Source organism: Triticum aestivum, chromosome 2B (genome assembly GCF_018294505.1).
Source record: "Triticum aestivum cultivar Chinese Spring chromosome 2B, IWGSC CS RefSeq v2.1, whole genome shotgun sequence".
NCBI classification, from domain to species: domain Eukaryota; kingdom Viridiplantae; phylum Streptophyta; class Magnoliopsida; order Poales; family Poaceae; genus Triticum; species Triticum aestivum.
This window is the reverse complement of record NC_057798.1, coordinates 308,419,422-308,491,510: the sequence shown is the minus strand read 5'-3', so window position 1 is coordinate 308,491,510 and position 72,089 is coordinate 308,419,422. Positions and strand designations below refer to the sequence as shown.

Sequence of the window (72,089 nt, the reverse complement as noted above, 5' to 3'; positions counted from 1 at the left end):
GTACATGATTGGCCTTCTAATTCAGAATTGGTTTTGTCAGTGAGGGAGTACAAGTGTACTAGTAAAAAACAACATTATTTTCTCATGGCAGTCGGAAAATAGAGATGAACACATGCATTAAATATCATTCTTACCTAAAGGAAGGTTATGGCGCCAATATGGATGATGAGGATTGGAACACAGATCTCCCTTTGTGCAGTTCCACCAAAATGAACCAACTGTTCCATCTGACATTCCAGTTAAACAGCACAAAAGTCACTTCTTTTAAGAAGAGTTTTGTGCAGTGCACCAAAAGGTCACAACAGCAACCAGGTGAATTGGATATCCCTGTTTGCACAAAAAGGCACAGAGGAAACAGTCAGAGTCTCAAACAATTACAGGCAAAAACATTTGGCTAAACTTGTCAGAGTCTCAAACAATTACAGGCAAAAACAGTGGCATGGCTTCATTTTTACCAGGGACATTATATTAAGAACAGCTAAGGCTGCGTTCGGTTCACAGGTTTGGTGCAGGATTTTCGTAGGAACACAATTCCTACCGTATTCTTTCCCTTCCAACCGTTCGGAACACGGGAAAGGTGAATAGTGTTTCATAGGAAAGCTGGTCTGGTAGTACTGATTCCATCGGATTAGAAACATCCACGCGCTGCTCATTTTTTGGGCGGAAGCCCGAGGCAGGCGCTCGCTGCCATGCGTTAGACAGGTTGTTGTGCTGTGTTTGCCGGAATAAAAAAATCAACCTATGTGTGGTACGTGAGGTGAGGACAAGAGTAGTCACTGTGCAGCTGAATAAACAAATAGCATCTCATACTGCCAAGCATGCTACTCTAAAAAAACAAATCTGTACATTTCGTAGTCCATCCGAACACATTCTCTTGAGAGTTTCCTCCGGTTCGCTGTTCCATAGTTTTATACCTACATTCCTTTCCTATTCCTCTATTTTCATCAAGACCTATGTTTTCTGCCCCTTTATTCCGACCGGAGCCTAAATATTTGGTATAAGGGCATGGGACAGTGGGTGCACCAGCAGTACAGCACCATGTACGTAAACAGGGGCATAAAGTGGTGATTCATAGTTTGTTGCCCCGAGAAACAAACATCCAAGAAACATATCTGGGTTGGTCCCATTTTTGTTCACTCTAGCCACCTACTCCTATGTGTGGATAGCAAATCTAGTCCTGGTCATACCACTGTGTACAGCGTTACCCCTATATTTCCCTTTTCGACCAAGAGACCGGTTGGATGACCAGTCTGTACTACTTTCATCCCCTTTCCTTCCTGTTTGTACCAAGTCCGATGTACATACTAAATTCCCCCACCCCCACTTTATTTCAATGACAAGTATTTTCGGACGGAGGGAGTACAAGATTCGACTCCATGAAGTAGCTTTACCTCTAACAATAGAAAAAAAATAGGTGACGTTGGACCATCCGATCGAGAGGGGCTGAGAGGTAGAAAATGATGCACATGCAGCGACGTAGCGAGCTGGGGAAGTAGAGCTAAGGCGGTTTCGAACGAAGATATACCTGAAGGTCGTCGGGATGTGGATAGGTGGGCGGCGGGAGGCCGGATCCGCCCACAGGCAACGACGAAGGGATCGGAGGACCTCCCGCGCCGGCGCTCGGCCAGAGATAACGGTGCGGCCGGCAGTGGGTCTCCTCCCTCGCTGTCGACGACGGCCTAAACGCTGCCCCTCCTCCCCTTCACCGGCGGAGGGGGATACGTCCGGATCTGTAACCAGCGGTGAGGATAGAAAGCCAGTGTTTTTTGAAGGGAGAAAGACAGGGTTACTACCCCTATCTTGTTTAGATCTGGAGAGGATGAGAGTGTGTGAATAGAGCAGCCCTAGCAAGCAAGCGCGGAGGCTCCGGCCTATATATAAGTAGTGGGGTAGTTTTCCTTTTTCACTCCATCAAAACAATCGTTTAAAATTGTGTACTATACTACATGCCAGGTCACGGGTTTTTTTAGTTGTTGATTATTTTTTGAGATAGCTACCCGCTTGTTCCAAGTGGTGTTATGGTGGTAGTACTACAAGTCCCTCCATTAAATGAACAACCACCCCTCGTAAAAATTGTGAACAAGCCCACGGCTAAAATTAGCGGAAACGTGGGTTTCCCCAACATGCATTATTATTTATATTTTCTACTCCCTCTGTTCCTAAATATAAGTCTTTTTTATTAGTCACACCTAAGACAAAAAATTTTTATTAGCAGTGAACCCCACATGTCATAGACACAAAAAATTTGGCAAGATTCCCTTAGGCAAGCCAAAGTGTGTCTAACAATTTGAGCAACTCAGGTTAGGCAAGTGTGGCAAGTGTGGGAAAAATAATGTGGCAACATAAGACAAACATAGTCACAATCCAAACAGCCCCGTGATTTTTTGTGACATGCATGAAAATTTGGTTAGTTAAATTTATAGTCAAAATTTGGCAAGGTGCATCAAATCAACACATGCAAGTATCAAAAGTAAAGTCACGGCATGCATGCATGCGTTGTACTCCCTCCGTTTCCAAATATAAGTCTTTTTAGAGATTGCAACAAGTGACTACTCCCTCCGTTCCTAAATGTAAGTCTTTTTAGGGATTCCACTACAAACTACATACGGATGTATATAGACATATTTTAGAGTGTAGATTCACTCATTTTGTTTCGTATGTACTCCAGTTCATAGTGAAATCTCTAAAAAGACTTATATTTTGGAACGGAGGGAGTACATACGAAGCAGAATATGTCTACTCCTACATACGAAGTAGCCCATTTGAAATGTGTAAAAAGAGTTTTATCGAATGCAGTGCTTTGATGTGTCGCGTCAACTCGTACAAGCCCGAGAAATTTGATTACTACGACGCCCTCTCCCTCGCGGACTGAGCTCCGGTGCCTTAACTGCACCTGCCTTTGGCTGCATGACAGGTGGGCCAACCACCTGTTGGGCCCACCTGTCATGGACGCAAAGGCAGGAGCAGTAAGTAGAAGCTTTCGCTACACGCTATCCCTCCCGCACGAGGTGGACGGACATGCAGCAGTGGATTCGATACTGTAGAAGTAGGAGTAACATCATTGTTCGTCTTCTCGAAGAGGCGAAGAGCCAAGTGCAAACCGAACGTGGCAGTTGCGAACGCTCGCGTGGTGCGGTTCCTTGGAGTACTAGCCAGGCTCTTGCATGAGACAAAATTGCTATTGTTTAACAATTAAACTCCATTATCCATTGGTTGATACTCATTCTGCATAGGTCCACGCGCTTAGCACCGTTTCCTCCTGGGGTCACCAATGTTTATTTGCTAATTAATAGCATTCCATGCAATGAACTAGCCATTGCAAGTCATTAAAAGCATGCACACCTCTCATCTCTTATTGGTTGATACGTATGTCAAGAAACAAGAAACAAGGTAGAAGTTAATGCACCGCGCCTAAGTGTTTTGGGACTATTTGGTTTTCGTAAGATGACTTACACACCTAGACGGAGGGAGTAGTATAGACCTGTAAACCGGAAAGGAGTATTTGCCTTTCTAGAGATTTCAACAAGTGACTAGACTTCGGCTCAAAAAAAACAAGTGACTAGACTACACCGTGTGCAGTACCCCCTCCCCTCCGGTTTATAGGGCTCAAATCTCAAATCTCATGAACCAAGGCATTTTGCGATTGGAGGAATGTATCTCGTACTTTACAAAACTACCCTAATTAAACTCATGCATTAATTACGTAGTTCTCTCGTTTTCCTCTCCGCCTTGGTCGCGGTGCACAATATTGAGGCTAGCCATAGTGGGAGTAACTTAGGTAGTAACTTAACACATCCCAAGACAATTTTGCTTATGTGGCAAGTATTTAATGAGGAAAGAGGTGCTTGTGGTAACATAATATGTTACTGTAACATAGCGCTTTCCGAGGCAAAATGAGTCTATGAGATAATAAATGAAGCAATCTATGATACTACTACTATGTTACTTTGCACTATGGAGGTAGTAACTTACACTAGTGTCATATGCATGACACTAGTCTAAGTTACTCCCCACTATGACCAGCCTGAGAGAGTGCTTTGATACGTTTTAGTCTCATGACTAAAAGTAGTGGGACTAAAACTTGTTAGCCTCATCCATGCTTGGATCCAAATACTAAAGAGACTAAAATCAAGTTAATGACATTTCAAAGCATCCGGGCCCGCGTGCCATCCACCAAATCACAGCGAGGTGCTACAGTCGAGACTCACCTGTCACCCCGGTGTGGCCGTCATGACCCGTCATATCACAAAACCCACACCTTTACCAGCAGTGGTAAGGTGGCCTCCAAGTTGGACTGGACGAAGCAACCATCATTTCATTGGAACGCTCGTTCAAGCCCTTTCTTCCCTTTCTTGAAGAAAACCTCACTCCAGGCTACTCACTTCTGCCATTTTTCTTCTCTACCGACGAAGGAAAGGTGGGCGAATCAGTTATGCTGCTATATTTTCATTCCAATAATCTTCTTTTTGCGAAGCACCGACCGATTCTCACATCCTATTCTTTTCCCGTTTTCATTGCGATTGTGGTTTCCTTTCGATTGCTTTTTGTTTGTCAGTTCATTGATGGATCCTGGAGCACTAGGCAAAGAGTTGCCGGCGGACAACCCACTGGAGACAGCGATCTCCAGGAAGCGAGCACCGACCAACGAGTTGACCATGTTGGCGGGCCAACCCATGGAGACGAAGAACTCCAAGAAACAAGCACTGGCCAAAGAGTTGAGGACGTTGGCGGACGAACTCCTCAAAGAAAGTTGGAAGAACAGCAAGGGCCCCACCGTGCCTACCCCAGGAGCTCTGATTGCCACCTATGTGAGGCTCAAGACCGAGTTTGAGGAGATAGTCGCCGTTGAGAAGCAGTATTCCCCTGGCAAGGTGATGGCCCCCATCGAGGACGAGGAGATGGCCCCCGGAGGGATGAGATCCCCCGGTGAGCTGCACAAGGTAAAAAATAATGGCTTATTACCATAGTTGTGGTTTTTGATTATTTGCAATGTGCTTGCTTTTTGATTATTTGCAATGTGCTTGCTAATATGTTAGTGTTGTGCAGGTGCCGGTGGTTGTCCTTGATGATTCCGATGTCGTGGCCCGTCCTGTTGGCATCGCCCCGGAGATCGATTCCGATACCGCTGTCCATCCTGTGGACATCGCCCCAGAGATCGATTCCGATGTCGCGGTCAGTCCTGTGGACATCGCCCCAGAAATCGATTCCCATGCCGCTGTCCGTGCTGTGGTCATTGCCCGAGAGATCGATGACAAGAAATAGTTGGTCGCGCTAATCCTTCAGGGTAGTTTGCATTGCCCTGTGTTTAATTACCAGAACGATGCGTGTTATCAAACCATCTTAGGGCTAGTGCACTGTCTTGTGTGGGCGGATCTTGCTACTTTTGTTTGATAGTGAATCATGCGATGAATCATGCGAACCCTCTCCGAGTTATGGAAACAGATGTATCCTCACCAGCTTTTGATGTAATATATGGCATGCTTAGATGTAAGTTTGAACTGTTTATCATATCAGCAGGGCTTGTTTGATGATTCTTGGTGTTAGTAGGCTAGCTACTGTGCGAGCTATAGTACTTGCAAAACACTCACCGAAGAGAAACGTTGGGGCTGATGAGCTCGTGGTACGCTTATACTTATCCCTCGTCGATCGACCAATAGCCCTAGCTCCTAAAATTGTAGGCTTAGCGATCGATCAGACAATAGTCGACATACATTCAGGCCTCATTTGGTTCATAGGGTAGGAAAATCGTAGCAAAAGTACAGAGAACGTGCAACACAAAATCATAGCAGTGCAGAGACGTACTCCCTCCATTCCAAAATAGATGACCTAGGCGGGCTAGTTTGGCCTAGTGGGTTTCAGTGATATGACGTGGTACAGTGCCGTCCAATCTTCGCGTGTGGTAGCAGTATTGCGGGTACAGTAAGTTTTCTTGAAGAAGCGGAATTCAACGAAGTCATGATGGTTCCTTCGTCCGAACAACTTACGGTGAGAAAGGTTGGGCCAGCGATACGACCGGGGTAGACCAGGATAATTTTGTGCATGGCAGGTGGACCAGGATGGTCGACGTCCCACATGTCGGCGAATGAAAGTATTCTTTCCGATATAGAGGACGAGCAACGAGTATTCATTGTTTATTTTTGATGAAAGCTATTGTCTCCACTGTTACTCCTTGTCAATGCCTCTCTCTCCTCCACATAAGCGGGGACTACTTGCTATGCATGCAGCGGGCAGCTGGCATCTTGAGGGGCCAGGGTGGTGGGCTCCGGAAGCAGTCCGGACTCCAGCATGGCCCACCTCACATTATCACCATATATTTCTTGGAGTCCGTGCGCGGCGGGCGGGCGATCTCTTCTCCCTCCCCCGTTTCTCTCTTCTCAGCCGACGCCCGCCGAGCGATTAGATTTCGGCTATCGACGGTTTATTCAATTACGGTCCCACATGTCAGTGAAACTGCAAGACAACGTGTGTCCCCTTTGGTGAGCGGCGTGCGAGCCGGCCTGTCGGGGTTGCGATGCGTACGAGTCGTAAGTGTGCCACCTTTTCCTTTAGAACTTGCGAAGCGTAACATTTTCACGCGATCGATCGATAGAAATCCAGAACAAAATGACGAGGGCGGTGCTTTCCCGCTCGTTAGGCGGGCTAGTTCGAGTGATATGACGTGCTACAGTGCCGTCCACTTGCTCCATTTTTATGTAAGCAAGAGTTTACACTTGTACGCGGGAGGAGTGCGAAACACCGCGGATCTGATTTTGATCGAGGGATAACTGTTCCCTGCCAAATAATGGAGGATTGTTAGCAATTATAGCATGATAGTTAGGGCATCTCCAGCGCTGGCCCACAAATTTACACCGGCATTTGTCCGAGGACACTGATGGATGCCATCCGATGCTGCCCGCATACCTTTCGACAACTATATGAACTAACCGGACGAAATTCGTGCAAACAAAGCAAATTCCGGATGAAATTAACCAGATGAAATTCATTACATTTCGAAAACTTTTCCTACAAACTGGACGAAATTCATTACATATTTCGCACAAACGTACTAAACCTATTGTAAACCTAATCTAAACGATCGCCAGCGCCCGACCACCAAGTCCGGCTATGAACCCGAGAAAGCCGGCCATTGCCTTTGCCTCCTCCTCATCCGCCTCGATAACCTCCTCCTCCGGCCGGAGCACAAGATTATGAAGATTTCCGCCTCCATGTCGCTGTCAAGCGGCTAATCGGCCGCCGATGTTTACCCCACCAAGCTTGGCGTCAACTGAGTGGAGTAGCGGTGGCCTTCCCGGGACCAGAGTGGCGGCGACCTACCGTGTACTACTCTTCCTCGCTGCCGGCTGTGCCCGCGCACGCGCGCCGGCTTCATGGTCGTGGCGGCGGAGGGCGGCCCGGGGGGTGCCGGCGATCTCCTTCGTTTGCTCCTGCGACAGTACGTCGAAGAGAGCTTTGGAGCGCACCTGGAGTGGAGCCGCCGATGTCCCTCGTCTGCTCCTGCGTCAGTACGTCCAAGAGAGCTTCGGAGCGCCACGAGGCCATGGTTGAAGTGGTGCCGACGGAAGGAAGGGACCGGAGGAGAATAAGTGTGGGTCTTTGGCTATGGCTGGGAGCTGGGACTCAAGCTAATATAGAGGGCGAATGGCAATGAGCCGCGGCAGACGGATGGACAACTGGCACCGGAGTAGGTTCGTTGGGCGTGAATGCGGACGCTGCTTCAGTGACTTAACTACAGATGCGTTTGGGTGTCTGACATGTGGGCCCAACGGGCGTCTGGCCCGCATGTCAGTGACACACCAATTGCACCTGCAGTTAAGTCCAGTGAATGCGGCATTGACATTCTGGAGAGACGGTGACCGTTTCAGGCACATGCGGACTATTTGACTGGTCAACCATACAAATACGGAGCTATACGGTGAGCCAACGATCGTATAATTACCATATCTCGTATACAATGATCAAAGTGAGCTATCAAGACAAGTTCGATGACCGCCAATGCATTTTACTTGGTAATAAATGACCAGGATTGAAGGGGAATCCTAATTTGCTTCGTCTTCTGTCCTTGAGCTCTTGACAAACCAATGCACTATACGGTTGTCCGGCCACTCCACCCCAGAGCTCTCACCAAGCGTCGTTCATGCCACCGCACCGCACACTAACCGGTAAGGCAGCGATGGCATCCCGCCGCGCCGAGTTCCTCGCCGCCCACGAACGCACACAAAATGGTAGGGAAGCAATGGCATCCCGCCATGCCGAGTTCATCGCCGCTCGCGACCTCACAACTATGTGGGAGGAATTTGAAGATGCCAAGGCCGAATGGGCGGTAGAGCAAGAGGCGGCCAAAGCCGCACAGAGGGAGCGGAAAAGTCAGAAAGCACTCAAGAAAAGAGAGGCCCGCCGCCGCAAGAAAGAAAAGGACGCACGCGCTGCTGCGGAGAGGTCGGCGGAGATCCAAGCACGGTGGGGTGTCACCGACAAAGCCGGGAAGGAGAACGATGGCGTCTGGCCAGCATGTGAGAAGTAGTAGTACTAGTAGTTAGTGTGTGTGTCTGTGTCTGAGTACGAGCATGTACCAGTACTACTAGTTACTACTGTAGTTTTTAGAGCAAATCACCAGTACATTAGCCTAGACTAAGTGGAAAAATTCCTATCCTATGCATCAAATGGCATCTCTTTCTCTATAGAAATTGAGATGCATGTCATCCCACTTCCTATGATTTTCATATTCCTATCCTATGAACGAAAGGAGGCCTATGTTGGAGTAAATACTATAGCTAGCAGTACTGCTGGTACAATAGTTTTCTTCAAGAAGCGGAATTCAACAAAGTCATGATGGTTCCTTCGTCCGAGCAACTTCAAAATGGGAAGTGGGCCTGTGATTTGATGGCTAATTAGTCATTGTTACTGCGGCGCGACGACCTGGGTGACTCTCCCTTGGAGTTCTGCGTGCATGGCAAGTGGACCAGGATGGTCGACGTCCCACATGTTGGCGAACGGAAGTATTCTTTCCGATATCGACGAGCAAGGAAACCGTGTGGTGTAGTATCACTGCTGATTGGTTCGCAAAAAAATAGTATCAGTGCCAATTTATAATTATTTTTTATTTCTGATGAATGCTAGCATTTCAACTCTTACGACGAAGGGTGCCAAACACGGCACATATTGGATGTCCCACATGTCAGCGAAAGGAGTGGGACATGAACAGCGTGGTAGAGCCCGGCGTAAAAAAAACAGCGTGGTAGAGCATCTCCACTTCTTCCACTTCTGGGTCGGAGACCACATGTAGTAGTACTTAACTGTATGAACGATACAAAGTGCGACCTGGAGAGAAAGACACGTCTAGTTGGAAGGTCTCGGGGCATACACGTAAACAAATATAAAAGTTAATACGTGCCTCCAACTAATATAGTAGTAGTAGAGTACTTAGACACGTACTCCATAACATCACCGTGCATTGCACGTACAACATTTAGTGGTAGTACGTAGTAAGAGACAAATTCCGCCCAAGAGTTCCCTTCTCGACCTACTTTTGGGTGTTTGGTAGAGTGTATGGAGGGTGCATGAGTTCACACTAGTTTAGCACAAATACACTAGAAGCATGCATGAAGAGAGCATGCATGAAGAGGGGTGTTGAGTTGAGCATGCATGAAGAGGGAACAACTATGCTGAGACGAGAACGCAACCAAACACACCCTGTATGCCACGCATGTTCATACCATTTGTGCCTTTCTACTTCACTTACTGCGCTACATTACTCAGGTTCGTACGTCCACTCCTGGGTACATGTCCGTCTCGTAGTTCCAGTGCCATGTGTTCTTCATATAGATGGAATGATTGTTGCATAACACGTGCGCCTTGATGCTAGATGTCTCGCGTGTTGGCAAAAGGATGAACAAAGCTCACGTAAAAAAAATAGAGTGGAAGAACATAGATTCCGGACGACCGAGAAGGAGCAAGGAACCTCGTGGTGGAGCGTCTGCACTCATAATATTTAATATTATTCAGCGATATAAAATTAACCAATCATCTCCACAGTGGACTGGAAGAGTACGAAACACGACAGCCCAGTGTAGTTACATCATACTAGTACATGGCTAACCCACGCTATCACCATATTTCTTGGCTTCCGGGCGACACCTATCTCTAGTAATCCAGCAGCCTGTATCGCTTCTCCCTCCTCGTCTCTATCAAAGTGCGGCGGGCTGGCGTTTCTGCCGTCTATTGAGGTCGGTTAACTATCACATGTTAGCGACATGCCAAGAGCATTCTAAAAAAAATTCCTTTCACATTCCGTTTTCAAAAAGAAAAAAAAACTTTCACGTACGAATTTTCCTGTATGCTTTGAGCAACTTGCATGTCCTATACTGCTCATATTTGATACTCTAACTTAGCTAGAGGTTAGACTAACTCATGACTAACCCTGAACTAACTGTAGCCAAAGAGGTGTTTGGGTGACAGGGTTAGATTGACAATAAATGCACTTCATGGAGAGAGAAAAGTGATTTTTCAGTGGTCCCAATGAGAACTATCTCCAGTTAGCACCTCTTGGGTGGGACAGTTTTTTTTGGTGGGTTCGGTGCAACTTGCTCCAATTTAAACCCTCATGCTTGGATACTTTAGGGCTATTTGAGCCCCAACTAGCTCAAACTAACTCTAACCCATGGATCCAAACAGGGCCTATGGCCAGTCTCGACGCGGAGCAGTCGCGTGCACCGGGAAGCGGCGCTCTCTCGGTCGTCGCGCCACTTCAAAGCCGGCGCCAGTGAGAGGTCGCCTCCGCTCTGGCCGGGCATTAATGCGACACTGACGCTCCAGGCGACGCTAACCGTTTCACGCGGGAAGCGCATGCTGGCAAGGGAGTATAGGTTTTGAACCGTTTCAGGTGTAGTAGTAATGGTAGTTTGCAAAACTACTCAATTATTGCACTGAGTTTCCTAAGAAATTGTGGTAAAAACGTTACTCCACAGCCCGCTTCCCTTCTCCTTCCTGCTCGTGATTTATGTGGCCATGTTAACATGGTTGTGTCAAAAAAATGTCACTCCCTGCTCGTGATTTGCGTTATATAATTACAAGCAAGATTCTCGTGCATTGCATGGAACATCAATATGCATTTTTTTACAAAACACCTGTTGTGATTGACCCATGCAGGAGTAATCCCATGTGTAAAAACTAATGATATCTCAAGAATTTTATCGGAAAACTGGTATCTCGAGAATGTCATCGAAAAAATGAAAGATGAGAGATAAAGTGAGGAGGAGTGGAGCGTGGTGGTGACTGGTGGTCGGAATGGGCGGAGGCATGGGGATGGACGGCGTCGGCAGGCGGCAGGCGGCCACCATGCATGCTAGATTGTTCCAGAGACTTATTCCTTTTTTAATTGTTGAGCAATGAGGTTGCGGGAGATAATGATGTGGAGAGAGGTGCGGGTATCTTTTGTAAAATTATTGTCCATGTTATGCAAGTAAATAAAGGTGATTGTTTATCATACGGGTAAGGTTGGATGAAGGGTGGTAGGAACAAATGCTCCGCCTAGAGCATGTGTGTGTGAGATGGAGTCTTAGTGTGTGTGGTGTGTGTGTGTGTGTGTGCGTGTGTATGTGCGTGTGTGTGTGTGTGTGAGAGAGAGAGAGAGAGAGAGAGAGAGGAGAGAGAGAGATGGAGTCTTAGTTTGTGTGTGTGTGTGAGAGAGAGAGATGGAGTCTAAGTGTATGTGGGGGGTGCGTGTGTGTGTGTGGGTTTGTGTGTGTGTGTGAGAGAGAGAGAGATGGAGTCTTAGTGTGTGGGGGGGTGGTGTGTGTGTGTGTGCGCGCGCGCGCGCATGTGTGTGTGTGTGTGTGTCCCGGGGTCCTCTGTGGCGGATGTAATTTAAGTGTGCATGGCTTCATCATAGAGAGGTGATGTGTATGGCAGAGGCCACCAACGATCGGGTGCGAGAGAGAAAATGCCCGTAGGAGGGAAGAGAAGGTGTGTGCGCGTGAGAGGAGTCGATATCGAGAGAACGTGTTTGTTCGAGAGACACCACGGAAGACTACTATATATCGATGGTGCATGTAGGTGGGAATTAAACAAAGGGATGGTCTTATTGGTTTCGGGGATATAGGGGAAGAGTGAGAGGCGCGCGGGGGGGGGGGGGTAGCCAGAAGGAGATTGTTAAGTGTGAGTGTGTGTTTTGCCCATCCAGGCGAAAGTTATGTGCACAAAAGAGGAGAACGATTCGATGTGGCGTTAGGATTGAGGGTAATTAACTACGTATGGAGACATGGAGACCTTGAACGTGCATGTGTGAGAGGTATACATGTATACGTGGGATGTGTGTGTGTGCGCGCGCGCATGATCGAGATAAAAGAAAGAAGACATAAGTCCTAAAATCAACGACATGGGAGAGACGGATCGGTATGACAATATGCATGCATGTGAGAATGCAGGGAAGAAGGCCCGACAATTGAGCATGTGTTTTTGTCTTTAAGAGATAGTGGCTTGGGCTGGAGCATGCATCTATGGCGAGCAGAGGGGGTGAGGCGCAACGATTGTGCAAAAGAGATCAACCTATAAATGCATATGTATGGATAGACATATATAGTGTGGGTGATAGGAAGCAAGACTCCGTGCGAGAAAGAAATGTTGACGGAGAAACTACAGATAGATACAGAGATGGAGATGCTAGCTAGAGAGACATCCGTTAGTTTGGGTGTCGGAGATGACCGTTGGGTGGTTCAAAGGGTGAAGTTATATATGTGTGTGAGAGGGCACTTGACTGCATGCATGTAGAGAGAAACATACGTAGTGTGCGTGATAGGAATCAAGAGTGAGGGCGAGAAAGAAGGTTGATGGAGAAACAGATAAATAGAAAGATAAATATGCTAGCTAGTGTGCGCTAGAGATAAAAGTCGAGTGGATCAGAAGGCTGGGTTATGTGTGTGGATGTGAGAGAGATAGAGAGAGGGTGCATGTGAGTCACATACAAACAAATATCAGAGAGAAATGAGATCCAAAGAGACGGAGTTTTGTGTCTGCGAGAGAGAAAGATATTTCACAACGAGAGTGATAGCTAGAGAGACATATGAGGGAACGCAAGATATCTCTAGGGAGAGAGGGTGTGCTTGAGCGACATACAAGAGAACAATGGAGAAATATGAGACCCTGGGAGACAGAGTTTGTGTTTGTGTGTGAGAAAGAGATATTGAAGAGGAAGAGTCGTAGGTTCTCATATCTAAGGAGCGAAAGACATCTCTGTATGAGGGGTGTGCGGGTGGCACACATGGGAATAGTTGAGAGAAATGAGACCCCGGGAGACAAAGTTTTGTGTTTGTGTGAGAGAAAGAGATTCCACATGGAGAATCATAGCTAGAGACACATAGCAGGGAGCGAGATATACTTAGAGAGAGAGATAGAGTGATGAAGGTCGATGGAGAGAGTACCGTCAGTGTGTTACGAAGATAAAAGATCATTGTCGACATACAGGTAGCACGAGAGATGCCCGAGAGACGATGAACGCGTGTAGGTCCAGAGAGATAGTCCTATATAAGCATGAGTGATAGCTATATGAGACGAATATCTGGATTAAAGGGGATTCAAATATTTAGAATGGAGATCACGACATCGATAATATCATAACGCAAATTGGTGTATCAAACATGCATATTCATTTGAATTTGAGCACACGTGTAATGTTATATAGTTTATCAATATTGGTGATCCATAGATTCTTCAATTACAAACAATGCATGGTTTATATGCAATTAGTGTCTAAACGGGATTACACTATATGTTGCGTGTGTGAAACACATTATACATGTTTGAGAAGCTAAAAAAACCCACATGAAACACACATTAATTGGAGACAGTTAGCGAGGAATGCATACATTGGATTTCAACATAAAGTGGTTTCAAATATTTGAAAATCCAAATTGATGGATACAACCTTATGAATCTGAGATCATGCCATTTGTAAACCATATTTATGTATAAATGGTGTTGTGCTTTTGAAAGTATATATGTAAAAAAATGATGTATATAGAATGTAATTCCAATTGAAAATGGATCCCGCCCGGAAAAAAAATAGTAGAATACAAACGGGATTTGAATTGAGTTGACACGGTAAACGTGCACTGTGCAAAATTTGAACGAAGCGGGGAAAGTCGCAGTAACCGCCCGAAACCAAAATCTGCGAGATGGAAATCACTACTGCCTATCCCTGCCGCGCAAAGCCTATCTGCTGGATTTCTATAGGTTTCGATAGGGGAAGGTTTGTAATTTCACCCAAACGTGACGTAACCGCCTCTCACCCGAATTCATACACGGTGGGCGCCAAAACACAGTGTGCCCTCGGCCAAAATTGACTCCCTCCCCGATTCATATTCATACATGGTGGGCGCCAAAAACAAACTCTCATCGGCAAATATTTGGTGTATGCGAGATTACCGTCCTATCCCCAACCGACTAATGTTGTTGTGATGTAGTAGAAATTTGAAACAGGGGCTAAGTTTGTAAATTTCCTTGCATTTGAGACAAGCGCGCCCTGACTACATGGTTCCCCCCTTCCTCTCTACCTCCCTTTTCCCCATTCATACTCCGTGGGCGCCAAAACACCCTCTCCACCCCACCCTCCTCCATCCGCCGCCGTCCGCCACCCCATCCACCGCCATCCTCCTCCACCATGCCGGAGCTTCAGCAAGAAAATAGATCGCCAATGCTTTACTCTGATTTCTTGTCTTGGTTGCGAAGTTGCCTTTGTCCGGGTTGCACATTCAGATCCGCCATGGCACGCTCAACACTATACTCCCAATGCTTATGGTTTTCCCCTTTTATATTCCACACTAGTTAAATCACAGTAGATTAAATTTCAAAATTGGTTCAGTCGATTTTTCAGAGCTCGCCGGAGTTCGCCGGTGCGATCCAAGGGGCTCGGGTGGTTGTGGGGCCTCGTCGAACGAAGAAAACTCGACGCGGGTGGGGGGTGGGGTGGCGGAGGAACACATGCGGTGGGGGCCGGTGGTCCGGCCGGCGGCCCGTGCGGTGTTCTGTATGGGAAGAATCACAGACGAGGAAGAAGAAGGGTTAGGAGACGTAGGATCTTCATCCAACCGCCTGAAATGGTCGAGAGACAGCTGGGAGTTGCATTCTTAATGCGCTTTGGTTCATCATGTGTGGGCACTACGCAACCAACATTTTATTATCCAAAATCTGCTTGCTCTTCTTTACCATGTTCGATAGTGCTGGCCTGTACATGATTGATAGGCTTTCAATTACTAGCGGCAATACAACACCGTATTTTCAAGCCAGTTCCACTTTCTCGATTTATATATCATGATTATGGTGTACCCCTGTTATATACACTATGATCTGCCTAGTTGCCGTGTGCTCTTGTTATCATGGTTTGGCAATAAACTATCTATACAGTATATTATGAACCTATCATCTGCCAGCTATCCTTACTTCTGGAGCCTATTTTTTTGTGTACTTGTGCCAAATTATATAAATGCACGCACGATATTACAGCACACATGAGCTCTCTCATCAGAATCCAGTGATAGCACATAAGTGTTTACAGGGGCGCCCCTATATTAGAATATCATCTGCATTAAAAAGATAATCTCACAACTATTTATGTTTTCATGGTTCTCAGATATTATATGCAATTACAGTGAATATCAGAATCCGCGCATCAGAAGAATATTGTGGAACACTGCAATGACTTACAAAATTGGCACCAAGGCATTGAGTGCCATTTTGGAAGCAATGAAACTCGTACGCTCCCCACCTGTTGATTCTTGTTCAGAATATCATTCTAATGACTATTCTAACCTCGAGGAGTCAAAGGCAGATGGCATGTCCTGTTCACCCATCAAGGTGCCTGTTCTAATCTGACAAGGTTTTATTGATTGCGCGTATCTTGCATATGTTGTCTTGCATTTCTTCTACTTTGTTGCACCACCATCTGCTTAGTTTACTCATCATATAACTCGAGATGCTATGCCCATCCATTATCAATACATATTCCATCTGTCATCATACCATGTTTTTCCACTCAAATGTTGTTCTTGTGCATCAGGCATCAAAAAGGAAGAGGGTGATCGCCGAACCTGAAGGAGCACCAGCAAAGTCCTTGAAAAACGTGGTGGTGTCGGAGAAATCAGACAGCGCCCCACTTATATTGGATGTACAACCAGTGACACAAAACATAGGACCGACTCCAGCAGACTGTACCCATACTTCACTGGCCACACCACTAGCCCCACCACACAGGACCTGCACTCCAGCAAAAGGTATACCGATTTCACTTGCCATAGCACCAGCCGTACCACAGAAAAATCCCACTCCAACAAAAAGTATAGCGAGTCCACCGGCCGAAGACCTATCCTGCAGATTGGAACCCCATTCCATTTATTCCCAATTTAAAATACAATGCTTTCAATGTTGTTAGGGACTACGTGCATATATTCCCATCATGGGAAGATTATAGTGAAGACAAACACCATTTTCACATCTTCCTGTCCAACTTACGTGTAAGTGCTATTATTCATGGTTATTATTTTCCTGTTTTCTGCTGACCGAACACATCAATTATTTACATTACATTGTTGTAACTAGGTGAGGGTCAATCTGGATAGTCATGACGAGCAAAGCTTGCTTGTGCTTTTCAAGGAAGCATTGCAGCAGTATCGGTGTTACCTGAGGAAATCACACTTTGATGGCAAGTCTATAAATGAATTTCCGATGAAGTCTCCTGTGCTAAATTTAGAAGACATTGAATGTAAAAACCTTATTATGCACTGGTCTCATTCCCAGGATGAGGTACTGTCTATGAAATCACATGACAATTTGAACTTCTACTTTTCCGCATGTGCCTTACGGATCTTTTTTGCAGGAAATCAGCTCGAAGAAGAATTCCGGTTTGAAAAGAACGACAGGATATCGCAAATATGCTGCCCGCTGCTTTGCTCTTGTTAGTACATGTTGTCCTGTATCACTGTACTTGTATACATACCTGGTTCATTATGTGACAGCAGTATGCATGATAGCTTGCTTATCAATTGTTCGCTCCAAATTATCTGATCTGTATGAATGGTTACGTTAGTGTAGAATATATTCAATGCCAATGAATTTTTTTAGCTCTGCATTGTTCTTGTAAGTACATGCTGTCCTTTATTAGTGTACTTATATTGACAGGTAGTTGTTCATGTACCATCACTCTGCAGCTTATTTTCCTTTGCCCTCCATTTTCTACACATCAGATCTATATTTACTCTTACCATAAGGTTGGTACTGAAGAAGTTTAGTTGTGCATTGCTCTTGGATGTGCCTTTTGCCTATATCGCTGCACATACATTTATAGCTACTTGGTTATGTAGCATCACTCTTCATCTTATATTAAATATTCTCCATTTTTTTGTATATTATCACATCTATATTTATTCTTAACAAAATGTAGAATAAAGGTAATGCTTATGAAGAACATTCTATGCTAAACTTCTTGAATTGCCCCCCCCCCCCATTAGCATGGACAAGGGCTTTATAGAGCATGCCTTCACCAGTAATGTAAGTTTGTCCTTCTCAAGCCTTCAAATTTTGTTATGTATATTTGGTTAGGCATGACTGCAACAACTGTTTATTTTTGGTGTTTGCATCAAATTGCATGTTTAAAGTTTATTATGTAGTTCATAAACAAAAGTTTGTCCTTCTCAATTTAAGTTTTCAGTTGTACAACCAAGTTCCTTCTTCATACCATGTAAATTAAACTATACAGAGCAAGTGATCTTCTTTTGCACAGCATGTATGCTTCTGTTCTTCATCCGTAATCCAGTGGTGTGGTGAACCTACCCACTACAGCACAATGTCATATTCTGCAATGTCTTAACTATGAACAATGTCATATCATTCTACTATTATTTAAACCGCCTCTTTATTTGCCAAACTAAAATGGGATAAATTGACAGCACACTAACCATTGATACTTATGAGTTCTTGATCTGTAATGCAGTGGTGTCGTGAAGCTGCCAACTCCTTCACAATGTCAATTCCTGCCATGTCTTGACCTGAACAATACCATATTGTGTTAATGCAATTTTAAACCGTGTCACTTTATTCGTCAGAAAGAAATGTGATGAATTATCAGCACTGATACTTTTATGTGCAAAACCTGTCATCTGTCTGCTTGTTTATCTTTCAGAGTGAGGAAGATATAAGTGTTGAACAAGCGCAGTCTCATCATCTTGCTCAGCTGCTTGCGCTGCAGCTCCCCAGCAGGGCTAACCTTTCTTGAACTCTATTGAAGTGTTGTCGGTTTTGTATATTATTTTGTCAGCGTGTTTATTTGCACTGGTGGCGATCTTTGATGCCCGGTGTATGTAATCTGTTGTCTGCTTGTGCTTTATTACCATAGTGGCGAACTTTGATGCCCAGTGAATGTAATATGTCGTAGTTTCTTTATTGTATAGTCTAGGTTTTTTCTTATTCACGATGCTGCAGTTATTTTACTATATATATATCTTGTCTTCGCAGTAAACCGGCCAAACCGTAAAATTACGGTACATAATCGGGCCGTCATGCAATCACGATGTATGATCCGCATCATGGGCCCCGTCAAACTGGCCCACTAGTAGATTCGGGCCTTTAATAGGCCGAGTAACCCCCGACCCTCTTTTCGCAAGAAAACTCAATGGGCTTTTAGGAGGCTGAGAAGTAGGCTGGGCCTGAAACGTGCCGAATAGCTCACGGGCCGGCGGCAGCCCGAAATGGACCCCGGCCCATGATTGTGCGAATCAATTCACGGGCTTTTAACAGGCCAAAGTTGTCTCGGTCCTTGTTTGGCCCAATCAGATATCGGCTGTGAGCAGGCCGGATGCAAACCGGGCCGTAGTTAGGCCCAACTATATGACGGGCTTTTAATATGCTGAAATTAATATAGGGCCGAAATGTTAAATGGGCCCTAACAGGCGGAAACTAATATCAGGCCAAATTACTAAATGGGCCTTTAGCAAGTGGGCCCAAAAGCATAGCGTCCAGTCAACGGGTCGAATCTGATATGGGCCATAATTGAGCCCAAAGCCTCTTAAGGGCCGGACCTGATCTGGGTCGTGATTTGTCCCAGAAAGTGGGAAGCTTTTAACAGGCTGGATCTTATATGGGCCATTACTAGGCCCGGAACGTGGCAGGCCATTAATGGATCGGATCAATTACGGGCCAGCATTTGGCCCAAAACATGGCAGCCAGTTAATGGGCCGGTCTACTAGGGTCCTCAAAATCTTATGGGCCTACAGCTGGGCCGACCCATTAATGTCGGCGATGGGATCAGGAGGGAGTGGATGGGCCTGAAGAGGTGGGCCGGCGCTGTGGGCTTCTCTCTTCTTCTTCAAATCTCTTCCAAAAACAGAAAAGCAAAGAAAGAAAAGGAGAGAAAAGAAATGAGTGGACAAGAATTTGCGCATGGGGATAATTTTCCCGAACTCGCAAAAATGCGCATGTTCCAAGGAAAATGGTGTGGACATGATTGCATGAATTAAATTCAAACTCATTTGAATTTAATTCAAATGGTCTTGTATAGGAAGTAGGTGCTAGGGAGGTCCAAAAATGTTGAGACTTTAGGAGAGCCTTGATAAAAGAGATAAGAATTGTTTGCAAAGTTTGGTGACCAAACTGGAAGTAGAAAGGGCATGGGAATTTTACAAGTGTGTTACGGTTAATTCCAAGCTAATGGAATATTTTATAGTAGTTCCCTAAGTATTGGGAGGATATGTTATAAAGAGAAATCACCATATGAATTCCCTTGATCTAAATAGATCAACGATCTTTGCAATTTATTTAGCTGAGTTTTAAAAAGGGTTGCATGATGACATGATGCAATGCAAGAGATGACATGAAGAATGCAACAAGCAAAACAAATCACACAACAAAACTCGGAATACATGGAAGGCATCTAGAGCGTCGGTCTCGGGGCGTCACACCCTTCCACCTTTGCTAGCCACTCTAGCACCGTGCAGCTTTCGCCGGTGCATTAAACCACCTTACACCTTTCCTCAAAACAGCCACCATACCTAATAGCATTTCCATAGTCATTTCAAGATATATTGCCATGCTACTTCCACCGTTCCGTTTATTATGACACATACCATCATTGTCATATTGCTTCGCATGATCATATAGTTGACATGGTATTTGTGGCTTGGCCACCGTTCCTATTTTCCATACATGTCGCTAGATCATTGCACATCCCGGTACACCGTCAAAGGCATTCATATAGAGTCATATCCTTGTTCTAGTATCGAGTTGTAATTCTTGAGCTGTAAGTAAATAAAAGTGTGATGATCATCATTATTAGAGCATTGTCCCATGTGAGGAAAGTATGATGGAGGCTATGATTCCCCCACAGTCGGGTTGAGACTCCGGACTTAAAATATATAAAAAAGAGACCAAAGAGCCAAAAAATATAAAAAAAGAGGCCAAATAGCCCAAAAGAAAAAAAGAAAAAACATGAGAGAAAAAGAGAGAAGGGGTAATGTTACTATCCTTTTTCCACACATGTGCTTCAAAATAGCACCATGTTCTTCATGATAGAGTCTCCTATGTTGTCACTTTCATATATCACTAGTGGGGATTTTTTCATTGTAGAACCTGGCTTGTATATTCCAATGATGGGCTTCCTCAAATTGCCCTAGGTCTTCGTGAGCAAGCGAGTTGGATGCACACCCACTTAGTTTTATTTTGAGCTTTCATACACTTATAGCTGTAGTGCATCCGTTGCATGGCAATCCCTACTCACTTGCACCGATATCAATTGATGGGCATCTCCATAGCTATTAATTTGCCTAGTTGGTGTGAGAATTTCTTTCTCCTTTTTGTCTACTACCACCTTCTATTCCACCCACAGTGCTATATCCATGGCTCACACTCATATATTGAGTGAAAGTTGAAAAGGCTTTGGAATGTTAAAAGTATGAAACAATTGCTTGGTGTGTCATTGGGGTTGTGCATGATAAATACTTTGTGTGATGAAGATAGAGCATGCCATGACTATATGATTTTGTAGGGATAACTTTCTTTAGCCATGATATTTTGAAAAGCCATGATTGCTTTATTAGTATGCTTGAAGTATTATTGTTTTTATGTCAATATTAAACTTTTGTTTTGAATCTTATGGATCTGAATATTCATGTCACAATAAGAAAGATTACTCGATAAGCATGTTAGGTAGCATTCCACATCAAAAAATCTGTTTTTGTTATTTACCTACTCGAGGACAAGCAGGAATTAAGCTTGGGGATGCTTGATACGTCTCCAACTTATCTATGATTTTTTATTGATCCATGCTATTATATTATCCATCTTGGATGTTTTATATGCATTAATATGTTTTTTTATATCACCTATTAACCTCAGTGTCAGTTGCTGTTTTTTCCTTGTTTTTGTCTTTTACAAAAAATCAATACCAAACGGACTCCAAACGAAATGAAACTTTTTGAGGATTTTTCTTGGACCAGAAGACAACCATGAAGCTTCGGGAGGAGGAGCCACGAGAGGGCCACAATCCCTAGAGGCGTGCCCTAGGGGGGCGCCCCCAGGCTTGTGGGCCCCTCGAGACTCCCCTAATCCTAATTCCAGATCTATAAATACCCAAATATTCCTCGTATACCAGAGGGCACACCAAAAATACTTCTTCGCCGCCGCAAGCTTCTGTTCTCGTGAGATCCCATATTGGGGCCTTTTCTGGCACTCTGTCGGAGGGGGATTCGATCACGGAGGGCCTCTACACCAACCTTGCTGCCCTTCTGATGATGTGTGAGTAGTTTACCACGGACCTACGGGTCCATAGCTAGTAGCTAGATGGCTTCTTCACTCTCTTTGATCTTAAATACAATGTTCTCCTTGATGTTCTTGGAGATCTATTCGATGCTATCTTCTTTTGCGGTGTGTTTATTGAGATTCGATGAATTGTGGGTTTATGATCAGATTATCTATGAATATTACTTGAGTCTTCTTTGAACTCTTTTGTGCATGATTAAGATAGCTTTGTATTTCTCTCCAATCTATTGATTTGGTTTGGCAACTAGATTGATCTTTCTTGCAATGGGAGAGGTGCTTTGTGATGGGTTCAATCTTGCGGTGTCCTCACCCAGTGACAGTAGGGGTAGAAGTAGCATTAACATTTCATGATTCACCTTTGGGAGGTCATTCTGGATCCCTGTGACCTACAGAAGAATTCGACAGCTTTTCCGTTGGTCAGCTATGAAGTCATTTGTCAAAACTACAGTGCAACACCGTTTGGTTTGCCAACAAGCAAAACCAGAAAGAATTCCTTATCCTGGAATGCCACAACCATTGCTAGTTCCTAATCTACCCTGGGAATGGTCACCATGGATTTCATCGAGGGGCTCCCAACTTCTGGCAGCTACAACCGCATATTGGTTGTTATTGACGAGCTTTCTAAGTATGGTCACTTTATTCCACTTCATCATCCCTTCACGACTCTGATAGTTGTTGAGGCCTTTGTAAACACAGTTTACAAATTACATGGTATGCCCCTCTCCATTGTTTCTGACCGTGACCTCATCTTTACTAGTGCATTTTGGAAAGAACTGTTCCGGCATACCCAGGGCACCCAACTGCACATGAGTTCTGCAAGACATGCTCAATCCGACGGGCAAACTGAACGTGTTAATCAGCAAATTGAATGTTATTTGCGTTGCTTAGTCAGTGCACATCCCACTAAATGGGCTAAGTGGCTTCCCCTTCGTGAGTATTGGTACAATACCAACTGGCATTCAACTACTGATATAACTCCCTTTGAGATTATATATGGACATCTTCCCAGTCATTTTGGCACTGGCCTTGACTGTATAGTGGCATAATATGATCCGTCCCAGTGGATTGAACAGAGACAAGTTATCTTTAGTACAGTTAAACAACAACTTTTGTGTGCTCAACAACGAATGAAAGCGCAGACGGACAAACACATAACAGAAAAGGTTTTTGAGGTAGGCGAACCAGTCTTCCCAAAACTACAACCATACATCCAAGCATCAGTTGCTCCACGAGCAAATCACAAATTGGCCTATAAATTCTTCAGCCCTTACAAGATACGGGAGCATGTCGGTGAAGTGGCCTATAGAATGGTACCAACATCTAGCAAGGTCCATCCAATGTTCCACGCTTCCTTGCTTTGTAAGGTACTCAAACCTGAGCACAAGTTCTATCGTCACTTCCATCACCTGAGGTTCGTTTGTAAATTCCTGAGCTCATTCTTCAGCGGCGTGTGGTGACTCGTGGTGCTAAGCGAATCCTGCAAGTGCTAGTCCAATGGTCTGATAGTTCTGCTAAAATGGCTACTTGGGAGGACTCGGAGACGCTGAAGCAAATGTTTCCTAGGGCACCGGCTTAGGGGCAAGCCACATCTCAACAGGGGGAGATTGTCAGTGACAAGGGAGCGACGGAGCGGCAAGTCGAAGCAAGTTCAAACACCAGGCCCACTCGCAAGCCTCGTTTACCCACTCGGCTTGCATGCCCGGAATGGGCCTTGGGCCTTGTAATCTCTTAAATATCGTTCCCCTCTCTCTCTCTCTCTCGTTCTCGAGGCTTGGCCGGCTAGGATAGCGCGTGCTCCCTTCCTCCCTCAAACTCCCCTTTGGATGTAGCTCGAGTTCGAATTCCATGGTGGAATTGAGATAGAGACCCTAACACAAAGGCTCCTCCTCAGTCTCCTTCCCCAGCCTTCCATGCAATCCAGAGTTCTCCGCCATCACTTAAGATCTGATCTTATCGTCGTCGTCCGGTCCGCATCGGTTCCCCCGCAAACCAAGGCCGGGAAAGGTCGCGAGGATCCCCCTTAGTTAGCCCGAGTTCAGGGGTGCCCGAGGAGCGACCAGTGATGGATCAAGGGTAGATTCCGGCGACAGTCGCTGGAAGTGTTCGAAATCCTTGTTTCCGCCTAGGGGCAATTAATACATTTGTCATGTCAAACTATTTTTTACCACATAACACATATGGTAAGCAGTCCAACTATTTATGGAAAATAAAGAGTTTTGAAACATCTTTTTTTATGCGGCTAGCTCGGTCACTGCGCTTATAACCAGAGGTCCACAGCCAATCCGCCCAGCTTCCTTCCGTCCATCCACAGCGACGGCCCGTACGTCCCAATCCGCTCAGGGCATGTACAATGGTGGCATATGGATACATATGCCTCATGACAAAAAGTAATTTGAAGCATATGTGTTGATTTTTTCTCCCCAATGCAATCTACTACTAGTGGACCTTATTAAAGAATAGAAAGTGACTCTCACTACACATGCATCCCTTCTCTCCATTTCAACTTTTTCAATTTTATGCACCGGACCACACTTTTTATCTCTAAGCATCCGCCTCCTGAAGAGGATCTCGCTTTCCCCTTCGAACTTACTTTTTCTGTTATGCATTGGCCACCCTGAGGCTATGCATTGGCCATGTCCTCACTGGACGGCAGCAATAATTTACGCGAATGGTTTACCAAGCGAATTTTCACTGCATGAATCAAATGGTAGCGCACGAGAGGGAAACGCGACAGAGGCGGTAAAAAAGGGCGCCTCGGCGTTTTCGAACCAAAAAGGACGAGGCTCTGTTTGGAGGGGTAGTAGACAACAGGAAATTTCCCCATTCTTCTCCGAACCCTAGCTCCCCGCTCCCCGCTCCCCGCTCCTCACGCCTCTCGCCGTCGCCGTCCCGCCGAACCCATGGCTAAGACGCGTCCGCCCAAGAAGATCCTCGAGTCCTACACCATCAAGGGGTCTGACAAAGTCATCAAGCGTGAGGCTCTCCCCCCAGCTCATCTCCTCCCTCTGCTCCTGAGTTTTCCGGATTATTTTTGTGGGTTTTTGTTTTTGCGGCAATAATTTGTGGTATTGGTTGGCTGGTCTGGGAAATGTTTTAGTTGACGTGTTGTTTGAACCATGGTGGACAAAGAAATGTTTTTCGCTGTTCACTTCGGGGATAAGCTGAATTGCTAGCCAGCTCAAAAAGAAATTAGCACATTGAAACTTGAAATGACATTTTAACACATCATTTTTGCTGTGTTGTTTGAATTTTACAAAATGATAGATCAACTGGTTACTAACGATGACAGTGCTCTGCATTAAAACTCAAGTTTTCTATGTCTGTGGCCAAACTTTGTATCTTCAAAATTTTAAGTTGGATAGTGTGTCTTATGTGCTCGTGCACATGCAGTCTGCTCGAATTAAGTTGGGTAGAATAGGTTACACATAGGAAGCTCTGTTGTTCTGTTATGACCTTTATGAACTAGATGATTCCCGGGATATTAGTATGCAATACTCAAAATTCATGCAGTGCATTCTTAGAGGACACATAGGAAATGTGGAAATTCCATTCTACTTTAGACATACATATTAAAATAATCAATGTAAGTAAACTTGGTATATTGTAGAAAGAAGATATATATAGTTGCAATCCAAAAGGAATGTAGTTTACTTCTCTTGCAATTATCTAGAGTTGATTGTACTACCAACAAATGTACAACAAAACATGATAGCGAGAATTTAATAAACTAAATGGGATAACCAAATTCCATATTACCATATATACAATTCAATTTACAACAAACGACCGAAACAATAAAAATACTTTTACTGGCCTGAAAGACAACCTGCACATACCCAAAAATACATCATGTGTTGGCAAGTCTGTAAGCACGATCTTTGTTTACACCAGTTTTAGCATCACCTGTATATGTTATATGTTACTCTCAAGGAGAAATAAGGTAGCTGAAAACAAAGAGAGATGAACTTAGTAGACAAATGTAAGAATAACATAACCATAAATTGGAAGAATAAGAATGTGGTCATAGTACAATTGGTAGTGTGTGTATTAGCGCTGTGAAAAAACTTTTGCAATTGCAAGCTTCTTGAATATATGCATCAGACTAAAAAAAAATCATAGATGACAATAGTACATACTAAGCAAGATGCCTGACCTGCTTCGATTTTAATCAGACAACTCGTTGATGGACATTAGAAAAGAATCCGCACCAAGAACAGAATCTGCACAGAGGACAGGAAAAGCAATAGTAGAAGTATAGACCAAAGCTTCTCTTCTAAAAAAAAAGTAGTAATTGTATGGTCAATTGGTCATGAACCGTGGCAGTACTGATCACTCAATCCAAATCTCCAATTGGCAATGGTTTAAGATCAAGCACAAATTACATAAATAATCAGACTTTGAGACTCAATAAAGTTACAGTGACCAAGGATTAAGGAACTGAAATGAATGATGAATTTGGTCCGATGCATATATTATTGCAAAGGATAGAGGACTATAGTGCTGATAACCTGCTGATATATTGAGTCGGGGAAATACTTATATGATAACACACACTTGTGACTCATAATTCCAACTTCGATTCGTCTCTGAAAAAACTCAATGAAGGCGCAAGAAAACTAATTTACAGTCAAGTGCAGGATACAGTAAAGAAGCATCAGAGTAGAGGAAGTCGGGTAGGAGGGATCTGGAAGAAACTGGTATGGAAAGGGGATTGGAACAGGTTGCAACCAACGACAATGACTGCAGATGTGGCTACGACGCGCGGCACCAACAACCGATGCGTTTCAACAACAGAGACTTCAGATTCATCCCATCAATCTCATTGGCTTTCCTGGTATATGCTCAATTGGTGCCTCACCATTGACCCTCTTTGGATTGTTGTCCTTGTCTCTCTTATGTTCCCCAAGGAAGATCTGCATCCAAGTTGCGCCTAAACAAAATCCACTTGTTAATCTCCCTCCCCGATCTGCGGAGAGCTCGGGTGACCGATAGTGGGATCCTCACGGCCTACTCCTCCTAGCCGCTTTCTTGAACTCCTGAGACGAGACCGACCGGGGACCTGTAGTAGAAGAATGGCATTCAGTGGAGAAGGTGAAGGGGGAGACAGGAATCAATTGTGGGAGAGTAATTAGCGTCAAGAATATGGAGAGTTTTCGTGGAGAAAGACTGGAGGCGATCCGACCCGTAGAGCTGTTGGACGCGAGCGGACGGTTGTCGGAGTCGCAGGAGGGCCCTCACGTGGTGGGGAGAAGTTTCTTCTTTTTTCTAAGGGAAAGGGCTCGGTTATCTTTTTTTCTGTATCAGAGAGAGGGCTCGGTCGCTAATGTATGGTTGGAAAGAGAAAGGGACAGTCCAAACTGGAGGAATGACGTGCATGTGCATGTTCAGTTTTGCTTACCTGGCTAGATCGTTGACGTGGGATGGGTGCATGTCCAGGAAAATGAAGTAATACATGTGTGGGGCTTGTGTGGTGAGGTGGATAGCTTGCATGTTAAGATAAATAGGTTAGCGGGGATGAATCTCTTAGGTATACAGGATTACCGCTCTAGATTATGTGTCAATTAACTTCCCTTTTATTGTGCGTTTGTGTTATGGCATGCAACTTACAACTATGCAATATTCTGAATAACAGTTACCAGACACCCTATCTCTTAGTATATCATAAATGCACTTTACATAGCCTTGTACATAACCGAAGTCCTTAACTGCCATTTAATTATATACGTATCCATACACTGAGTAATTAGACAAATAATACGTTTTGCCTATATATAGCATGAAACTGCCAACAGTCGACTATGACATCAGTAGTGAAGGTGGAGAATTTACTACAATCCATAGTGGGCTTGATAAATTCTTCATATTAGATATTTAGTGACCTGATTTGTGGTGAGGAAAATAGATTTTCACTGTTAAATGACCATGGTAAACATTTATCGTCCATTGAACTGTATGAGCTCAACTCATACTGGCCTTCTCTCCATCAGTGTGGTAGAGCACCTTTTTCATGGGCTCTTCTTCCTGTACTACAGCTGCTGGGACAAGCAATGGTGTTGGTGCTAGCGGGTTCAGTTGATTCTCCAACTTATTAATTTTCTTCTCCATTATTAGTGCTGTGCCATCGATGACCACATGCTCGTACTTCTGCAAGGGTTCAAGGCACTATTTGATAAGCCTTGTAGCATACCATCGGCGCGCATGTGCGACCACCGCATTCAGCTCCTGTCAAGAACATCCCCTATTACAATTCACCTATATCGTTACCCTGAGTTCTAGAAGGATGAGATCGAACGCCAATGCGAGGATATGCTCCAACAAGGTATCATCTGGGAAAGTAACCCTGAATTTTCTTCCCCGACGATTGTTTGTCAAGAAACTGGATGGCACATGGCGGTTTTGTGTGGACTACCACCAACTTAATGATGGTATTTGTCGGTGTCAAAACTGGCAGACCTCGGGGTAGGGGGTCCCGAGCTGTGGATCTCGGACAGATGGTAACAAGAACAGAGAGACGATGTTTTACCCAGGTTCGAGCCATCTTGATGGAGGTAAAACCCTACGTCCTGCTCTTGTTTATATTTGTTTATATTAGTGGAGAGGTATCAAGTACAGAGTTGATCTACCTCGAGATCGTAATATGTGGTCTAACTCTAGGGCTAGGTGAATGATATTGCGTTGATGTCCCCTCTACGGGCTAAACCCTATGGCTTATACACACGCCAGAGAAGGTATCTAGGGTTACAAGGTCGATATTTAGGAGCAAGGCAGCAAGAGAGATCTTGGAGTATACGTCAGTCTTCGGTGTAGGTAGTCTTGATCATGCCTCGTGCGTACGGCCTTCGGAGTCCGTCTTGACCAAGAATGAGGGCCCATCGGCCCAACCCAAGGATCATGAGCTAGCTAGGTTAGCATCCCCCAATCCAGGACACCGTCAGTAGCCCCCGAACCGGTCTTCTATGTCGAGGACGACCTTCATGACGATAACAACCTCGGATCCGGAGTCCTTGGCTCAACAGATGAGTTCCTTATAATTCTCCGACTACTCCTTTTAAAGGAGCGATGCCAACCGAGGCTCACCCGAGCTTGTACCCTGTCCGAAGAGATCGAATAAATTAGCCTCGAAGGCCAATCATCTCGGTGCGAACAGTCCCACTTAGTCTGACAACTTTAACGGCTCACCCCACGATAGGTCGAGCAGTTACTGCTTCCCTCAATTTGCCGTCCGAGGCAACCTTTTTACTGGCACGTCCCATTGAGGTGGAGATCGTGCCTGGTTTCTCAGGGATATCATCAAGATTTTGTTTCACCCATATGCTTAACGGCATCTTTGGTGGGAGTGGCGTTTTTATTGGCACAGTAAGGGGGACTCTTGGCCTTTCACCGGCCTATAAGAGCAAAAGAGAGGACAACGCAACCGACCATGCTCCCATTCTTCCCACCTACTGCTTCTTCTAGCTCCAGCGCCCATATCCGATCCCACAACCTTCTTCTTTAGCGAGTCCAACCTCCCCCACCAGCCATGGCCGACACCCTCAAGTGGCATTGGGGTGGTTCCATCATGACAGATGGCACCATTCTAGAGCTACGCAGCGCGGGGTACTTATCTGCCAACATAGCTGCATGTGCTCCAGCCGCTGGCCAGTAGGTGCCCGCTCTCGGTGCAGGCGAGCGGGTGGTCTTCGTCCCCCACCTCTTCCGAGGCCTGGGGTTGCCGCTGCACCCCTTTGTGCGCGGGGTAATGTTCTACTACGGGCTTGACTTCCACCACATGGCCTCAAACTCCATTCTCCACCTCGCCTCCTTCATCATGGTTTGCGAGGCCTTCCTCCGCTGCGAGCCGCACTTTGGCCTGTGGCGGAAGATTTTCGGGATCAAGCCGAAGTCCAGCGGCTTTGACCTTGCGGAGTGCAGAGGGGCCATGATCAGCAAGAACCAGGGGGCTGAATGGTTCAAGGGCACCTTCATTGAAACGGTGAAGGAGTGGCAGCGAGAGTGGTTCTACATCATCGAACCGCTCGCCCCTGGCCAGGTCGAGGTCCCTGCCTTTTCGGCCGGGCCTCCAAAGAAGCTCAGATCCTGGAAGGAGAAGGGTGTCGCTTGGGGGAACCCAGCCGAGGTGGAAGCCATGATCAAGAGGATCAAGTGGTGGTCCACTACGAAGAACCTCCAGCTCGCCGACGTCATCAACGTCATGCTCAACCACCGTATGCTCCCGCTCCAGATTCTGGCTACCCCGATGTGGGCGCAAAAGCCCGAGGACATGCCCCCCTCACCGCCTTCTTCCGCTCCACCTTGGCAGCCATGCTCAACTCAGTACAAACTTTTGACCTCGGGAAAAAAGTTATTCAAAACATACCCTTAACTTTTGTGTAAATAACATGGTAATATACACACCGCAGACGTGATAATTTACGTACAAACACCGGGGTAACTTTTTGACCCTTGTGGAAAAACGTTGTTGAAAACACACCCCGGATAACTTTTGTGTAAATAGTATGATAATTTACTCACCGCAGATCTGATAACTTGCGCATGAACACCATGATAACTCTGATCCAGGGAAAGGGGGAGGGGGTTGTTGTTGTTGTAAACATACCCACGGTAACTTTTGTGCACACAACATTGTGATTAAGCACCGCAGACATGATAACTCAAGTACAAAACACCTCAGCAACTTTGACACATGGAAAATAAGTTGTTGAAAACATACCCTTGGTAACTTCTATGTAATAACATGGTAATATACGCACTACATACCTGATCACTTAGGTACAAAACATTGTGGTAACTTTGAATCGGGTGAAAAAAGTTGTTGAAAACATACCCCGGGTAATTTTTGTGCAAATAGCATGGTAATATACACACCGTGGATGTGGTAACTTAGCACAGGCGTGGCAACTTTTGACCACGAAAAAAAGTCGTCGGAACATATCAACATGGGATCTAGTTTTGAAGGCCTCGTTGCAACGATTTTTTAATGTGAAAATGGATTTTAAATCAGATCAATGGTTTGAGCTATAAAACATTTTGAATTTTTGATATGGGGAGACTCTAAGATGACATCATCTTTTTGTCCTCTAGTGCATACGTACATGTGCATGCGGAGAAGGGTGGGGGAACCATTTTTATGCCCCCGATAACTTCAATGAACAAAAGGAATAGGGCCTGTAATTCCAAACAAACAAGAAGAATTAAACACTAAGAGCCAAAAATTGGGCATCACCAAGACAAACCAAGGAGAACTCAACACTGCGACCCATAATTAGGCATCAAGACACGAAGCATGCCTAGATCAATCTGTTTATGCAAGTAGCGCGGAAGCTTTGCCGGCGTGGTGGCCGCGTGCAACGACTGGCGACGAAGTCCTCGATCGCTTTCTCTTTGGTAAAGCGTGATGGAAAAACACCTCTTCCGCCGACGGCGGCGCATTCAACTTGAACGCCTGCCTAGCGCCATCAGATCTCTGACGCGGGAGGAGTGGCAGTGGTGGCATACCAGTGCAGGCCTTCGGGGCTGTAGCGCCCGAGCAAGTCATGGCCTTTTCCTTTACTACAGGGTGTACAGGTGCTGAAGCGGAGGTGCTAGGGCTCCATTCTTGGAACGAAGGAGGAGACGATTCACGGTCTAGCTGACGGGTGCACACGGACGTCTTCACCTCAGGATCCGTAGATGGAGGTGGGGAGGCGGGGATGGTGCCGGAGAGTTGGCCGCGTGATGGTGATACAGGCGGCAGGCCATGAGGGCCATGTAGGACGCACAGGCAGACATGGGACGGGAGTGAGGGGAAAGAGAAGAGAGGGGCAGTGGGGGCCGGAACGGATGAAGAAACGGCTCCTAAGAGCAGCCCGTGAGATCAGGTGGTTTGCAGGAGGAGGGGGGAGATCGTGGGTGGGCGTCACTGCGAGGAGGGTATCGGTGATGAGGGCGGAGATGGAGGCATGGGGTGTGTGTGCGTGGCTCACGCTATTTTTTCTCTTCGCCGTGCGAAGGAAGCATAGGCGTGAGAGGGGAGCGCTGGTTGAACCATCACGACGATGACGGCGGATCCCCCTTTAATAGTAGAGAGATATATTTCTGCCAATGGCACATAAATTCGTATGTTTGCAACCTGCCCTGGGGACCCACCGGGAGGCCCACTGCTTCCGCGAGGAACAATGATGGACGGGGTCCCGGGGGCCTTGGTGCTCAAGGCTTGTCCATCCACCAAGGCCCCGAGCCGTGCCAGCTGGCGTCTGTCTTTGATACGTGATTGTGACCCGCCTTATCCATCTTGAGAGGGGTGCCTGCCCCTGTATTGCTGACATATATGTAACAATAGTTTAGGACAAATTAGGACATATTGGGGATGTGACGTATTTGGACAAATATTTCCTACCACCCGGTGGTAGTTACCCTCACATGAGTTTTGTATGTTGTATGTAGTACTCCCTCCGTTCCGAAATATTTGTCTTTCTAGAGATTTCAACAAGTGACTACGTACGGAGCAAAATAAGTGAATCAACACTCTAAAATATGTCTACATACATCCGTATGTTGTGTCCATTTGAAATGCCTAGAAAGACAAATATTTGGGAACGGAGGGAGTATATGTCAAAACCGAGAGTATGTACGCGTAGTATGTAGTATGTATAACAATATTTTGGTCGTATGTGCTATTTATTAGTATTATTTTTTTATACATACAAATATGAAAGTATTTTCAAAATAAACTAAAAAATATGGACTCACATGCAAGTTTTTCATAGAGCTCACTTTGAAAAATCTTAGATATAGTATATAAACATACCGAGAATGATAAAGTAGTATATATACTATCACACAGTAGTATTTAAGACGTGAGGGTAACTACCACCGGGTGGTAGGATGTATAATTTTGACATTCTATTTTTTGAGTCTTAGAAATGTTGCACAGAAGGTAAAAAACAGGGACAGTGAACCGTTACATTTTGCACCAATCCAGATGTGTAATGATATGAGAGAATATGGATGCTTTGATGTCCATTTTATTGCTGAATGTATGTCTTGCTGTATTGACCTCACTTTTCCATGCTCCAAAATATCGCTATCTCATTGTGATCCGGCATTATCTTGATATTTTGATGATGACCTTTTCAAAATGAACCAATTAAAACTAATCTGGCTTTTGTCTGATTTTCCCACGTGTTTCTTCCAGCTGGGGACTGTGTGCTAATGAGATCAGCTGATACATCAAAGCCACCGTATGTGGCAAAAGTCGAGTCCATTGAGGCAACAGGGTCTCGAGGCACAAATGTGAGAGTACGGGTTCGATGGTACTATCGTCCAGAAGAATCCATTGGTGGGAGGCGACCATTTCATGGTTCCAAAGAGGTATTCCTCTCTGACCACTATGATGTACAGAGTGCTGACACAATAGAGGGAAAATGCAATGTCCACAGCTTCCGTAGCTACACAAAGCTTGATTCTGTGAATGCCGAGGACTTCTTCTGTCGCTTTGACTACAAATCAGCATCCGGCAGTTTCGTGCCCGACCGTATAGCTGTGTAAGAATCCAATGCAACCTCTAATGTTTTATTGTTGGTAGATGGATTCTCAATGCACTGTGTAATTTAGTTTTTTGGCATGGCAGTTCATTATATAAATGATGCATTTCTAACTTTACGATGATATTGACTATAATTAGTTTTCCTAGTTTTGTTCATGAATGATGTCTATATTTATCCCAAAGCTTATCAAGTTTGTACCCTTGATGATATGATGATAATTTTTTGCATATTCACAACCCATCTATTGGCCTGTTTTAGTTATTTTCCTAAAGAGGCAACACAACTATTTTCTTGCATGTAAGGCAATAGGAAGGGACATAAAAAAAATGCAAGGTTTATGTCAACAGTTGTTGGCATTTCATGTGTTGGGCTCGTGGTACACAATGCATGCTTTGGCTTATATTGTCCACAATCGAAGAGTAATCCCTTGTTTGCTATAGCAGCTATGTTTGGGAAAAAGTTGTTGCAGCTTGTTGTCCCATTAAATTGTGCTTCTTGTTTTATAATATTTGATCAAAGTCTATTTTCTTCCACTCTTGTATGTAATCTCAATCAAATCCCTCTTTCTTGCTAGGCTTTGCGTGCCTCCCTTATTTGCATGTTTGATTTCTGTACAGTTTTTGAATCAGAATCTCTTGTTTACTGTTATTATCCTGTCTTTCTGTACAATGTGACAGGTTTTGCAAGTGTGAGATGCCGTACAATCCTGATGACCTTATGATCCAATGTGAGGAATGCTCTGACTGGTGAGTAAATCTTATATTTGAAAAATACTCCCTCTGTGAAGAAATATAAGAGCGTTTAGATCACTACTTTAGTGATCTACTCTTATATTTCTTTACGGAGGTAGTGCAAATTAACTTTTCAAAGTCATGGGTGTCGGTTCCTCTGGTTCATTTTGTATCATTCTGTCGTGGTTCGTTTTGAAAAGGTCATCATCACCTTGATACTTTGATGATGTCCTCCATTCCATGTGCATTTCGTACTAATTGGTTCACGATGACATAGTTATACCTTTTCCGCTCTGGTGCATTTTGTATCATTCTGTTTTGTGTACAAATGGAGGTGTGTGTCTTGTTTTTTTGATATTAGACGCGAGGTATAAAAGGTAGGCGATAAATCATTGTTTCAAGTAGAGCTGAACTGCAGCTAATCGTACAAAAAGAACTTAGTATTTTGGTACCTATTTTCGGCTTTGATGTGGTGTAACTAGGGGTGGATGTTCGGTTCCCCCGAACAGAATGGTTTGGTGCTTTATAATTTTTGGTTTTCAGAAAATATGGACCGATTGGCCTCTACTATTTAACGTAACCGAGAGTTTGGTCCCTGGATCATTCGGTTAGGTCGTCGGTTCTGGACCGAACAGATCGTCGTACATGGGGCTGGCTGACTGGCATAGCTGGCCTGCTAGCAAGATGGGCGCTGGGCTGGGCTGGTCGGTTAGAATAGCGGCTAATACTAGCTGGGATGGTAGCTATCTATTGTCTGGCATAGACGCACAACTTCCTCTCACCAAAAATAAACTTAAGACAGTCGCAAGCTGCACCAACAGACAACATGTAGGCTTACAGGTGATCAGGTTGGGTTGGTACAGGCGATCAACTGCAAATTATGTATAGAAAAATGGCTTGGTTGGTACAGGCGATAAGCTGCAAATTATGTACAGAAATTTTTGCCAGCATATACCCTGTACCACACCGTTCCTTGACAAACAAGAATGACAGTAAATAAGTGACAGAGACTAACTTCGAGATAATTAACATAAACTGGGCATAAACATAGCAAATTCGACTCAACAGATAGCACCAGCAAACCAGCTGTAGTTTAGCACACACGACAGCATTGACAAGTCTGACTTAACACTTCAGTTTGATAAAACAAAAAAGAAGCAGAGAAGCAGCAGGAAGCACACAGGATCAGTAGCGTTGCGCCACTGCCATCTGCCAATCTCCCATCTTCTAAACTTCAAGCTTTATTGCTTATTCTTCAACCTTCATCGATGATTTACTGGCAGCACAGCTTGCTTATCTCACCTATATTCTTGTGAGGATTACACTTGCAAAGACGAAAGTGCTTGTGCAAAGCAGATGTACCATTGATGATCGGATGAGTGGCGATGTTGGTCTCGCAGTAGTTGCATTTTGCCTTCTGCAAACACCATCAACCTTGATCTTCTTGTTTGACACGAGAAAAATCTGTCATGTGTCTCCGTGAGAAGGGAAGAGGAGGTGTTTGATTTCTCTCATGCGCCGGGGAAAAAAAAATGCGGGCGTGCCAGTGTATCGTAGTACACAAAGAAAAGGTACAGGAAATGAGTATTTCATTAAATCTCTTTGGAGAAACAAAACTACAAGATCCTGTAAGAAAAAGTGCGCTCCGTGGCCTACTAGCGCGGCTAGCCTGACTGTGGCGATTGCGGTCTCCTGGTTCCCGGGGCCTCAAAAGGCTCCCGGTTAATTACTCCCGCGGGTTGCTCCGCATGATGCAGCGGGTTGCTCCGCATGATGCCTCCGATTAAGCCGTGTGGTCGTCTTCGTCGTCTTCGCTTCGCTTTCTCCATGCATGATGATGATGGTGTGTGTAGTGTGTGTGGGCAGCGGCAAAGCCTGTGTCCTCGTTGGTACACGTGCCGTTCAAAACATGGCTCTGTGCTAGCCACGTTCGCCCTTGCCGTCGCGCCTCGTCGGTCTTGACAACATTGATGTAGTCAGTGTTGGAGTAGCATGGGTCTTGCTTGGCTCGGACTTCTGACGATGTAGCGGCTTTGTCGGGGTATGCAAGGGATCACGGGAGTATTCCTTGGTGGAGACCGGCATCGGTGTAAAACCAACGCATGCTCATATCGGCATAGCCGGTGTGGTTGGCGACTCATCTTGGCTAGACGCCGAGTTTACAGCGGTCGTCCAAGACAAGGGCGCCGCCTCACGGGGCCACAATAAGATGCTGGTGAAGTTATGTCGCCTTCCCACCATCGTGCGTCACGTTCACGGGCTTCGAAACATGGACAACGCCATGTGGTGGTGCCTCGTCTCGACTAGATGCCGAGTTTACGGCGGTCCGCCAAGACAAGGGCATCGCCTCACCGGGCCGTGGTAAGATCTTGGTGAAGTCGCATCGCCTTCCCACCGTCGTGCCTCTTCATCATGGGCTCCGGGTTGCGAATAGCATCATGCGGCACCGTCTTCTCCTCCGGGTCACGGACAGCACCGTGTAGCGCCATCTTCTTCTCTATGTTGCGGGCTTCATTTTGCGGACAACACCGGGTGTGCGTCGTCTTCGCGGCTCCGGGTCGCGGGCTCTGTCTTAACGAGGTAGACATCGGTGGTGTCAACCCGCGAGCTCCACGTGTCCGTCCTCTACGACACCAGCTTGATGATGTTGATGACGGACGTCGTGCTGGTGAGCTCCGTGTCACTATCCACCATGGCACGATGGCGGCATTCTCGTGAGCTCCACGCCTTCGTCCTCCATGGCGCCGGCTTGATGAAGAAGATGATGGGCATCGTCCTAGCGAGCTCCGTGTCGCCATCCTCCACGGCACGCGGCGGCATCCCCGCGAGCTCCATGCCTCCGGGCTCCAGCTTGATAATGTTGGCGATGGACGTCGTCTTGGTGAGCTTCGGGCCACCTGGCACGGCGGCGGCATACTCGCGAGCTCCATGCCTTCGTCCTCCTTGGCGCCGTCTTGATGAATAAGACGCCGAGTGTTGTCCTAGCGAGCTCCGTGTCGTCGTGGCACCAGCTTGAAGAAAAGGACGGGCGTCGTCCTAGCGAGCTCCGTGTCGCAATTCACCGTGGCACCGCGGCGGCGTCTTCGCGAGCTCCACGCCACCATCCTCCATGGCACAGGCTTGATGAGGTTGACATTGGCGTCGTCTTGGCGAGCTCCGTGTCGCCATCCACCGTGGCACGAGCTCCACGCCTTCGCCCTCCTGCTCCAACATGACGAAGTAGATGGTGGGCGTCGTCCTTGCGAACTCCATGCCGCGATCCTCCGCAGCACCGGTGGATGAAGAAAACGACGGGCGTCGCCTTGGCGAGCTCCGTGTCGCCATCCTCCGCGGCACCATCTTGACGTTTGGCGCCATCCTGGCGAGTTCCACGCCTCCATCCTCTGGCACCGGCTTGATGATGTAGACGACGGTCTTGGAGGTATCGATGTAGTGTCCTGGTCCGGCGGCACCGTTCACCGTCTCCATTGCATCTGGTACGAGAAGAGTGCCGCATCATCCGCGGCCACCAACGCATGGCACGAGAAGAGCGCCGCATCATCCACGGCCTTCTCCGCTGGTCGCGTCGTCCGTCGTCCCCGTCACCTGATACATGAAAAGAGAAGTACGTACCATAAAGAAGACATGGTGCGTTAGCTTCTTCGATCGGCCGCGGCTGCCACGGGCTCTTCTTGGGTGTTTGGCCAGATGTGTCTGCTGGTGCCTCCCCTTTGCGCACGTGCCACCGCCGGTGCGTCCTCTGACCTCCTCTACGCTGCCTCTAGGGGCGCGTCGCTGCGTGGGTTTGGCCGGCTGCGTTCCTCTGCTTGGGTGCCCCAGCCGGCTGTTCTTCTCGTGTAGCAGTGTCCTTGAACATGCAGGCAACGGAAGAGCCACACCACGATTGTGAGTGCTGCAGTCGCCGGCCGGCGCATCTTCATGCTTGGGCGGGGTGTCGTTGCCGCCGCCGCATACGCGGGTCTTCTCACATGCGTACGTGCTATCTAGCGAGTGACGGCGCCGTACACGCCGCCGCTGTGGGCGCGCCTCTCCCGACTGGCTTCCGTCTCCTCTCGCCCGCTCTTCTTGGTGCGTGCTTGATTTGTTGAGATGAGGTGGCTGGCTCCCACTGTTGTGTGAGTCCTCTCGTGTGTATTTATATGCCCAGGGATAGGCGCTGGACCCTCGTCCAAGTTGATCCGATCGGGCAGGTGATCTTCACACGGAAATATAGATCCCTTTTGAGTACTTGCCTTGTTGAAAATTTTCCTTATCTAGGCTTCCTCCGATCGATCTTCTTCTTGGCATGCACTCCTGCAAAAGAAATATACCATATATAATTATATATACCTACCTGGCCGTAGATTGAACGGTGCATGAGTCCGTGGTCAGGCACAGACCAACGGCGTGGCTAGCAGTATTTGAGTACGCGGCTGGCGCACGGGTACTTGCAGGTGTACTTGTATGTACCCGCCGTCGCGTATAACTCGGGTATATGTATTTCTGCTGTACATATTGCTGCCCTCATGCATACATGTATGTACATTGGCAAAATTGTCATGCACCACGTACAAGTCCACATGCATGTAATACGTATGTAGGCAAATTGGTAGTGCACCTCGTACAAGGTCAATCAAGAGATTAACTAGTTCGTACATGCACTAGTCCACCATGTAAGAGATTAACTAGTTCGTACATGCACTAGTCCACCATGTGTGTACATATACTCTTCCCTGTGTATGTTGTACTCACGAAAATTCTCTCTTCTCTAGTACAAAACTGCATCAAACAAATGCCCCCTCACCAAATAAAATTCGAGCGTGAAGCGATCGAACTTAGTTTGGTGAAACAATTTTTTTGTAATGAATAGGCGCATCAACATGTGTGCAGCCTAGAGAGGTATTGACCCGAGATTCGGCGACATTGAGCGTTGTCCCGAAGATGATTGATTGATTGTAATGTAAATTAGTGTAGGCATGTCCATCCACACTTGGTGTTCTCTAGGGAGCTCGTTGGATCGTATAACAGGCATGATGTCGATCAATGAGACAAACCCAATCTCATATTTGTTCCATGGCGGGAACATGATGCCTTGTCCTGAAAACAAGAATACACAAAAATTACCAATCTCGTCGCGACCGCCTAGCTGCTGCAGTGCCAACCGACTTGATTGGAGGGTTTCACAAATTCACGCAGGCCGCACTGGCGGGTTTGCACTGCTCCCATGAACTCCATGTGAAGATGTAGGCGAGGCGTCGGTAGACCGTCGACAACTCCCCTTTCATTGAGTGAATCACCACACCATTCACGATGTGGCAATTCTAGTGGTATGCTGGGATGCCACCGGCCTTAGGAATGATTGAGGGGCTGATGTTGCCCCCATGCTTCATTGTTGTTGGAGTCGAGGTCACGGAGACATCTCGACGCTACCTTTATGAGCGCAGGTGTTGCCTTCTGGCGCCCATCGTGCGTGTTGGTGTAGACCATTGGTTGCCGAGGTGTCGTCGGCGTTGTCAGGGACGCATGGGTATTGCTACCCCCAAACACCCATGATGTAGTTCGATATAATGGTTTGTCATCAAAATGTCGTCGAGGAAGACAGGAAGCACCTCTCCATGGCTGCAAAGATGTTGGAGTAGCACAACTAGAAACACCAAATGGAAAAGGCGAAAAAAAAGTTTGTGGATTTTTAAAATGTTGGCCTTCCCATTATACGCCAACTATTGGGCGTGATATCCGAGAAGGCTACCAAAGGACTTGTCATTAGGAATCGTCGAAAGACCATGACGATTGCAACTCAACAACTTAAATAAGCTTTGGTGTGAGACGCCGTGTTTCGGGATGCTTCTGAGAGGCAACAAAAATTCATACTCTAGCCCATCATCATATTGAGGCCCCCACAGCTCGACATGTCCCCTGCACACGCCCCATGAACCCAGAGACTTGGGTGTGATAAGTTCAGGGTAAATGGTTTTGGGATAATGGCTTGGCGATTTTTCTTCGTGCATATTGAGGGGTGGTGAACAGCTACCGCCCGCCTTCCTTTCAGTCGGTTCCTTATTACTTGGGACCACTTGACTGCTTCTTGGACTATTGGGATTTTTTTTCTTGCTTCGTGAAGTCCCAGCAAAGTACATTACCCTCATCAAGGACATGTACAATAATGTTGTGACAAGTGTTCGAACAAGTGATGTCGACACCGATGACTTCCCGATTAAGATAGGACTGCATCAGGGGTCAGCTTGAGCCCTTATCTTTTTGCATTGGTGATGGATGAGGTCACAAGGGGTATACAAGGAGATATCCCATGGTGTATGCTCTTTGCGGATGATGTGGTGCTAGTTGACGATAGTCGGACGGGGGTAAATAGGAAGTTAGAGTTATGGAGACAAACCTTGGAATCGAAAGGGTTTAGGCTTAGTAGAACTAAAACCGAGTACATGATGTGCGGTTCCAGTACTACTAGCTGTGAGGAGGAGGAGGTTAGCCTTGATGGCCAGGTGGTACCTCGGAAGGACACCTTTCGGTATTTGGGGTCAATGTTGCAGGAGGATGGAGGTATTGATGAAGATGTGAACCATCGAATCAAAGCCGGATGGATGAAGTGGCGCCAAGCTTCTGGCATTCTCTGTTGACAAGAGAGTGCCACAAAAGCTAAAAGGCAAGTTCTACAGGACGGCGGTTCGACCCGCAATGTTGTATGGCGCGGAGTGTTGGCCGATTAAAAGGCGACATGTTCAACAGTTAGGTGTGGCGGAGATGCGTATGTTGAGATGGATGTGTGGCCACACGAGGAAGGATCGAGTCCGGAATAATGATATACGAGATAGAGTTGGGGTAGCACCAATTGAGGAGAAGCTTGTCCAACATCGTTTGAGATGGTTTGGGCATATTCAGCGCAGGCCTCCAGAAGCTCCAGTGCATAGCGGACGGCTAAAGCGTGCGGAGAATGTCAAGAGAGGGCGGGGTTGACCGATTTTGACATGGGAGGAGTCCGTTAAGAGAGACCTGAAGGATTGGAGTATCGACAAAGAGCTAGCTATGGACAGGGGTGCGTGGAAGCTTGCTATCCATGTGCCAGAGCCATGAGTTGGTTGCGAGATCTTATGGGTTTCACCTCTAGCCTACCCCAACTTGTTTGGGACTAAAGGCTTTGTTGTTGTTGTTGTTGTTTCGTGAAGTTATAGGATTTTTTTTCTTGCGCGGGCTGATTGGCAGCAAACTCCATGGACTTGTTTTGACATTTGGCTTGAACTTTTTGAAGATTCTTCTTCCAGGATCTCTTGGGGAACCACCTCGGGAATTTGGAAGGCAACTGTTCACCTCTGTGTACTAGGAAAAACCCTCTAGCACTTTATCTGGAGCTTCTGGTGGCGCACCCCAGGGATGCCATGTGACTAACGCACCAAACCAACTTGTGTTGGGTTAGGCATCCCTCCATGATCTTTTCATACAGTCTTCCTTGGGTGCGAGCCTTTGTGACCACGTGGCATGCCGGGAAACATGAAGAGCGCGGGGTCTCAATACTTAGAAGTGCCCAAGTTATTGTCTCCGCTGCCTCCGGAAGCATAAACCTTGTACGTGTCGTGCATTGTGGGTGTAGGAGCCGCTCCACCTGCAACCTAACACATTTTGCCAGACTCGAACAAGTCCTAGGGTAGCCAAAACATCAATCAACAACGTGGTGTCATAGGAGAAAGCCATCTTTTTGTTGGACTTGGTCCGTAAAAATTGGGGAAAACTAGATATATCTACGAAATGCAAAGGAGAATGCACCATGGATTCGATAGCCCACGGAAAAAGTTTCCCCAATGAAAATCCGAAAGGCAACAAAAGAGGCAAAATTTAAGGATTTTTTGGGGAACCTTCCGTTGATTGGGGGCATAGGTCGGACTCCCTGGGAATCGATGAGTTGGTATGCTCCTCCGTCGTAGACTTGCTTGATGACATATGGTCCTTCCCACTTTGACTCGAACTTGCCCTTCGTCTTGTGCGTCACGAGGATGGGACGCCTGAGCACGAGGACCAACTCGCCTTTTCGGAAGACATGTTGCTTGACGAGCTTGTCGTAGGCTCTCACCATATTCTGGCGGTAAAGCTCTAGGTTTTGTAGGGCATGAAGTCGCCCTCTTCAAGGGCATCGAGCTCCTGAAATCGCGGTTGTACCTGTTCGTCTTGGGTGGTCTCATTTTGGATATAGGGTAGATGGACCTCTAGTGGTAGGACCACCTCACTCCCGTAAATGAGAGAAAACAGAGTAGCATGTGTTGGGGTACGGACCGTGACGCGGTACGCCTACAAGAACTCGAAGAGACGACCATGCCAGTCTCTTATGTTCCTTGTCACTGTTTTCTTGAGTATCTTGTTGAGTGTCTTGTTGAAGGCTTAGATTGCATCGTTGGCTTGGTGAAAATGGTGGGGATGTGGTGATGAAGTGAAGGGGAGAGCGGTACGCCCATCGCTCCGGCTATGCTTATTCGTATCCCTCCGTCTTGTCATTGTCCGATGATGAAGTGGGCGGCCTTCGCCTCGTCGGTGCCCGGCCTAGTGGTGTCCGCCTTGTCGGTGTCGGGCCGGATGACATGCCTTCGCCTCGTCGGTGCCTGACAAGATATGGATTGCTTCATCGGTAAAAGACAAGTTGGTGGAGTACAACTTCGCCTCGCCGGTGCTTGGGCGATGTTGTGGACGTTCGTCGTGTGGATGTTGGGGTAGATGTTGACGATGTTGCCGCCTCAACAAGCAGCAACACAGGGTTAGCATGAAACCATGCAAGGTGGCCTTGGACGGGCTTCGTGTCAGCGAAGGTGTAGAGATTGAGCTCCGCCTCATTGGCGATGTAGAGGGTGCACCCACCTTGGGCGAGCTATGTGTTGATGTAGACGTCGCCCGCCTTCAGGCGAGCTCTATGTCTGCGACGGGGTAAACATTGTTCCCGCCTTAGGAAAGCTCCTTTTCCAATGGCGTAGATGGTGACTTGTCCGGACGGTCTCCATATTATCAATAGTATGGCTGGCGCTCCGCCTCGGCGGCGGTGTAAATGACACCCCACCTGGCGTGAGCTTGTGCCGGTGACGGTGTATGCAGCGTCCCCATCGTAGGCATGTTCGACATTGCAGATTGCATGACACCTTGGGCGTGCTCCGCGTCGACGGCTGTGTGGACCCAGCCCTCCCCGGCCAAGCTCCGCGTGGACGGTAGTGTCGACCAAGCCCCTCTTCAGGCAAGCTCCACGTCGATGCTGGTGTAGGTGGTGCCTCAACATCGATGGGCTGCATGTCAATGGCGGTGTAGGTGTCCCGCCTTAGGCGAGCTCCATGTTTTGGGTTGTTGACAGTGCCTCGCCTCGGATGAGCTTCGAGGTGGTGTAGAAGATGCCCCTCGTTAGGCGAGCTCCGTGTCGACCACTATGCAAAAAGTACGCCGGCCTCGGGCAGGATCCGAGGACATGTAGACGGCACCCGACTTTACGTGAGCTCCATTTCTACGGTGGTGTAGAAGGCGCTCCACCTTCGAGCTACCTCCGCGTTGGCATCCGTGTAGACGGTGCCCCATCTTTAGCCAAATCTGTGTCGATGGAGGTGAAAAGGAGCCCTGCCTACCCGAGCTCCATGTCAGCGGAGGTGGATGGCCCGCCTTGGGGGCACACCATGTTGACGAAGGTTAGTCGGGGCCCCGCCTTGGGGCCCCTCCATGTCGGCGATGGTGTGGAAGGTACCCCGCCTTGGATGAGTGACGAGTCACCTCTGGCGAGTTCCAGTTGGCGGCTGCATTGACGACCCTGCACTGGGAGAGAACGGGGTGGCGCATGGTGCCGAGTGGATGATGCAGCCCTGTCTGTCGTCACCTGGAGTTGTGGCCGAGCTCCCTGCCAAGGACGGGACGCATGTCATGGTGGAAGAGTTTGCCGTAGAGGGTCCGTGGTCGCCACCTTTGAGTGGGTTGAGGGTTCCTCCCACCATCTTGATGTCTTAACATTGTTTACAGCGTGGGGTCATGTTAGGATGCCCCCACTCTAAGTGGTGAGTTGGTGAAGGCTGTCGTCGAGGCGCTCATGATGAGGATGATGACCTTGGGATTGGCGCCTCATCCTACCTACACCCTGCATTAATGAAGTACTCGGTGCTCCTTGATCATGGAGCGGCCTCTAGATATGGTTCATGTGTTCCTAGAGTAGGCGAAGATCCACGCCTTGAATCCTTGCCACCTGGTGCCGTGTCTCGAAGCAAAGGACGGAGAACCTATTGTCGTTGGAGAGTGATCGTCAATCAACCGCCGACTTGTGGAGACATGGCGCCCATGCACATCTTCGAGTATCGTCGAGGTTGATGGAAACTGTAGGGCCTTGCAATTCTCCCCCTTGTAGTTGCGTAGAGGATGTGCGCTTTCGAAAAAACAAGAGTTCACCATGAGCCTACGCAGTTTGTGGGAGATGGCCTCCAAGCCTTCCTGTAGCTTGACCTCGGTGCGCCATGGTGTTGGTGTTGGCGGCTCCGAGTGTGAAGTCGCGGTAGAGGCGTGAAGGGAAGCCACACTTGCTCGCCTGTTTGCGGCCCTGGTGTGAAGGCGTTGAGTTGCCTCCACATCTGCTTTCATATTCGCCCTTGTTGACTCTTTCAACATGGCGCGCACCACAAGAATTAGCTCGCGATGCTTCTTCTTCGCCTTGGCAGCCTCCCGCCTTAGTGCCTTTTTCGACAGCACAGTTTGGAACTGCGCAGGATCTTGGGCTTGATGCATGTAGACCCTGGCTCCATGCTCGATGAAGACCATAGGCGGCAATGTTCCGGGCTAGATCATCACCGGCTCCGATTTGTTGCCAAGGGAGAGTCTGCCTGCAAGAAATAGGTCTTACCGACGAAGATCCTTGCAGCATGCTGTGCGCATTGGGAGATTGGCGAAGACGATTTCGACGACCACAACGAAGCCAAGATGGGAGGAGAACCATGTCCCACCGGGCGTGCCAATTTGTTTGACACGAGAAAAATCTGTCATGTGTCTCCTTGAGAAGGGAAGAGGAGGTGTTTGATTTCTCTCATGCGTCGGGGAAAGAAAATGTGGGCGTGCCAGTGTACCGTAGTACACAAAGAAAAGGTACGGGAAACGAGTATTTCATTAATCTCTTTGGAGAAACAAAATACAAGATCCTGCAAGAAAAAGTGCGCTCCGTGGCCTACTAGCGCGACTAGCCTGACTGTGGCGATTGCGGTCTCCTGGTTCCCGGGGCCTCAGAAGGCTCCCGGTTAATTACTCCCGCGGGTTGCTCCGCATGATGCCTCCGATTAAGCCGTGTGGTCGTCTTCGTTGTCTTCGCTTCGCTTTCTCCATGCATGATGATGATGGTGTGTGTAGTGTGTGTGGGCAGCGGCAAAGCCTGTGTCCTCGTCGGTACACGTGCCGTTCAAAACATGGCTCTGTGCTAGCCACGTTCGCCCTTGCCATCGCGCCTCGTCGGTCTTGACAACGTTGATGTAGTCGGTGTTGGAGTAGCATGGGTCCTGCTTGGAACGGACTTCTTGACGATGTAGCGGCTTCGTCGGGGTATGCAAGGGATTCGCCTCATGGGAGTATTCCTTGGTGGAGACGGGCGTCGGTGTAAAACCAACGCACGCTCATATCGGCATAGCCGGTGTGGTTGGCGACTCATCTCGGCTAGACGCCGAGTTTACGGCGGTCCTCCAAGACAAGGGCGCCGCCTCACGGGGCCACAATAAGATGCTGGTTAAGTCGTGTCGCCTTCTCACCATCGTGCGTCACGTTCACGGGCTCTGAAACATGGACAACGGGCTCTGAAACATGGACAACGCCATGTGGTGGTGCCTCGTCTCGACTAGACGACGAGTTTACGGTGGTCCGCCAAGACAAGGGCACCGCCTCACTGGGCCGTGGTAAGATCTTGGTGAAGTCGCATCGCCTTCCCACCGTCGCGCCTCGTCATCATGGGCTCCGGGTTGCGAATAGCATCATGCGGCACCGTCTTCTCCTCCGGGTCACGGACATCACCGTGTAGCGCCATCTTCTCTGTGTTGCGGGCTTCATGTTGCGGACAACACCGGGGTGTGCGTCGTCTTCGCGGCTCCGGGTCGCGGGCTCCGTCTTGACGAGGTAGACATCGGTGGTGTCAACCCGCGAGCTCCACGCGTCTGTCCTCTGCGGCACCAACTTGATGATGTTAATGATGGACGTTGTGCTGGTGAGCTCCGTGTCACTATCCACCGTGGCACGACTGCGGCATCCTCGCGAGCTCCACGCCTCCGTCCTCCATGGCGCCGGCTTGATGAAGAAGATGATGGGCATTGTCCTAGTGAGCTCCGTGTCGCCATCCTCCGCGGCACGCGGCGGCATCCCTGCGAGCTCCATGCCTCCGGGCTCTAGCTTGATAATGTTGGCGATGGACGTCGTCTTGGTGAGCTTCGGGCCACCATCCACCGCGGCACGGCGGCGGCATACTCGCGAGCTCCACGCCTTCGTCCTCCTTGGCGCCGTCTTGATGAATAAGACGCCGAGTGTCGTCCTAGCGAGCTCCGTGTTGCCGTGGCACCAGCTTGATGAAGAAAACGACATGCATCGTCCTAGCGAGCTCCGTGTCGCAATTCACCGTGGCACGGCGGCGGCGTCTTCGCGAGCTCCACGCCACCATCGTCCATGGCACAGGCTTGATGAGGTTGACATTGGCGTCGTCTTGGAGAGCTCGTGTCGCCATCCACCGTGGCACGGCGGCGGCATCCTCGCGAGCTCCACGCCTCCGTCCTCCTGCGCCAACATGACAAAGTAGATGGCGGGCGTCGTCCTTGCGAACTCCATGCCGCGATCCTCCGCAGCATCGGGTTGATGAAGAAAACAACGGGCGTCGTCTTGGCGAGCTCCGTGTCGCCATCCTTCGCGGCACCATCTTGACGTTTGGCGCCATTCTTGCGAGTTCCACGCCTCCATCCTCTGGCACCGGCTTGATGATGTAGACGACGATCTTGGAGGTATCGTTGTAGTCTCCTGGACCGGCGGCGCCGTTCACCGTCTCCATTGCATCTGGTACGAGAAGAGTGCCGCATCATCCGCGGCCACCAACGCATGGCACGAGAAGAGCGCCGCATCATCCGTGGCCTTCTCCGCTGGTCGTGTCGTCCCCGTCACCTGATACATTTAAAGAAAAAGTACGTACCATAAATTAGACATGGCGCATTAGCTTCTTCAATCGGCCGCGGCCGCCGCGAGCTCTTCTTGGGTGTTTGGCCAGATGCGTCTGCTGGTGCCTCCCCTTTACGCACGTGCCACCGCCGGTGCGTCCTCTGACCTCCTCTACGCTGCCTCCAGGGGCGCGTTGCTGCGTGGGTTTGGCCGGCTGCGTTCCTTTGCTTGGTGCCCCAGCCGGCTGTTCTTCTCGTGTAGCAGTATCCTTGAACATGCATGGGCAACTAAAGAGCCACGCAACGACTATGAGCGCTGCTGTCGCCGGCCGGCGCATCTTCATGCTTGGGCGGGGTGTAATTGCCGCCGCCGCATACGCCGGTCTTCTCACATGCGTACGTGCTATGTAGCGAGCGACGGCGCCGTATACGCCGCCGCTGTGGGCGCGCCTCTCCCGACTGGCTTTCATCTCCCCTCGCTTGCTCTTCTTGATGTGTGCTTGATTTGTCGAGACGAGGTGGCTGGCTCCCCCTGTTGCGTGAGTCCTCTCGTGTGTATTTATATGCCCAGGGATAGGCGCTGGACCCTCGTCCAAGTTGATCTGATCGGGTAGGTGATCTTCACACGGAAATATAGATCCCTTTTGAGTACTTGCCTTGTTGAAAATTTTACTTATCTAGGTTTCCTCCGATCGATCTTCTTCTTGGTGTGCACTCCGGCAAAAGAAATATACCATATATAATTATATATACCTACGAAGGGGAGCCTTGACGCAGTGGTAAAGCTGCTGCCTTGTGACCATGAGGTCACGGGTTCAAGTCCTGGAAACAGCCTCTTACATAAATGTACAGAAAGACTGCGTACTATAGACCAACAGCGTGGCTAGCCGTATTTGAGTATGCAGCTGGCGCACGGGTACTTGCATGTGTAATTGTATGTACCCGCTGTCGCGTATAGCTCAGGTATATGTATTTCTGCTGTACATATTGCTGCCCTCATGCATACATGTATGTACATAGGCGAAATTGCCATGCACCCGTTACAAGTCCACATGCATGTAATACATATGTAGGCAAATTGGTAGTGCACCTCATACAAGGTCAATCAAGAGATTAACTAGTTCGTACATGCATTAGTCCACCATGTGTGTACATATACTCTTCCCTGTGTATGTTGTACTCGGGAAAATTCTCTCTTCTTTAGAACAAAACTGCATCAAACACTTCTCGAAATGGTTCCACATCTCTGATCTTGCAGACATATGCTTTCAAGCCTCCTTATTTTCACCCTCCTTGTCCATGGGAACAATAGCATGAGACTCCTCTATCTCGGAAGACATCTACAACACAAAGCAAACCTTGATTCAGACAAGAACGGTACACATCACAACTAGGATCAAATCATGAACTTGGATCTGGATGGAATCAAGAATATGACCGAATAGAATTCAACTACTTACGTTGCAGGCAAGCAGCAGCGTTCGATACAGAATTCGTCCAGCCGCTTGCCATGGCTTGCAGCAGCCAACTTTCTTTTTCCTGTGCGGAAATCGACCTGATGTCGTCGTGGCCTGGGGCCAGGGATTTGGGCGGGCGGGCGGCGCAGTGATGCATCGGGCTGCAGTGATACTCATATACAATGCTTGGGAGACAAGAAATCAAGCGGCCATGGAAGGTACAGATCACGCATGCGAGACTTGCGGTCTTGGGGAGGGCAAGGATTGATCTGTGCTGTGATTTTGGGAGGAGGCGATTTGGGACGAGCAGCGTTTTGGGAGGAGGCAGCGCCAGTTCTGCGGGGTGCGGCAGCTGGGAAGAGAGGAATTAGGGGTAGGGTGTCGGTGCTTCGGTCAGTTTGGTGGACCGAGGGTACAGACCGAAATCACCGAACTTAATTTGGTTTGTTAAAAATTGCTAAACGAGCTCAGTACCTATGGTTTCGGTTTCGGTCACTTCGGCTTTGGTCCAGGTTAAATTGGTTTTGGGTTATATGCCCACCCCTAGGTGTAACTCTATTTTTGCCACACTTTCTCTCCCCTTGATGGTCAATAGCCCCAAATACCAAAAACGACATTCTGATTTTTCTTTATATTAGGACCCTGAACTGTGCTTTGGCTCAAATTCTGGAGCTGCATGTGATTTAATGATTTTATAGTTTCTGGCTCATATATAGGGAATTTTGGAGAGTGATTACAAACTATTAGCTGAAATATTTGACCCCATTGCGCTAACTGAATTATTAAACGAGCTTGTGTGATTCTATTTTCCATGTCCATGTTTCCATAACTCAGGGTATGTTTCCATAACAAGCATGAGTCAGCAGCATGTGCATTCATTTTCCTGTGAGGGACTATCCTTTTTGTATTTAGATCAAGAATTTAATTTATTTAATTGGTGATATTGTGTAAATTAATGCCTTGACTCTATAACCTTCCGTCAACAAGTCCTTTGTTATGTGGCTGCTAGAAGGAGGCGCGAGAGGGCCGGCCGGGGGCCTTTTTGCCCACGGTCGGGCAAGAGGGAAGGGATTTCCTTCTTAATTCTTGCTTGATTAGATTGATACATCTCCTCTCTTTGTATAGAGAGGTTTACTTGACTCCCAAGCAAGGCTTACTTGACCCCTAAGCGAGCGACCCTTATCTCTAATTAACCCTAAGACTAATGGGCCCATTAGACCCATTACGTACTCTAACACTACACCCCACCTGGACATGCAACTTGTCCTTGAGCTGCAGCCTAACCAACTTATAATCATGATTCGACGCAACACAAACCTAATACCTAAAAACAAGCCTTTTACATCTTGACTTGTTTTATTATTCTCAACCTGAAATGGACTGGGACGCTTTATTTTGGACCCTTTAACAAAAAGTGGACATCATCCGCACGTCGGACGTGCACGTGTACAGCCACCTGGATCTCATGGTCACCACCTGGACAAAAGGAGTGCATGTGTATGACCACCTGGAAGTGGTCGCAAGAGTGACCAGCAGAGGCGCCCTCGCGGCGACCGGTGGCGAAATGCAGTGGTGCTACGCGGTGCGCTGCTATCGTTGACACCATGGTTTCTTCCTGCCGGACGGGTGTTGGTTTGCACCGCACAGGAAAGAGTGGAGGGCTTGCGATGGAGAATGACGAGGAGCGGTGCGCCCCCCAACCGCCGATGTCGCAGACTTTGAGGTCGCTGCCCGCGGGGAAAACATCATGCCCGCCGCCCGTGAGGGAAACCGCATGCCCAAGATCCCCGACGCAGCGGATGAGATCGAGGTCCTTTGCGCAGCGAAGGGCAACTTGGAGGAGCGGTAGCTGCAGACCACACATCTCCCATACACGCCGACGCGCTAGGAGGCCGCGTGCAGCAGCCTGCAGCCTCACCGCCGCTGACACGTGGCAGGTAGCGATCCAAGACGGAAACGATGACGGCGACGGCGGGGACTGGACTTGGTGAAGCGGGACTCCTGCCGGTGCGGTCGATGCGGGACCGAAACTGACCAGGGCTGCTGCAGCTGCAACGGCTGCTGCGGTGGCGCATCGGGCAGCGGCAACGGGTGCTGCGGCTGCCACTGCAGCCAGGGTTGGGCGGTGGTGGCGATGGATGGCAGCTGCAGCGGCTGCTGCAGTGGCCCGGCGAGCGCGGCGAAGGCCACTTGGTGCGGCGGCTGCCACGTCAGCCACAAGGGCGCGGGGGCGGCGATGGGCGCTGGAGGTGCGGCGGGAGCCGGCGCCGGCCACTGCGGCCAATGTGGGGCGGCGGCGGCAGCTGCAGCTGGGGCTGCAGCGTCCTAGCGAACGCCGCGGAGGCCCCTGGATGCGGTGAGTACCACGGTAGGGCCGGCGTCTCGGTGGTGGCGGTCGGCGGCGGCCTGTAGGGGTTGGCTAGGTATAACCGGATCTCCTGGACGGCTGTGACGAGGTCGTTGAGGACCCCGGTGATCTCCTCCGGGGTGTAGGCGGCGGCCGGTGGTGCGGTGGAGGGCGCCGACATCTGGGCGGACGGGGAGGGCAGCGGCGTGATGGTGACGATCGGCAGCGAAAGTGACGGGGTGGGCGTCTGCGAAGACATGATCGAAGCTGAGCTACCTGATACCAAATTGCTATGGTGTTGCTAAAAGGAGGGCGCGAGAGGGCCGACCGGGGGCCTTTTTGGCCACAGTCGGGCACAGCAGCTTGCAGCCTCACTACCGTCGGCACGTGGCGGGTAGCGATCCGGACGGAAGCGATGACGGCGAGGGCGAGAACCGGACCTGGTGGATCGGGACTCCCGCCAGCGCGGGCGGTGGGGCGCCGGAGCTGACCGGCGGTGGCTGCTATAGCGGCTGCGGCTGCTGCAGCGACTACTGCGGTGTCGCGCCGGGCAGCGGCAGCGGCTGCTGCGGCGGAGCTTCGGGTGCGGCGGAGGCCGCCAGGAGCGGCGGAGGCCGCCAGGAGCGGCGGTTGCCACTGCAGCCAGGACGGGGTGATGGTGGTGGTGGATGGCAGCTGCAGCGGCCCGGCAAGTGCGGCGGAGGCCGCCTTGTGCGGCGGCTGCCACGGCAGCCACGGCGGTACAGTGGCAATGGGCGGCGCAGCCCGGTGCGGCTGTTGCAGCGGCCCGACGAGTGCGGCGGAGGCCGCCTGGTGCGGCGGCTGCCACGGCAGCCACGACGGCAATGGGCGACGCAGCCCGGTGCGGCTGCTGCAGCGGCCCGGCGAGCGCGGCGGAGTGTAGGACCTTGAAGTATGTCTAGAGGGGGGGGCGATTAGACTACTTGACCAATTAAAAACTTAACATTTTCTCAATTTTAGACTTTGGCAAATTTTAGCTATCTTTGGACAAATCAAGCAATCTTCACACAATTCAAGCAAGCATGTAAAGAGTATATGAGCAGCGGAAAGTAAAGCATGAAACTTGCAAGAATGTAAAGGGAAGGGTTTGGAGGATTTAAACGCAATTGGAGGCACGGATGTTTTTGTCGTGGTTCTGATAGGTGGTGCTATCGTACATCCACGTTGATGGAGACTTCAACCCACGAAGGGTAACGGTTGCGCGAGTCCACGGAAGGCTCCACACACGAAGGGTCCACGAAGAAGCAACCTTGTCTATTTCATCATGGTCGTTGCCCACGAAGGACTTGCCTCATTAACGGTAGATCTTAACGAAGTAGGCGATCTCCTTGCCCTTACAAACTCCTTGGTTCAACTCCACAATCTTGTCGGAGGCTTTCAAGTGACACCTAGCCAATCTAGGAGACACCACTCTTCAAGAAGTAACAAATGGTGCGTTGATGATGAACTCCTTGCTCTTGTACTTCAAATGATAGTCTCCCCAACACTCGACTCTCTCTCATAGGATTTGGATCTGGTGAAAAGAGGGTTTGAGTGGAAAGCAACTTGGGGAAGGCTAGAGATCAAGATTCATATGATAGGAATGGAATATCTTGGCCTCAACACATAAGTAGGTGGTTCTCTCTCAGAAATGGTAAGTTGGAAGTGTAGGTTTAGTCTGATGGCTCTCTCCACAAATGAAGAGGAGGTGGAGGGATATATATAGCCTCTACACAAAATCTAACCGTTACACACAATTTACCAAACTCGGTGGGACCGATTAAACAGACTCGCTCGGACCGATTTAGTAAACCTAGTGACCGTTAGTGATTTCGGTGGGACCGACATGCAACTCGGTGAGGCCGATTCGGTTAGGGTTAGGGCATAATGTAATCTCGATGAGACCGATTACACAAACTCGGTGAGACCGATTTTGGTAATTAGCTAACCAGAGAGTTGGTCAGGTAAACTCGGTGGGACCGATTTGCTCTTTTCGGTGAGACCGAAATGTTATAAAAGGGAAACAAAGAGTTTACATTGCAATCTCGGTGGGACCGATCGCTCACTTCGGTTAGACCGAAACGTTACGAAGGGAAACAGAGAGATCCCTATCGGTAGGACCGATTTGCTTAGGGTATATATAGCCTCCACACAGAATCTAACCGTTACACACAATTTATCAAACTCGGTGGGACCGAATCAACAAACTCGGTCGGACCGATTTAGCAAATCTAGTGACCGTTAGGATTTTTGGTCGGACCGACATGCAACTCGGTAGGACCGATATGGTTAGGGTTAGGGCATAACGTAATCTCGGTGAGACCGATTACACAAACTCGGTGAGACCGATTTTGGTAATTAGCTAACCAGAGAGTTGGTCAAGTAAACTCGGTGGGACCGATTCGCTCTTTTTGGTGAGACCGGAATGTTACAAAAAAAAACAGAGAGTTTACATTGCAATCTCGGTGGGACCGATCGCTCATTTCGGTTAGACCGAAACGTTACGAAGGGAAACAAAGGGATTACAATCCCATCTCGGTGAGACCGAGATCCCTATTGGTGAGACCGATTTGCCTAGGGTTTGTGGCAGTGGCTATGACATTTGAACTCGGTGGCGCCGAATAGAAAGAATCGGTGGGGCCGAGTTTGACTTTGGGTTTAGGTCATATGTAGATGTGAGAAAGTAGTTGAGGGTTTTTGGAGCATATCACTAAGCACATGAAGCAAGAGGCTCATTAAGCAACACCTCATCCTTCTTGATAGTATTGACTTTTCCTATAGACTCAGTGTGATCTTAGATCACTAAAATGTAAAATGTAGAGTCTTGAGCTTTCGAGCTTGAGCCAATCCTTTGTCCTTGATATTTTGAGGGATCCATTTTCATCATCTATGCCATGTCATTCATTGAACTTTCCTGAAATATTTGTCTTGGAATAACATTAGCTCAATGAGCTATATGTTGTTATGAATTACCAAAACCACCTAGGGATAGTTGCACTTTCAATCTTCCCTTTTTTGGTAATTGATGACAACATATAGATCAAAGATTCGATATATGGATCTCAGTCACCTTCATATCTAAATTGTAGAACTTCTGCTCCATGATCCTTTTCAGGCTTTCCTGATTTTAAGTCAAGGTGGCCAGCCCCTTCTCAATCCTCAGAGTAGATGCAATCAAGTAGCCTAGTTGATCATGTTTACTTTTCAGAAAGTATTGAGATGCTTCTTCCATTGTTGGCATCTTGGTTGTCTTCTCTGTCCTTGCCTTCTCCTTCTTGGCTTGAGCTTGTACTGATGATGGTTCATTCTCATTCATAAACACTTGGTTGTTCTCAAATTCTGTATAGATAGCAAAATGTTCCTTGTCCAGTAAGTATATGTCTGTGCCCATCTTGGAGTTAATCAACTCTTGAATCTGTGGGGCATACCCACAACTTCTCTTCTGGTCTGCTGCTGTCTTATTGATAGTCTCAACAATGAGGCTCATGCCCTTGAATTTCTGTGGCACATCAAACAAGTGTAGCAAATTAATTGCATGCCCTCTGATCATGTTGTGGTCACCTGACTTGGGGAAAAGAGTGTGCCTTAGGATCCAGTTGATCGTTGGCAGCCCTGACAGAAGAAAATGTACAGATCCAAATTTAAAAGTCTCAAGAGCTTCGTCTGGGATCTCCTTGTACATATGGACATAGAATTGTGATTCATCTTTTTCTTGGCATAGACATTCAAGTCATCTTCACTCTCCTTTGGGGCATTGATCAGATTGGCCCATTCCTCAATAGTTGATTGGTACCTTGTACCTTCAGACATCCACACTATCCTGCTATCTGGATAGAAATGTGCTGTGGAGTAGAATTGCATAATGAGCTCATCATTCCACTTTGTGAGCTTCTGCCCAACAAAGTCTGCAACTCCACAAGTAATGAACCTGTCTTGCACTCCAGGATAGTGTTCCTCATTCTCCTTCATGTAGGTCCAGTCAATCCACCTCATATCACAAACTATAGGCTTCTTGTCCAACAAGATTGTCTCATAGAAATCCTGCTGTTCCTTAGTGTGGAACCTGTAGTCAACAGCAGTCCTTCTCTTGGTAGCATAGGGATCAGACAACCTCCACAGTCTTAGTCCTGCATTCTTTCTTAGCTTCATGTTCTCAGCCATAGGATGAGCATCATTGTGGTCTGAATTCTTTGGCTTCAGCTTTCTCAACACATGCTCTTCATCTTCTTCTTCCTCAGCAGCAACTTCAGGCACTGGGGCCTTGTTCTTCTCAGCAGCTGGTATACTCCTGGTATTCCTCTTTGGTGCATTCTTAGGCTTGAAGGCAGCTTTGGGTGCTTCTTTGGGCTTTGATGTTGCAGCCTCTGACTTTGTAGCATCACCCATCAGCTTCTGTGCCTTGGGTGCTGGTGCAGCAACCTCTTCTTCCTCCTTCTCAGAGTCTCTCCTCATACAGGGATTGCCAAGAACTTTGGCAGTGGTGGTTCTGACTCTCCTTTTCTTTTTACCTTGACCAGCAGCTTCATCTTCTGACTCAATAGTAAACTTCATGGTTTCTCCAGTGGCAACCTTCCTGGGTTTGGAAGTGGGAATCCTTCTTGGAGGTGCCTTCTTCTGCACTACTGGCTTGGTGGCTGCTGTTGAACCATATTCTTTCTTGACCACCTTCTTCTTAGAAGTGGCCTCATCCTCAGCTGCCACATAATCCTCATTCTCAGAGTCTGAAGTTTTTTTCTTCCTTGTCCTGGTGGCAGCTCTGGGCAAATTGCTGGGAGTGCTTCTGCTGCCATATACCAAAGCAGTTTTGAAACCTAAACTAGTGAACTCGGTCAGACCGAGTCACAGTTCGGTGGCACCGAGACTGCTAGGGTTTCAGAAAGTTCTAAAATCGGTCACACCGATTAGCAATTCTCGGTCAGACCGAGAGTTACTAGTGCAATGGCGTTAGCCGAATCGGTGGGACCGAGATGGTTTTGGCGGAAACCTAACCCTAAATTTTCAAATCGCATCTATTCTAAGAATTGTTTTGACTGGATAGAGGTGTTTAAATCGTGGCAAGAATCATAATGAACACAATGTGCTGAGAATCAGACGAGGATAGCACTGTGATCGAGTTCATACCCTAGTTCGGCGATGAACTCGCTACGGCGGCAACGGCGGAGATGAAATCCGTTGACGGCGGCGGAGACAAGCGACAGGAGGCGGCTGGCGACGAAGTCGATGATCCGGAGACCTAGAAGGCAGAGCGAGCTATGCGCGGGCGAAGAGGTTTGGGAAAGTTTTCCAAATTTTTGCCCGTGTGAATATATAGCCTGACACTGTCGGTGTGACCGAGTGGATCGACTCGGTGGCACCGAGATGCATAACTGTTGACAGTTATAGCAACTCGGTGAGACCGAAAAGTTCAAATCGGTTGCACCGAGATTGAAAACCTAGATCGACTTAGTGATCTCGGTATGACCGAAATGGAGGAATCGGTCAGACCGAAAAGCACAAAGATGTTTTGGAAGTTTAAGTCTATGACGAATCGGGGACTCCGAGTGCTCCTCACACAGAGTGGTTCGAATCTGACTTGATCAAATTTTATGATGTAGCATGAATAGAGTTTGAGACGAGAAAATCGTAGATAGCTAGAGAAGGTTCTTAGGCATTCTTGTCCATCCACTTGACCAAAGAAAAAGACCAATCAATCAAAACAACAAGTGGATGTCCTCGAATGAGTAAAATATGCAACCAACATGCTCATACAATAAAATAGCAAATGAAATATGTGGCAAAGCATGCACAACCAATTCTAGCATCTATCAAACAATTGGCGATGACTAGGTCATCTATATATGAGTATATTGACTTAGGAGTCAAATGAGGACATTTGATCATAAGTCATACTCATCGTTTAAGCTCAAGTGGGGTTACCACTTTTACATAATGCATTGATGTGTTCACATCATTAGAGTTGCTTTGACTCAATTCTTAGAGTTAAGCTCCCCCTAGATGTGAGATCCCCCTTAGAGGGATGAACTAACCTTGGGTTTTTGTTGATGATGACTTCATGTAGGTGTTGAAGATGTGGATGCTCAATGTTGATGTAGATCATTTGGAGCAATCCTTTAGAGTGAGTTGCACTTTCAATACCTACATGGGTTATTCCCACAAGGAACAAACAAGAATATCCATAGACATAGAGTGATGCACACACAGGATGATGTCCATGAAAACATTAGGTTACCTTGTCCCTTGCCTTACCAACATGAGGGTTTGTGACTCCTTGAACTAGTGCAAGATATGGAAGTTGATTGCACTTGTCCTTGCCATAATGATATGAGTGAAGAATGTTGGCGGAGTCACCCTCAAGAACACTCTAGTTCTTCTTCTTCGGGATCCACATCATCTTGATGGGAATCCTCGGAGTTGTAGTTGTACTTGATGAAGTAGAACTTGACGTAGTCTTGGGAACCCACTTGACCAAGGCCTTAGGTGCTTCTTCAAATGCATCAATCTCCTCTTGAAGCTTGTCCTTGCCTTTGTTCTTGTGGTCTTGTGGTGGAAGATCATCTTGTTCTTGTGTTCCCTTGAAGAAAGTAGGATCATACTTCTCTTGTTGAGGAACAAACTTCGTCTTGGGGTATTGATCTTCTTCTCACTCAACTTCATTGGCATTGAACTTTCGTTCAAAACCAACACCTTGATTCTTCCGGTGCCTTCCTTGCTTGCGTACAATTTCCTCGAATTGCTTACTCCCGGCAAGGCTCTTGTATACACCTTTCTCTATAATTCCCTTCAATAAGCTATTTTTTTGCTTAAGTGTAACTTGGCTAAGAGAATCATTAGTGGAATCAAGAGAACTACTAGAAGCAACAATATTGGATTTTGCATTATTATTGTTACTACTAGAGGAAATTTTTTTCTTGTTCTTGTTACTAGACTTGACTTGAGGCATGTAAGTAGATAAGAGTAAACGCTTGGCAATGTAAGAAGAACTTTTCTTACGGAGATCATCATTGATTGCCTTTAAAAACTCATGCTCTTGCTCAAGATTGAGCTTTTCAAAGCGTAACTTCTCATGAGCCCTTAAAAGTTCTCGATGATCTTCGAAGATAGTTTCATGAGCTAACTTAAGAGTGTTTAGTTCTTTAGTTAGACGCTCAATCTTCTCCTTATCATTGTCATTCGTTTTATCTTGATTAGCATGATTAATTGACGTTTCATCATAGTATTCATTACTAGAGTTGTCAATAAGTAAATCATCATCACCTAACAAGTCATCTTCATCACTATTGAAATCAACATACTCGGAGTGTGTTACCTTAGAGCCTTTGGCCATGAAGCATCTTCCAATTCCTTCATTTGGTGAATCAAATATGTCGTAAGAGTTGGTTGACACAAGTGCTAGACCGGCAACACCTTCATCTTGAATATATTCGGGGTCGGAGTGATAGCTTCTCTCGGAGTGATTGTCGGAGTCGGAGCCGGATACCCATTCACCAACATGAGCTTGATGTCTTCGTTTTGTGTAGCTCTTTGATGACTTGTTCTTCCTTTCCGAATCCTTGCTTCTTCGTGAGGGTCTTCGTTCATAACGATCATCTCTACTTCTTCTCTCTCTTGGTGGTGATTCTTCTCTTCTACTTTTTCTTTTTGGAGAATCTTCTCTTCTTTTGTAGCAATTGCGCTCTCGACTAGAAGATCTTTTGTCATTGTAGGACCTTGACTTAGACCTTCTTTCTTTGCTTCTACTCTTGTAAAATTTGTTGAAGTTCTTCACCATTAAGCTCAATTCTTCATTGAATGTTTGTTTCTCACTTGATGATGTGAGGGCTTCACATGAGGCTTTGTAAGCACCACTTGACTTGTTGTGAAGTTCCTCCTTATCCTTGAGCGAAATCTCATGAGCAACAATTCTTCCAATGACTTCCGTTGGCTTGAGATCTTTGTAATTTGGCATCATTTGGATCAATGTGCACACGGTATCATACTTTCCATCCAATGCTCTTAGGATCTTCTTGATGATGAATCTGTCGGTCATCTCTTCACTTCCTAAGCCGGCAATCTTATTTGTGATAAGAGCAAGCCTAGAGTACATTTCAGCGACACCTTCACCATCCTTCATTTTGAACTTGTCAAAGCTGACTTTGGAGCACATCCAACTTGGATTCCTTGATGGAGTCGGTACCTTCATGCATATCAATCAAAGTATTCCAAATTTCCTTTACATTCTCAAGACGGCTGATTTTGTTGAATTCTTCGGGGCACAAGCCATTGAAGAGGATATCACAAGTTTGAGCGTTGTATTGCAGCATCTTCAATTCATCCGCACTAGCTTCTCGGTTCGGCTTTCTCCCATCAAAGAATTCACCTTGCAAGCCAATACACACAATAGCCCAAACGGCGGTGTTATGTCCAAGAATATGCATTTTCATCTTATGCTTCCAACTAGCAAAATTAGTGCCATCAAAGTAAGGACCTCTACGGTGATAATTTCCCTCGCTAGACGCCATACTCTTCTAGGTTGTGAAACCAAGACTATGACCACCAAAAGCTATGGAAATCAAAGCAAATGGAGACCAAAGCTCTGATACCACTTGTAGGACCTTGAAGTATGTCTAGAGGGGGGGGGGGTGATTAGACTACTTGACCAATTAAAAACTTAACATTTTCTCAATTTTAGACTTTGGCAAATTTTAGCTATCTTTGGACAAATCAAGCAATCTTCACACAATTCAAGCAAGCATGTAAAGAGTATATGAGCAGCGGAAAGTAAAGCATGCAACTTGCAAGAATGTAAAGGGAAGGGTTTGGAGGATTTAAACGCAATTGGAGACACGGATGTTTTTGTCGTGGTTCTGATAGGTGGTGCTATCGTACATCCACGTTGATAGAGACTTCAACCCACGAAGGGTAATGGTTGCGCGAGTCCACGGAAGGCTCCACCCACGAAGGGCTCACGAAGGACTTGCCTCACTAGCGGTAGATCTTCATGAAGTCGGCGATCTCCTTGCCCTTACAAACTCCTTGGTTCAACTCCACAATCTTGTCGGAGGCTCCCAAGTGACACCTAGCCAATCTAGGAGACATCACTCTCCAAAAAGTAACAAATGGTGCGTTGATGATGAACTCCTTGCTCTTGTGCTTCAAATGATAGTCTCCCCAACACTCAACTCTCTCTCATAGGATTTGGATCTGGTGGAAAGAAGATTTGAGTGGAAAGCAACTTGGGGAAGGCTAGAGATCAAGATTCATATGGTAGGAATGGAATATCTTGGCCTCAACACATGAGTAGGTGGTTCTTTCTCAGAACTGGTAAGTTGGAAGTGTAGGTTTGTTCTGATGGCTCTCTCCACAAATGAAGAGGAGGTGGAGGGGTATATATAGCCTCCACACAAAATCTAACCGTTACACACAATTTACCAAACTCGGTGGGACCGAATCAACAAACTCGGCCGGACCGATTTAGCAAATCTAATGATCGTTAGGATTTTTGGTGGGACCGACATGCAACTCGGTAGGACCGATATGGTTACGGTTAGGGCATAATGTAATCTCGGTGAGACCGATTACACAAACTCGGTGAGACCGATTTTGGTAATTAGCTAACCAGAGAGTTGGTCAGGTAAACTCGGTGAGACCGAAATGTTACAAAAGGGAAACAAAGAGTTTACATTGCAATCTCGATGGGACCGATCGCTCACTTCGGTTAGACCTAAACGTTACGAAGGGAAACAGAGAGATTACAATCCCATCTCGGTGAGACCGAGATCCCTATCGGTGAGACCGATTTGCCTAGGGTTTGTTGCAGTGGCTATGACATTTGAACTCAGTGACGCCGGATAGAAAGAATCGGTGGGGCCGAGTTTGACTTTGGGTTTAGGTCATATGTGGATGTGAGAAAGTAGTTGAAGGTTTTTGGAGCATATCACTAAGCACATGAAGCAAGAGGCTCATTAAGCAACACCTCATCCCTCCTTGATAGTATTGGCTTTTCCTATAGACTCAATGTGATCTTGGATCACTAAAATGTAAAATGTAGAGTCTTGAACTTTTGAGCTTGAGCCAATCCTTTGTCCTTGATATTTTGAGGGATTCACTTTCATTATCCATGGCATGCCATTCATTGAGGTTTCCTGAAATATTTGTCTTGGAATAGCATCAGCTTAATGAGCTATATGTTGTTATGAATTACCAAAACCACCTAGGGATAGTTGCACTTTCACGGAGGCCGCCTGGTGCGGCGGCTGCCATGGCAGCCACGGCGGCGCGGTGGCGGCAATGGGCGGCGCAGCCGGGTGCGGCCCGTAGGACCCGGCCAAGAACAGGTGGATCTCCTGGACCGCCTGGGTTAGGTCCGGCAGCGCCCTGGACACCTCCTTTGGGGTGAGGACGGCAGGGGCGGGCGCGACGGAGGACAGCGGGAGAGACGGGTTGGGCGGCGGTGTTGCCAGCACCGGGCATGCGTAGACTTGGACCTGCACAAGCTATACGCCATGTCGAAGAAGTCGGAGAGGCCAGCAGAGAAGGACTCGACGACGGTTGCGGCGCCATCGACGCGGGGCCAATGTCGCCTGCGGTTGTCGGAGTAGATGAAGCGGTCGGGGTAGATGACGGCGACACTGGCGACGTGCTGGTGCTAGACGAAGACGAACATGGTGGACGGGCAGCGGCGGCGGCTACGGAGGTAGCGGCGGCGGCTGCCGAAGAAGAGTGGCGGCTAGGTTAGGAGCGCGGCGGCGGTGCTCGAAGTAGGCGAAGAACCCTGACAGCGTGAAGAACACGCCTCGTGGACGGTGGCGTTCCCGCACCAAGGGAGACAGCGCGGCGCATACCACGGGAGGTCGACGCGCGGTGACGGCGTAGGGGACAGCGGGCCGCGGCGCTACGGCCCGAAGGGGCGATGCAGCGGTGACGGGCAGGTCAGGGCAACGGCGGGAAGACGTCGGGGCGGCAACGGGGACCGCGGACCGCGGCGCTACAGCTCGAAGGGGCCGACCCAGCGGCGGAGAACCGCGGCGCTACGCACGAGTCGATGCAGCCACGAGGAGAACCACGAGGCGGCGATGCTGCGGCCCGATGGGGCGACGCATCGGTAGCCCGATGCTCGATGGGCGGAGGGGGCGCGCTGAACTCATAATCAATCTTCACAGAACCTGTGGAGGCGCGCGCAATCAACTAGCTAGGTCTGTCGCACGACGCGGTTGAAGTGGAGCGACGGACAAGTGATCAATCTGGCCGGTCGCAAGATCGAGGACACTGCTCGATGCGATTATAACGGGCGGACGCGGCAAGGCGAGCGGCCGCCATACCTAGGGGCGGACTGTCGTAGCAGGAGCGTGCTACCGGCCTGGACACGTATTATACATGAAGGCTGATTGGAATACAACCATATGAGCACCATGCTCACATGATGCAACGTGCAGCCAAACCTTGTACGGCCGTGTGGTCCGGGGCAAGCAGCCGGCAACACCAGCGCCAACCACACCCGTGTGCCACGCGGTACGGGATGACCGGGGCAGCGCATGTGCTGCCGTCGTACGTAACCTTCTGCATGCAGAAAGCTGGGGCGTCCGAGTTGTGGATGGAGGCGGGGTTGATGCAGAATTCTTGATCCGATCATGGCGACGACAACAGGCACATAGCCACGGCTGGACGGACGCGCGAACGGTAGCTGTGAGGGGCCGCCGCATCGCGCAAGGTCGCCGAGTCGGAGAAGAGGCCATGTGTCGCGCTGGTGTCGAAGTAGAGGCGCGAGAGTCGACGGCGGCGGTGGGCGACGCAAACCGATCAAGTGGATCGGAAAACCAAAACATAGACGCCGATCAAAGTGACCGGCGAGAGAGAGAAAAACCCGGATCAAAGGATCGGGGAAAAGACTCTAGGGCAGCGGGTTGACACGACCGGCGGACGAACTCTAGGTACGGGCGGCGCGGCCCCCGGCAGCGGTCGTGAAGGCCGACCGCCCCGGGGGCAGCGCGTGGAGCGGAAGCGACGAGCGGCTAGGGTTTAGAGTACATAATGGGCCTAATGGGCCCATTAGTCTTAGGGTTAATTAGAGACAAGGGTCAGCTTGCTTAGGGGTCAAGTAAGCCTTTCTTGGGAGTCAAGTAAACCTCTTTATATAAAGAGAGGAGATGTATCAATTTAATCAAGCAGGAATTAAGAAGGAAATCCCTTCCCTCTTGCCCGGCCGTGGGCAAAAAGGCCCCTGGCCGGCCCTCTTGCGCCTCCTTCTAGCAACACCATAACAATTTGGTATCAGGTACCTCAGTTCCGATCATGTCTTCGCCGCCGCCCACCCCGTCGCTTCCGCTGCCGACCGTCACTACCGCGCCGCTGGTCGCATCCTCCGGCGCCGCCACCACCCAGATGCCGGCGCCCTCCACCACACCACTGGCCGCCGCCTACACCTCGGAGGAGATCACCGGGGTCCTCAACGACCTCGTCACAGCCGTCTAGGGGATCCCGCTGTACCTGGCCAGCCCCTACGGGCCGCCGCCGGCCCTGCCGTGGTACTCGCCGCATCCAGGGGCCTCCGTGGCGTTCGCTGGGACGCTACAACCACAGCTGCAGCTGCCGCCGCCGCCCTGCAGTGGCCGGCATCGGCTCCCGCCGCGCCTCCAGCGCCATCGCCGCCCCCGCGCCGCCGTGGCTGCCGTGGCAGCCGCCGCACCAGGCGGCCTTCGCCGTGCTCCCCGGGCCACTGCAGCAGCCGCTGCTGCTGCCATCCATCGCCACCACCGCCCAGCCCTGGCTGCAGTGGCAGCCGCCGCTCCTGGCGGCCTCCGCCGCGCCCGGCGCTCCACCACAGCAGCCGCTGCCGCTGCCCGGTGCACCACCGCAGCAGATGCTGCAGCTGCAGCAGCCACCGCCGGTCAGCTCCGGCCCCGCATCGACCGCGCCGACGGGAGTTTACTTGACTCCCAAGCAAGGCTTACTTAACTCCTAAGCAAGCGACCCTTATCTCTAATTAAGCCTAAGACTAATGGGCCCATTAGGCCCATTACGTACTCTTAACACCCTTACATTGCTTGCGAGTGCATGTTAAGCTAATTGTTAGTGTTTGTCTATTCTAAATGATGGCAAAAAGCAAGTAGTCAATTGGGACATATAGAATGATATTTTTTTTTTTTGTAATTTTAATGTGCAGAGTATGCCTGGTTAGTTCATGAACAGTGTGTGCACATAAATAGGGTGCACCATAGTTTTTTGTTTGTACAAACAAATATGTTTTCTTTTTCATCTATTCCGGTCTCTGTTGGTGCATCTGTGCGTGCTAAGTAATCATCTGCCTCCTCCAGGAATTCGAGTCCGTTTGAACTTGAGGTTATAACTTGCTGCTTTTGTTTTTCAGGTTTCACCCTTCTTGTATTGGAATGACCATTAAAGAAGCAAAGAAACGAGAACACTTCTTCTGCCAGAGCTGTACTGCTGAAAATGGGAAGACAACTGAGAATTCTCATGAAGCCACGGCAGAGTCAGAAGAAAGGGTAACTATGACACGATTGCTTTATTATCGCTGGTGTGTTGTCTGGTTTGTTATCTGAAATGACAATAAACAAATATGAATTATGCAAAATTTAGTTCATATTAGTGAAAAACTGAGAATGCACATAATCTGTGATAATGTTAAAGCATGGTTAGCTTAATTATGAAAGGAGGGATCTGTTCTGCAGTCAAACTGGTACAATCATCGCACCAATTGGTACATTGCGAAATCCACTAGCAGTGCTTAAACTTTCGCGTTATGTTCGCACCGACACGGACATGGATTAGCTCTCTGATGCCATGCATCCTGTATGAATAGTAAAATCGAAAACAATACTAGGAAAAATCAAAATATAATAAAATTTGAGTATATCAAACCTGGCCGACCATTCTACTCCTGTGTCTTTCATGAAGAAAAGACATCCATGGTATTCTCAGCAAAAAAGACAGAAATTTAGATTATATGAAGAACTGTTTGAATGAATCATAGGTCGGACTGTATTTTCTTACTAAGAATGCCACGGATACCTTCTTGATGAAACTTCGGACGTGAGTAGAATGAACGACCAGGCTTGATACCCCAAAATTTCAGTTTTTTTACTAGTATTTTTTTCCGATTCTACTGTTCATATAGGGTGCATGGCACCCGAGAGCTCCTATCCATTTTCACACACGGACTCAATTACTTTAACACCGCAGTTTATTCTCCTTAAACTTTTAAAAAAAGAGGTTCAAAGGATCCTTGCCAAGAAAATAGAGGTTCACAGGGGGTCTACAAAGCATGCATTGCTGGATCTGGCTGAATACATCATTCTTCTGATCTGATGAGCTCACACAATCAACACATTTGTTCTGAACTTCTAATAGCCTCTTTCATCCAACTAACTGGCACAGGGTGACCCTTGCAACAATCGTTGCTACCTCCTCTGCCCTAGCCTCCTGCAGCTCCACTCTGCTCCTAGCAATGCTGCTGTTACCCCCCTCGATGAAATGTTGCACCAAAGCGCTGTTGGCATGGACGGCTTTGGCCACATACATCATCTTCAAACGCCTCAGCCTGCAGGAAATTGTTGTTTTTTGACGCGTAAAGGACCAACAGGTGCTTCCTGGGATGGCCATGGCCTACACTGTTGATGGGTGTGCATGAATATGAATCTTGCTCCTTGATTGCATTTCCATTGTCATAGTTGGCCGCGGATATTTTTCTTTTTTCATGCCTAGGTACTCCAACTACCACCAGCATGCTTTATTGATCCCATCCCCTAGCTCCAAGATTGTGCTCCTGGCTACGAGAAGATGGGGCTGATAAGTGGGCCCATGTGACTGGGATGCCAGGCTTGCAGAGTTAATACTTAATACTCAATGTACGCTGCAAGGTACGCTGCTCTGGCAGCGATGCTTGTTTTGGACCTTTGGTGGACCCCTTCAAAACGGAAGACAACATGCATGCCACGACCTGTATACTGAAAGCTTGGGTGATCAGTTCAAAATAAATCGGGGATTACATATTGTTTCATTTCTCAGGGTAAGGTTAAATGTAGTCTACCAAAATTCTTTATATAATCCTAAACTAGAAGGGTTGGGCGCGCTTTGCTGCACCGTTGGTGTTGTTGGGTTTTCATAATTTTTGTTCTCCCTCTGTTTCAGAATATAAGAAGTATTATTTTTTGATAAGTCGAACCTTTTTAATTTTGACCAAATTTGTAAAGAAATATATCAGTACATAATATCATATCTGTATCATTAGATTCATCATGAAATGTATTTTCATATTTTATTTATTTATTATTTTTTGATAAGTCAAACCTTTTTAATTTTGACCAAATTTGTAGAGAAATACAATTTGAACTAAAACCACGACGAGTAGATCGGAACGGAGGGAGTATATCAGTACATAATATCATATATGTATCATTAGATTCATCATGAAATGTATTTTCATATTTTATTTATTTATTGTGGATGTTGATATTTTTGGCTCTGAACTTGGTTGAAGTTAAAGAACTTTCACTTTCCATAAAACTAATACACCATATATTTTGGAACCGAGGGAGTATTTGGTTTGGTGAGTCGGGGAGACGATGGAGTGTTTTTTATATTTGTAGTGGTGTTTTGGTGGGCCTTCCGTGGTGTGACTCGGTGTCATCTGCTAATCAATCCGTACTTATGTGTCAAAAATTTCTGCATGGGCGGCAGCCTGTACTATATTGGTGCTGCAGTATCACATTGGCACTTTTTTTCTAGGTGGTGAGAGGCTGCGCGGGGTTGATATGTTTTTATAGGCCGGTAGCTGCTGATTGGTTTGAAAAATTGTTGACCCGGTCAAAGCCGTGAACCAAATTCAAAATTGAATACTTCAATCAAATGGGAGAGCTTTAAAATTAGGGAGCATAGTGAATTCAAATAAAATTTAATCCCAAATGATAAGTGCCACACATAGGGCATGAAGCAACATGGTCCAAACGCCCCCATAACCACTCATTTTACCACATCAAACAGATGATATCAGCGGAATCTTTTTAGTTTTTCGGACTTACAAATGTTTTTATCTCTTAAATAAAAAATCTGATTAAAAATTCATTTTTCATCATGAAATCCATCTCGAAGAGATCTTCAAAACTAGATACCATATTGATATGTTTCGATAATTTTTTTAGCCAAAAGTTGCCATGATGTTACACTGAAGTTGCCATAGTGTTTAAACTAAGTTGCCATGATATGTTTCATCTAGTTTTTTCTTCTAGATTTAAAGATACATTGTATTTTAACTACTTTTCATGATAAAATTTATTAATTGACCATGGCAATTTTTAGTAATTAACCACGGCAAATTTTAATTCATGGATCATGGCAATTTTTAGTAATTCATCATGGCAAATTTAGTTTATAGATCATGGCAATTTTAGTATTTTGACCATGAATTTTTTTGTATGAATCATGGCAAATTTTAGTGCATGTATCATGGCAAATTTAAATAATCTACCATGGCAATTTTAGTTTCTGGTCCATGGCAAATTTGAGTCATTGACTATGCATTTTTATTTCCCTTTCTTATAACATGTCAAAATTTACTTTAAATAGAGAAGAAAGAGTAGTTGAAACATATCATGACAACTTCGGTGTAAACACCATGACAATTTATGTGCAATAAAGATGGAAACTTTTGACCGCAAAAAATATCGTCGAAACATATCGATATGGGATCTAGTTTCGAAGTCCTCGTTGCGACGGATTTAATGGTGAAAACGGATTTTCAATCGGATTTTTCATTTAAGAAATAAAACATTTTAAAGTTTGAAAAACCTAAAAGATTCCCGCTGACATCATTTGTTTTTGTCCCTGTTTGAATGCTGACGTGTCACAGTGGGTGGCTAGAAGGGCATTTGGCTCCTCCTTCGGCTCACACGTGTGGGCGGAATTGCTTTGTGTCACACGTGTGGCACTTATTAGAGTCCAATTTAATATGAGAGGCCGCTGAGAAATTGTTGACCTGGTCAAAATTGGGTGATCCATTTTCAAATTTAAGATCTCATGGTTATGAGGCCTTAAACAGGAAGAGCAATATATTTATAGATTTGTAATCCCGTGGTGGTTCACAACATAATGAAATCCAACAGGAAATCAACCCCATCCAAAGTTGAATGTGTTATCTGGTCTTGAGGTCTCTTTGTCAAATTTAATAATGTGTAATCCGGAGCAAATTAACAGGAAGACCAAATTTTCCAGCTTTATTAACGATGGGAAATCATTAATAAATCTTTGTCAACATTAATGTGTTATCCAAAGTTGAATGGGAAATTATCATGAAATCAACCCAAATCCAACAGGAAATCTTTGTCAACCTATGCATGAAATTCTTAAGTAAACAAGCTAGGATTATCATTCTTGGATAGCTGATCGATGAGCTCATAATTCATTTACACTAACATGTGCAGCCGGTGGAGTCGAAAAGGCGGAGAAGGTGATGGGCTGGATTAATTTGATGGAATTTCCACACGGATATACAAACTACATAGCCTTCTAGTCTGAGGTCTGTGGTGTTGTTTGTGGCAGTCTGTGACCCCTTCTAATGTCAGGCATGCAGTGTACATAACTTGTAACCTGAGATTGTTGTATTAGGAGAAAATAGAATTTGGACGCTAGTGTCAGAGTTTGAGCAGTATGGTACCATCAAGATCCCTTGTGATCTTCCCTCAAAAAAGAAAAAAAAATCCTTTGTGATCCATTATGCTGTGGGGCCTGACCAGCCTTTTACGTTTGTGAGAGTCGAATCTTGTGTTGCCATGTGGAATGTTTTGTGTCTTTGTTTCGGAGCAACTCGTGGTGCAGTATCTGTGTAGACTGATTTTTAGCATTTGATTTAGCTGCGTAATTTTTATAGAACTATTGTTGCTTAAGATCGTTAATAAAGCTGAAAAAATTGGTCTCATAATGTTGACAAAGATTGGTAATAAAGCACACTCCACTACATATCAGAATGTTTGGGATTTTGTAACACTGGGTTTGTGAAACCTTATGGCACTGGAAGGTCTCTTTGTCAAATTTGTTTATATCAATAGCAATTCAACTATACATTTAAATAGTCGCAAAGTTTTGTTGCAAATATGCAATAATAAACTTATTATTTTATGATTAAATTTATATTTTTATGATTAAATTGTGTTAGTTCCTGAAAACCTTAATGCATGTGTGGAATAATAAACATCAAATACATCCTTAGTCAAGCCTATATACTAGCTTATATATTGTTAATGATCTTATTTTCTTGATCATGTGCATTGTCAATGTAACAAGGACGTCAACAATTATGAGTACACATTATTAGGGAATAATGGTGTTGAATAGACCCATTTATGAAATACTGTGAGATCACAATGCAATATGTTGTCGGTATTTTCTCATAATTTGTTAATGTTTACTTGTGTGCTTAGACCATGGGAATATCACGGACCTAGATGATTTATTCAGGGGCAACATCAAACTTTACTCATTAATTAGGTAATTATAATGATGGCTTCTAGGTACATCGAAAAGTATGTTGTTGTACACAGAGGTAGCAATAGAGTCCGTCCGTTCGTGACGGTTGGTGCTGTTTCCAGCGACTTTGAGGCGACTGCTAGCGTTCCTGGTCGGCAACTTTGCCGCTCATCCCTCGATCCAAATCCATCAAACACTCCAGATTTGAGCTTTCCCTTCCGCAATCTCTTCAGTTGTGAGTGTGTTCTACTCATTCAAGGTCGATTTTGTTTAAAGTTCTTTGCGGGAGGTATAGAAATCCGGCCCGCAAGATCCACAAATCGCAACCTAGGTGGAGCCATCCGAATCCTGAAGAAACCCACACCAATAGCTCTCGGGTGGTTCTAGTGTGCGTGGCGGCGGCTGTGGCAGACGGCGGCTGGCAGGGCGGCCTTGGCTCAACTGGAAGGGGAGGCAGCAGTGGTCAGAGGTGTCTGGTAGGGCATCGTTGTCCAAGAGTTGCAGGGCGCAGCCAACATGGGCGACGGTAAAGGCTACTATGAAGGACAATGTGGAAGGAAAATTTAGGAATCTGAAGCTCTTAGATGTAGAGAAGAAAAGCTTTGTTGGCAATACTCCCAAACTCCCCAGTACTGGGTGACGTCGAGGTTATCTCACCAACAACTGCATTAAAGAGATTATCGATGTCGGCAAAACTCAGGTATTCCAGAACTGCAACGATAAAACTGTGACGACAACACCTCGGAGCTCAACTCCCCGGGACACTGCCACAACCCCTAAATGTCAGGAGGCACCAAGAACAATGTTCTCGTCACAAAACCATCGGAACGATTCCAAGATACTCGCGTGATCCTAATTTTTTTAGTGAAATTTGAGAAGAGAAAGTCAAAACATCTACGTCAGGAGACCTCACCAGAGCGACGAAGGGACTGAGGAGTAAAAAGAATCCTACTCTCCGATATATATAATCCTAAGACTCAAAATATTTTTTGTTTTAGACTCAACAACGCCAGTGATCAATCAAGTAGGGGGCTCCTAAGTCGGGGATGGCTCTGATTACCAACTTGTAACGCCCATGATGCGGCTATATCTCTCACGTGTCGAGGCACGACTTAAAGGCATAACCGCATTTTAGGTTTTGTCGCAAGAAGGGTCATCTTCACACAACCCCATGTAATGAACAAGAATGGGATAAAGAGAGTTGGCTTACAATCACCACTTCACACAATACATAAATAATCCATACATCATCCAAAATACACTCATAGACCGACTACGGTCAAATTCAAATGAAAAGAAGATAACCCCAAATGCTAGATCCCCGATCGTCCCAACTGGGCTCCACTACTGATCATCAGGAAACGAAACATAGTAACGTCCAAGGTCCTCGTCAAACTCCCACTTGAGCTCGATTGCGCCACTTGCACTGGTATCCTCGGCACCTGCATCTGTTTTGGTAGAATCTGTGAGTCACGGGGACTCAGCAATCTCACACCCGCGAGATCAAGACTATTTAAGCTCATGGGTAGGAAAGGGGTAATATGGTGGAGCTGCAGCAAGCACTAAGCATATATGGTGGCTAACATACGCAAGTGAGAGCGAGAAGAGAAGCAATGCATTGGTCAAGAAGCTAGAAGTGATCAAGAAGTGATCCTGAAACTACTTACGTTCATACATAACTCAAACCGTGTTCACTTCCCGGACTCCGCCGAGAAGAGACCATCACGGCTACACACACGGTTGATGCATTTTAATTAAGTCAAGTGTCAAGTTCTCTACAACCGGACATTAACAAATTCCCATCTGCCTCATAACCGCGGGCACGGCTTTCGAAAGATAATACCCTGCAGGGGTGTCCCAACTTAGCCCATCACAAGCTCTCACGGTCAACGAAGGATATATCCTTCTCCCAGGAAGACCCGATCAGTCTCGGAATCCCGGTTTACAAGACATTTCGACAATGGTAAAACAAGACCAGCAAGACCACCCGACTGTGCCGACAAATCCCGATAGGAGCTGCACATATCTCGTTCTCAGGGCACACCGGATAAGCAAGCATACAAGTAACCAGACCTCAAGTTGCCCGAGGGGGCCCGCAGGTGCTCTAGTTTGGACCAACACTCGGAGGAGCACTGGCCCGGGGGGTAAATAAAGATGACCCTCGGGCTCGCGAAAACCCAAGGGAAAAAGGCTTAGGTGGCAAATGGTAAAACCAAGTTGGGCCTTGCTGGAGGAGTTTTATTCAAAGCGAACTGTCAAGGGGGTCCCATAAATCACCCAACCGCGTAAGGAACGCAAAATCAAGGAACATAACACCGGTATGACGGAAACTAGGGTGGCAAGAGTGGAACAAAACACCAGGCATAAGGCCGAGCCTTCCACCCTTTACCAAGTATATAGGTGCGCATTAATTAAACAAGAGATATTGTGATATCCCAAAATATCCATGTTCCAACAAGGAACAAACTTCATCTTCACCTGCATCTAGCAACACTATAAGAGGGGCTGAGCAAAAGCGGTGACATAGCCAAACAACGGTTTGCTAGGACAGGATGGTTAGGGGCTTGACATGGCAATATGGGAGGCATGATAAACAAGTGGTAGGTAGAGCAACCATAGCGATAGAGCGAGCAACTAGCAAAGCAAAGATAGAAGTGATATCGAGGGTATGGTCATCT

At 47.3% G+C, this 72,089-nt stretch overlaps 1 protein-coding gene across 1 annotated transcript; it reads left to right on the top strand.

Moving 5' to 3' along the window:
* The first annotated feature begins 24,476 nt into the window (after positions 1-24,476).
* On the top strand, positions 24,477-68,725 carry LOC123044807 (chromatin remodeling protein SHL). Its single transcript, XM_044467686.1, has 5 exons — positions 24,477-24,768; positions 32,969-33,317; positions 33,998-34,066; positions 64,301-64,436; positions 68,370-68,725. The coding sequence occupies exons 1-5, from the start codon at positions 24,696-24,698 to the stop codon at positions 68,397-68,399; spliced, it is 657 nt and encodes a 218-aa protein (XP_044323621.1). The 5' UTR covers positions 24,477-24,695; the 3' UTR covers positions 68,400-68,725.
* Positions 68,726-72,089: the final 3,364 nt, after the last annotated feature.

Bases quoted from the DNA above. Each gene is read 5' to 3' on its own strand.
- LOC123044807 (XM_044467686.1), top strand. From the start codon at position 24,696: ATGGCTAAGACGCGTCCGCCCAAGAAGATCCTCGAGTCCTACACCATC. The intron at 24,769-32,968 runs GTGAGGCTCTCC...TGTTTCTTCCAG, and splicing joins GTCTGACAAAGTCATCAAGC to CTGGGGACTGTGTGCTAATG. The intron at 34,067-64,300 runs GTGAGTAAATCT...TTTGTTTTTCAG, and splicing joins TGTGAGGAATGCTCTGACTG to GTTTCACCCTTCTTGTATTG.